The 60,948-nt window shown below is 31.3% G+C and overlaps 1 protein-coding gene and 1 non-coding gene across 7 annotated transcripts; both read right to left on the bottom strand.

Annotated features, from left to right (window-relative positions):
* Positions 1–502: 502 nt before the first annotated feature.
* On the bottom strand, positions 503–35,124 carry LOC148274152 (hemicentin-2-like). 6 transcript variants are annotated; one of them, XM_088237538.1, is made up of 10 exons: positions 35,032–35,124; positions 34,785–34,929; positions 15,505–15,644; positions 14,667–15,417; positions 13,782–13,884; positions 13,179–13,258; positions 10,182–10,318; positions 6,358–6,517; positions 3,346–3,482; positions 503–683 (listed from the first exon to the last, which is right to left on the bottom strand). In XM_088237538.1, the coding sequence occupies exons 3-10, from the start codon at positions 15,563–15,565 to the stop codon at positions 517–519; spliced, it is 1,596 nt and encodes a 531-aa protein (XP_088093664.1). In that variant the 5' UTR covers positions 15,566–15,644; positions 34,785–34,929; positions 35,032–35,124; the 3' UTR covers positions 503–516. The 6 variants fall into 6 exon arrangements, with proteins under 6 accessions (XP_088093664.1, XP_088093668.1, XP_088093665.1 ...); XM_088237542.1 differs by having other exon boundaries at positions 503–680; XM_088237539.1 differs by having other exon boundaries at positions 34,996–35,109.
* TRNAS-GCU (transfer RNA serine (anticodon GCU)) lies at positions 26,425–26,497 on the bottom strand. Its single transcript has one exon. It is a non-coding gene; the product is annotated as a tRNA-Ser (tRNA).
* Positions 35,125–60,948: the final 25,824 nt, after the last annotated feature.

Genomic DNA, 60,948 nt, shown 5'->3' with positions numbered 1-60,948 from the left:
AATAACCATAAGAAAATCTAATGTTCTAAATATAAGTATAACACAGTAAAGTTAAGAATAAGTACATAATAATAATAAAAAAATAATACAACATTAGTTTTTTTTTAAATATTAGTTTTTTTAACAATAAAATAAAAAAATAAAAAACTTAAATTAAATTAACTAAATAATACCTTTATTTAGTGAAATCATCATCATCAGTTGGTTGGAAGAAGTTGCCATTTGGCAATATGCTACAAATAAGTACAAAAATTAATTTATTTTGCTCGGCAGTATTAGGTAGACCATTTTTAATTCATAATTGTAAAAAAAAAAATAATGCTATTTTCTTATTGCCGACTAGGAACATTTAGAGGTACTTACGTTTATATAAAATGTATGGCATGGGTTGTTCCTGGTTGTGTCACTATAAACTGTGTCTCCGTACTACATTAATGTTTAAATAAAATTATAAATAAATAAAAATAAATAAAAAATTAATATAATATTAAACGCTTGATTTGTTTGTCAGACATTTTATTTCAATTTGAAATACACGAGTGGTAAACGATAAAACAAAAATTGTGATTTAAGAATTTGAGAGAAAATCATTAGTGGGATGATTGCAATTATGTGTTCAATAGGGGATCTAACAATAGAGCCTTCGACACCAGATGTCTGTTGCAACTCCGCTAAGCTTTCTTCTGAAACAAATAAAATCTTTGAAAATGATGAAGGAAGAAAACGAGATTTTCATTGTCTTCTTTCAAAACAAAATAACTCCCATATCTGTACAGAAAAGACAATCCAAGTAAGTTGACATACAACAGAAAAATATAATATTTTTCACAAGGAAACATGGAATTCAGAGCTTTAACAGTACTAATGACCTATTGATCGCTGCTTTAAAAGAATAAACGCTCGGATTTTTTTCAATATTTGTTGCAACAGAGAGGGAAAACATATTGAGTAGGTAAATATCGAAGTCTAGGCATTTACAAGGCTTCTGATGTGTCATGATCTTGTTGAAACTTACTGAGAGAAGAAAAATTATAGATTTACTGAATTTATTTAAGATCGTAAACTTTACATGAAACTGCCCAAATCTATAAGCATTCATTAACTTCAAGGTACCTGGACGAATGACTCGTCAAGTACCTCCGTTTAGTTGCAACAATTCGCGAACCGTGTACTCGTATAATGTTATTCTGAATTGACTCCATGTACTCGGCAATAACTATTCCGACGTTGCTGATATTTTTCACTAAAAGTATAGCTTATATAAATCAACTCTATTTAATCATTTCAAAGATGATACAGTACATTTTTTAGATTATAGTGCTTTCTATGTTTACTTTTGTATGGGTACTATTGTGTACCATATTTACGTGTATACTTATTTTTTAAATTATTTTAATTGTCATTATTATAACTTTTTTTGCCCTGTTATATATATATATATATATATATATAAAGTATGTATATAAAATAATACTTTGATTTTCAGTTTTTCGAATTGTATTGAAATGTTTATATTATTTTTAATATGTATCTTTTTACGGTAAAAGGCACTGCGTGCCGTGTATATCAATTAATAAATAATTTAATTAAACAGGTTAAGTGGCCATTTTATACACTGTGTAACATTTACAATTTTGCCTATGTTTAAACACCCACATATCCTCAATTTTTTCATCTGTCGCAATAAATTTAGATCTAAATTTAGATCCCCAGAGAGGAAATCCAGCCTGTCTATAAACATACGGAAACACCCAAAACATTTTTGGTCTGATTTTTCTTTATACAAACGTCTTCCGGTATTTTCAACTTGGATTGTGGCACTTAAGCAATGATTTACACACTGATAGATAAATTAATATCCACTACTGGTGCGTCACTACCGTTTGTTTTTTTTTTAAAGCTGCACCATTTAAGGACTGTTTTTTTTAAACTCCACATTCGCTTGAAAAATAATTTTTCATGAACTAGGAATTTTTGTGATTAAAATCACGTGAACAATCTTTGTTTTGAAAAATTACACCCAGCAATTATCAAAACAAGGAATCTTATTTAAATTTCATGTATAATTTGGTGTTCAAACTATTAGTATGGTCGCAGAAAGTCGCAACTTCTGGGGGGTATGATTCTATAAAATTTTGCGAACGCCTAGTTGCATTCCACTGGTAACACTACTGCCTAGTCCAACTCATTAGCGTCTACGTCGTGAACCCTGGGCAATGAGATCTCACTCATAACAGTGCAATCACAGTAAATAACGAGAGAATGAATGGCGAGTTTCTGGCGCCTCAAAATCAGAACCAAGCAGGTAAAGGAAGGTAACCCCGACAGAAAAATCTACCAGTGAAGGCAACGAAAAACCACTCTGGTCATCTTTGGAATAAGCAGTTGTCCTGGCTACGGAATATTTCCTTGTATAATATCCTTTTGCTGTAGTGGTCGCCAACGTCAGTGGTACCTTATAAGACGGCCTCCGTGGTGTAGTGGTCAAGACGCTTGACTCACGCACGGAAGGTTCCGGGTTCGATTCCCGGTGAGAACACAAAAATTAAAAAAAAAGCCCGGGTGCTCTGTGATGTAATTTACTACTGTAATTAGGCCTCTTGGCCTGTTGTAATGCAAAAAAAAATGTAAAAACGTAAGACACCGCTTAAAGAAAATATAAAGTTTATAATTTTCTTGTATATTTCACGAGCTGAACTCAGCAATGCTTAGGCATTGCTAGATTTAAGTATATACTCGTATGCATTGGCAGGATGGTGAATTACACAGTGTGTAAAGTTGCCACTTAAACTAGGCAATGACAAGTCATAAGCCCTGTAAATGCCTAGACTTCCATATTCCCTTCACAAAATGTTTCCATTCTCTGTTGTAACAAATTTCGATACCTTATTAAAAATTATCTGTAATAAAAAAACATGTTTTAATATAGAACGTCACTTCATACATTAAATGTTTACATGAGGTATCATTCAATATTAGATCTGGCTGTTTACTGCAAAATGCATATTTGAGTTTGTGTGGCATTGAGTGGTCTGCCAGATTGAAAAAAATCACAAAAATTTCTAAAACACGTAATTAAATTAATGTTAAAGTTATTAAAACAAATTAATTAAGTGGCTCATTACAATTTAGTACTCTGAGATAAATATAAAATAATAAGTTTAGTACACAATGACACAATTTTTTTCTATTGTAAAAAAAAGGATGTATGCATTATTCATTATTTGTCAAAGTAAAAAACATTCCGGCTGTTATGTAGTTTTGATTATTCACTCTATTCACAAAAGTTTCACTTTTTTATGGCTGGCTCATTTCTGCATTACTACGTTGAATTGATGCTCTTACCGTTTAACACGTGGACATTTACTGATTTCTGCAAATCATCCCTCACAAAACACGTATATGTTCCAGCATCGGCACCTGTTAGTCTTGCTAGCTCCAGGGTGCTATTTACTCCCCCTCCCACGGCTTCGATTCGGATACTGAAAAAGATTTTAGACGTTATTAGAAAAAAGTAGAGTTGTGGGGTTCATAGTTCATAATCGATGACACAGAAGTGTTAAATAAGTTCATTTGAAGTAGACTAATAACCGACGATGCAATGTCATCATTTTCTATCGAATCCAATACATTCGTATGGTATTGCACGTTTAACCAGGAGCATTATTCTGCAGTACATTTACTTCGTCTTTACCACGGAGAAAGGAATCTGGTCTATAAAGAGATCACAGGACGCAACGCCAGCCAGTCAGCCTAACAAGTTCAGTTCACTTCAGTCCCGCTCGACGAAGTCACTTAGTTCCAGCATGTAGTTCAAGTGCAATCTCTTCAACCCATCATCGCTGCTACGCTCGCGCTACACAACCAAGTGCTGTTTCTTATTCGCTATGTAATAAATACGCAAAAACCAACAACCTCGTGTTGTCGCTGACAACCTCCAACTGAGACGGGATCTTGCAATTCTTGGTAACAAAAGTCTACGATGTATGCAAGAAAAGCGATTTGCTTATGAATGTTGATAAATCGAAATTTTTGGTTTTTGAAAGGGATGAAAATATAACTAAATGTGAGATCAGTGTGAACGGAGATATTCTGAATCAGGCAGAAGAATTTGTGTATCTGGGAAAAATGTTTACTAGAGATGGAAAGGCCAAAAAATATATAAAAAGGATGAGTGTCGGGAAAAGGGTGAACGGTGCACTGAAATCTACTCTGGTAAACAAATGTTTATAGCAGGAGGCTAAACTAGCAGTTCACAATGGAGTTCTTATGCCAACTCTAATGTATGGGAGTAAAGTATGGAATTGTAAAAATGATGATGAAAATAGGTTAAATGCTGTCAAGATGCGACCCCTCAGGCGAATGTGTGGTAAAACGATGTATGATACGTGCACAAATGTCGAGATCCGTGAACTGTGTAAGGTTAAGATATGCATTATCGACAGACTCAAGAAAGGGGCGCTGCGTTGGTTTGGACATGTAGAGTGAATGGACAGCGAAAGAACGGCTAAAAAGATCTACGATGCGAATGTTGATGGGTGCAGAAAACGGAGAAGGCCGAGAAAGACATGGCACGATCGAATCCATCAAATACTTGAAGATGGACATGTCAAAAGTAGGAATAATCGGCGTGCGTGCATGAGAAGATGTGATGTTTGTTTGTTTGTTTGTTTGTTTTGTTTGTTTATTTTTTTAGATTTTTACTGCCAGTTCTATTTTATTGTTTAAAAAAATATGTATTTTAAGTTTGTAGATAGGACTGGATTTTACCCTCTTTCAAGTAAGTCTAAGAAAAGATATTTGCGAAGTTATTTTCTCTGTTACTCTATTTATTCATGATGTTTTAAATACACCATCGAAACAAAACGTCGTTTTTTTCTGTCAACCTCTTACTGGGTCAGATATTAACACTTTGTATCCCGGAGCCGTGTAAACGCGTGATTTTATAACCATGCGTTGGTTCCCGGTCCCGTGTTTTCCCGTGGTTTACCAGCTTTCTAAAAAAGCGCATTTTTTTTACATCTAGTGAGTAAACCACGCGAAAACACGGGACCGGGACACAACGCATGGTTATTTTGATCACGTGTTTACACGGATCCGGAATACAAAGCACAAAAAAGGAGTGAGGTCCTGTATATGCTCAAAATGCTCAGTTATGTCTTTCACCAGGGCCCACAAAACGCTATTCTTCCGCTATATAATGAATGACCAGAATCTTATGCGGATTGCGAAGGTTCAAGATCTAGGCATCACTTTTGTGAGTTCCCTGATATTTCATGATCAGATCGAAACAGTTTGTAGTAGTTCATTGAAGATGTTAGGATTCGTCTTGCGTACTGCTAGGGTTTTTGGTAGTACACGAGTACTGAGATTTTTTTATAACTCGTTGGTGCGAAGTAGACTCGAGAGTGGCTCGATGATTTGGGGACCGTGTGAGTTACGTATAGTTAGTACTCTCTTATGGTGGAGAGGGTTCAGAAGAAATTTCTTCGGTTTCTCTACATGAGGGAGTGCGGATATTATCCATGGCTTTATCCCACTGAGTTTCTCCAGGGTATGCTTGGTTACAGCAGTTTGAAGGCTAGAAGGAATGTGTATTTAACAACGCACTTCTTTCGATTGTTGCGCGGTATTATTGACAACCCTGAAATTATGCGGAGCATTAGCTTTTATGTTCCTGATAATTACCTTAGACAGCGTCAGCATAGACTGTTTCACATTCCAATATACAGTACCAACCTGCCAATGGTTATGCCTGTTGGAAGGGCTATCTCTATGTTGAACAATATCACATTGGACATTGACATTTTTCACGTCTCTGAAGGAGTTTTTCGTTACAAGATTCTCTTACTTTTTAACATATTATTCTTTGGATATTATGTATACTAATGTGTTTTTTTTATATTTACCTAATTTTACATAATTATTTCTATATGTATGAATTAAGATATTTTATTTTGTAATGTACATATATATGAATAAATAAATGATGAAATAAATGAATAAAATGAATAAATAAATGAAAAAAAAAAAGATAAATATGTGCGAACATTGCAATGCACAATGTGACTCTCCATAAAGGCCAATGTTGGCAAAACTGTCATACAAAAATTACTTATTTAATTGTAACAAATAAGTCTGAGAAAATTCAATTGATTTAACCCAGTATTTTCATAAGAACATGAAATTTAACAAAAATGGGCCGGGCACGCGGTAAATTTTATATGTATTCGGCCGGTGCTCAAAGTGTTAATGTATTTACACCACAAAACATCGGATGTTTAATATTTTGTGACTAAAATAAAAAAAATGCATATTAAAAAAGTGTAAAAAGACGCAACATATGAATGAAGATACCTGATTCCTCCTCTTTCTATGTCATCATTCAATGTTCTCGACTGATGCAGCCAGCTGACGCTTGTAGTAGTCAAATGCCTAATTTGACACCCGAGTCTAAGTGTGGAGTTTCTTTCATAAAACTTGTCAACAGCATCGTCCAATATTCGTATTTCCGGTGCTGAAAGTACACACAATGTAAAATTTATTTTGAAACAACAGTCTGAATGAAGTCATTACTGGACTAGGGTTAATTAGCTACAAAATTACTAGGTTATAACAACTGAGAAAAAACTCGACTAGAATATAGCGGAACCACGAGACCACAACCCGATTCGATACATTATTATATACATAACAATAACATGTTGTTAAAATTGAAATAAACAAACACTATTAAACATAATAAAATAAATAAAACAACAATGTTTGATTATGTCCAAATGCTTGCAGACTGGCTGGATTTCCTCCCTAGGGAGTTGTTCATATTTAGATTTATTTCAACAGAGAGGGAAAAAGTTTTCGAGAAGAAATTTGGAAGTCTAGGCATTTACAGGGCTTATGACCTGTCATTGGCTGGTTTAAGTGGCCACTTTACACACTGTGTAACATTCACCATTCTGCCCATGTTTGAACATCCACATTTCCTCAACTCTTCCATCTGTTGACTTTTGTGAAGTGAAAGAGCTGAAACCTTTATCACGTGGGTGAGATTCATCCGGCTGAACCAAATCACCTACTAGGCAACGCCTGGAAACAATTTTCCAATTTTTATACTTCTTCTTTTACCAGGTAGTAATTCAACAATGTTTGATTATGTCCAAATGCTTGCAGACTGGCTGGATTTCCTCCCTAGGGAGTTGTTCATATTTAGATTTATTTCAACAGAGAGGGAAAAAGTTTTCGAGAAGAAAGCCAGCCAGTCTGCAAATTGAAATAAATCTAAATATAAATAAAACAATTTTGTTTTTAACCACTAGTTTTTATTTTTCACCGACCGGTTTCAAAGCAAACGAGCTTCTTTGTCAAGGTTTACGTAACTAATGAATTGATTCCATTTTATTTCCATCATGTTCACTAAATACCACACGTGGACCCAATAAATCAAGTGTTGATTCAATAAATCAAGTTGTTCTATTTTTTTTATTATAATGAATAACCACAAAGTTAGTGCTTCAAATATAAACTTTATACTATTAAACATATTTAAATATAATGTTATTTCTCACTATTTTTCTTTATGTATACGATTGCATAATGCGTTTTTGATTAATGAATAACTTAAAATTGCATTTTAAATTTTTAAAATTCTTAAACGTATTGTAAAAAAACCTGCAAATTTTTCATAAAAGTAAAATTAAAGAACCCCAACCTTTTATAATATTTGTATTATTAATTTATTTTTTTATTTGAAAATTTATTTTTTAACCCTTAAGGATTATTACATTAATTTTACATAAAAAAATGTCATACTCTGTTAATAATATTTTTTACATCTTTTGGAAAGTTTGTCTGAGTCTTTTGTTTAGTTTTTTCTGGTAGTTTATTATATAATTTCAGTCCCTGATTTATTAGTCTCGTTGGTTCTTATCTCGTTTAGGAATTTCGTATGTGATATTGTTTTAAACAATCAAAACAAACAAACCATCACGCCGTTTCCCCGTAGGGGTAGGCAGAGAGGATAGAACGCCACAACACTCTATCTTTGCATACAGATCTCGCTTCCTCTACATTCATACATCTTCTCATGCACGCGCGCCGATTATTCCGACTTTCGACATGTCCATCTTTCAGTATTTGTTGGATTTGGTCATGCCATGTCTTTCTCGGTTACATGTCCAAACCAGCGCAGAGCTCCTTTCTTGATTTTGTCGATAATGCTTGTCTCAGCCTTACAAAATGTACGGATCTCAACATCTGATAATATTTTTGTATTATGTCCACGTTTATTACAATTTTTTTTTAATTTTAGTTCTTTGTCTACAATTATATCAGTGGCTTACTTATGAATAAATTTAAGAAATTCAAGTTGAAAAAGTTTATTAACATTTAATTTTTTTTTTTTAAAAAGTTCTTTACTAGCTTCAATATTTTATTTTGCTATCGTTGTAGTCTGTTTATTTCATTTTGGTTTCCTGTGTCCCATAGTTGTTGCATATAACATATTTTAGATTATAAATTAATTAACCATTTTTCTACAATAATAATCAAAAGGTACAAACTATAAAGGTTCATTACCTATTTCATAAAACATGTGTCAATAAATGCTCACTGAACTATAAATTTTTCCAAAATACAAATACGTATAAGTACCTAAGTCCCCCATTACCTATTAAACTCCATAAATTGCCCTTAACTATTAGTTTTACCCACAAATACGATTATTAAACATGCCATACTTAATAAGATTGATTTATTTGCTTAAGTACCGAGAATTATATGCATAGTTGTATAAGGACCTTCAATCCGTTTAATCTTCACATTCGTTTAAAAATGCCAACAAGGCGAAAAAATTGTCATAGAAATTTTAGTTTTTACTACTACTACTACTACTACTACCATCACGTCATTTCCCCGTAGGAGTAGGCAGAGAGAATGGACCGCCACACACGTCTATCCTGGCATACACTCCTAGCCTCTTCCACATTCATACATCTTGTCATACATGCCCTTCGGTTCTGTCTGCTTTTGACATGGACCAGACTTAAGATTTTAGTTTATCTGATCATGCCACGTCTTCCTTGGTCGTCCTCGTCTAACGTTGCCGTTCATTTTTGCCATATATACTTGTTTTACCATTCTCTCGTCGTCCATTCGTTCTACGTGACCAAACCATCTCAGAGACCCTTTCTTAATCTTATCAATTATACTTGTCTCAGATTTACACTCTCGCCTGATATCATCATTCGTAACCCTGTCATACATTGATTTCCCACACATTCGTCTAAGAGATCGCATTTCAACCGCGTTCACTCGGCTTTCATCCTTCCTCTGCCAGTTCCATGTTTCACTTCCATACATAAGTGTTGGGACTAAAACTCCGTTGTGCACTGCCAGTTTAGCTTCGATTGACATATTTTTATTAGAAATTACTGTGCTTGGTGCTCCGTTCATTTTGTTGCCCGCATTCACTCTTCTTTCAACATCTTTTTCTACTCTTCCATCTCTTAAAAACATGCTTCCCAGATACACAAATTCTTCTACTTGCTCGAGACATTCGTTGTTTACATTTATTATGCAGTCAGTAACCTCACTATCCCTTTCAAATACCATCACTTTTGACTTACTTTCGTTCATCGCCAATTCGCTCTAGTCTAGTTTTTATGTTGTAAAAATAAAATAAAGTGTTCCGTAGACTCAAATCATTGTTTCATTTTTTAATAGAAGTATATTTAGCTTAAAGTTGAAGATACATTGAACAATGTTATGTAGAAAGCAGCCAGTCCCTAATTTTGCAAAAAAGAGATATTGATGTTATCAGGTGCACTAAGGTCAATTCTAAGTTTTGCTAAAAAACAGCCTGACCGCTTTCATATAAACAAATGTATTAATTACTTTCTGAAAATGGTGCCTATCACAAAAATGGCATTTCTCAATTTGCAGAAAACACCCACAGCAGTCTTACTGTACTTTAAAAATCATTAAAACTGGTCAAATATATAAATAGATTCTTGTTTGTAATATGGAAACATTGTTTATCATTTGCTAAAGTCAAAAACATTCCAACTGTTGGGTAGATTTGATTTTCACAAAAGCGCTTTTATCTCATTTTCACTTTTCTATGGCTGATTGCTTTCTGCATAACTATGTTCAATTAAGGCTAGGTGAAAAAAAAAGTTACAAACCATAAACCCTAAGATAGTGTCTTGATATAAGTGGAGGGTAGGTGCTTAGCTGGCATTCATAAGTTCCAGAGTCTGAGGGTTGGGCGCTACTTAATTTCAATCTCCATATGTCTGGTTCTAAGTAGTCTATTGTGAATCTAAATAAAGGAATTTGTTTTTCAGATTTTCATAACAATTAAAAATTTCAATTTCTACCATATGGATACTATTTAAAAATCAATTAGATAGTATTGTTGCTTTGTAGATACCTGTTGATACTATTTGTCCTTGAAATTTCTTTATTTTTACCCATTAGTGCATAAGACACTGCAATAAATAAAATATCTGGGAATAATTTTTGATAAATGTGTCGGTTAACATCAAAAATGGATATATCCAGACTAAGCATTTTTTCACATTGAACACTTTTCTGAAACTGATTATTGCTATTCGACTAAATTGTTATTTAGACTATATGTAGGTCTGACGTAGGTAATAAAAGTATTCTACGTTATTTGATTTGATCGATTAGACTTAGTTTCCGTGTAAAACTTATACATAATTTGAATGTAACTCATTTTTATATATCGGAATGGATTTAACTAGTTTTGATAAAATTAATTCGTGGATTTAACCAATTTTGATCTAATCTGTCATTGAATGTCTGTGTCAGGGTTGTCACTTTTACGAAGTAAAAAATAAATCAATCTAATCGTTTTGAGTGTTATTTGAGTGTTATTTGAGTGTTATTGAGTGTTATTGAGTGGATGTTGCCGATTTTGATATACAATTAAACTTCTGACAACAATTATTGTGGTATAATATTGGATTTTTCCATTTTTGAAATAAGTATTCTATGTAAAACTAACCTTTTAATCGTGTTTTTACAAAAAACGTTTTTTTACCAATTTTGGATTTAACCCATTTTGATATCCACCGACACAAATATTTGAAATGAACAGAACATATAAAATATTATATAACACAAAATATAAGAAAACTAAACATAAATTCAAGTCGATACGTAATATTTTATCCATAATTTAACTCAAACAACTATATTATATTTTATGTTACTCAATTATAAATTATGGCATAATAGAATAGGAAGGCACCAATAAATCAATGTTAAAACCTCTCAAATCTGCTCAAAAATCGGTTATTAAAATAATTTTTAAAAAGTCTTTCTGGTACCCCAGCGTCAACTTGTTTGAAGAATTTGAGATTTTAAATAAAAGGCAATTATATATTTTTAGAATAATAATGTGTGTGAAAGCAAATTATTCTACCAAAACCCAAAAGGATCAATACCACACTACCGGAAGTCATACTAGAGGATGGGTCATGGGGTCTGCCACAATTTCTGATTTTGGGTAAAGAAATTAAAGGTTTCTGGGCCCCAAAATATTCAATATGTTACCCGGACTCAACTAAATAAATTTGTAAAAAGTTGGTTACTGGATTTAGGTAGAGAAAAATCAGAAAATTCATAATTCATTCAACATTCTAAAATAACAAATAGTATAATTAAATATCATATAACTGTATAATTAATTAACTAGTAGGTAGTCATGTACTGTGTTTTGCATAAAAATGTTTGCCTTAAAACAGGTTGTACCTAGTTAGGCAGACTAGACATAATCCGGAGAAATCTATTGCCTACGTATGTATGTAGTAGATAGAGAAATTTTAACTTTTTCGTAATAAACTATAATTATTATTATTATAACTGTGCTCCACAAATAGCTTATCTGATATTTTTTTGTAACAAAGAAGGTTAATAACGAAATTTTCAAACCAGGCACTTGTAAAACACCGTATTGGAAAGGCGTGCAGAATGTACACGTCATAAGCTGCGTCATGAAAATTTCCTGCACAATATACTGGACGGAATCATTAAGGGATTGATTTACAGAGAGCCTCCTTACCGAGAGAATTTGTACAACATGGACTACTTCTTTTACAAATCTGAAGAGTTAAGCTGAAAATTGAGCAGAGTGGACGAAGAGATGCAGGGATTTGCTGCCAATTAATCTCTAGGATTGAAACTGAGGATGAAGGAATAGTAAGTTAATACTAAACACCTTATTTTCTATGCAACTATAATGATGACGACACCCTGCTTTTAAAGTACCGATAGAATATTATATTAACCTCTGGATGTGATTGGAAAATGATAATGAGAAAGTGTTTAATCTAATCAGGCTTACTCTTCAGGTACCAGTCCAGGAAAAATGTTATATTTATTTATGCAAATGTCTATTTTTTATTATATTGGTTCATAAAATCTGCAGAACGAATAATAACGTTTAAGTACATAACATTGTGTATGTACTGGAAGTAAAATTATCTGTGCTGTTGACGAGTACATTTACCTTGGGCACAAAATCAAATTGGGAAAATTTAATCTAACTGCGGAACTGCCTAGACGAATCGGGTTAAGTTAGGCTGCGTTTGAAAAGCTGAAACAAGTTTACAGAAATAAGAAAATCCCAAATATTCTGAAGGCTAAAGTTTACAACTCCTGTGTTCTGCCAGTGGTAATATACGGTCTTGAAACCATGTCACTAACGCACTTCTAGAAGTGTTTGCAAAATTATATGCACTCAGCTGTCTATGGAAGGTTCGGTCTCTCGAAAAGACCGAATAAGGAATGAGGAAATAAGACGCCGTACAAAAAAAACCGATATCACAGAAAGAGTGGAAAGACAAAAATGGCAGTGGGCGGGTCATGTGGCGAGACAAGAAGTCGATAAGTGGACCCCCAAAATACTAAACTGGAGACCGTACGAAAGTAAAAGGAAAGCTGGGAGACCACAGAGGAGATGGACTGACGACGTCGTCGAACTCGTGGGCCATGAATGTAAACAGAGTGCCCAGGACAGAAAAACATGAAAAAATTAGGATGAAGCCTATATCCAGCAGTAGAGAGAAACGGGCTGATAAGAAGAAGAAAAATACATTACATTAAATATTTAAAAAAACATCAATACTCCTATTAAATATATTTTTTTTTACCTTAAATCAGTAGTATACGCTTGTAGTCCTATGGTTAAAATATCTATGGAATCATCTCCTTTTCTTCTAACCCAAGAAACCTGAAAGTTCGAACTTGATAAAATAACATCCAACAGAGATGGAAAACATGTTAGAGATTAGAATATGGTATGTCAAGACATTTACAGGGCTAATGACCTATCATTACTTGGTTTCAGTGGTCACATTAGACCATATAAAACATTTACCATTCTGCATATGTTTGAATATCTTCCTTTAATTATTTTAAATGTTGAAAAATGTGAAATTAAAGAACTGAAACATCTATTGATGTGGGTGAGATTTATTACTTTATTTTTTTAACTACATTTTAGGCAAAACCTGAAAGTATTTTTCAATTTTTCCTCTTGAACTAGTTGGTTTAATCAACAATATTTTGAGTGTGTCCAAATATCTTTTGACTATAACTGGATTTCACTCTCTAGCGAGTTATTGGATTACCATATTGCAACAGAGATACTCCTGCGAGGGTAAAATCCAGTCCTATTCTATTATTTGGCTGGAAAGAGACAAAATGCGTTTTTAGCTTATTTGCTTTGATAGATGTTGAATCAGTAAACTTACCAATTTATCACGAAGTGATGTTACTCTGCATTCTAAATATGCGGTCTCATCAGTATCAACTGTTACGTTTTTACTAGTTGCTACAAATTTTGGCCCCCCAAATCTAAAAAAAATCCTTCTATAAATCTGAAATATTCTTTAAAAGAAAATGTCAAGTACATTGACAACTATGATTAAATATTTTTTTTTTACAAAAAGACAATGATTTTTATTAAAACGTTTTGATTTATATTTTTAAATATGCATTAAATTTTAAACGATCTGTAGCTAGATTGAAATATTTGTGGTAATTTAAAATAATAAATCTGTAAAAACGTAATATATGTGTCAAATATATAAAAGGTGGTTTTCTTACTGGTCTTTAGTCTAACAGAAAACACTGAGGATCCAGTAGGAATCAGAAAAAGACTCACACCAGGCAATGCGACATAATTTTCTTTATTGCCGGTATTCAAATCACGTAAAATCCACAGAAAAATCACAAATAAAACAATTATTCAAACTGTATTGGTAAATGGGTGTGAGGCGTTTATATTGATGGCTTAGATGATGGACTCCATTGAAAATAGTATTATTGCAAATAATCTGCGGATCAGTGAAATAAATTAATAAGTGAAGCATTTGGTCTATCGATGAACTATTCAGGGTTTACCAAGCATCCCTAAAAGACTATTGATCGACTCTCTGGAAGAAGGAGATTAATGAAAAGACCCAGGCTAAGATGAAAGGATGATTTGAGTGCTGCGCAGCTTCTTCAGGAGGCAAATTGGAAGACGGTGGCTGAGGACAAACGGAGTTGGAGGCGAATCATGAAAACCGCATTAGAACAAAAAATAAAGAAAAAAAGTTAGCCTAAGTACTAAAATATTAAAATACAAACTTTACCTGTCACCTCTATGTTGATGCTTATTAAGATTTGAGTAAGTATCAAAAATATAATTTAGCATAGGCGCATCTGTTTTGTTTTGGTTATGAAGAAAAGTCAAATTACTTTTTTGAGTGGTATTATTAAAATTAATATTTTTTTCTTTACTTATATTTACTGAAGCATTTCTCGATTGTTCAATAAGTTCTACTGATCCCAAAGATTTATATGTTTCGGTTTTAGAAGAATTTTTTAGTTTTTGAATTTTATCAGAATCACCTTTTAAATTTCCTTTTACTAGCGATAGTGGTATCAGATCAAGCCTTTCACTAAAATTTAAGTTCATCATTTTTAAAACTTTAGTTACATTGTCCATTTCTTGAAGATCACTTTTAGTAATTTCACGAGTGCTATTAAATACAAATTTAGTGTTTTTAAAACTATAAAGAAAGTTACGTCGATGAAAATCAAGGTTTTTGTTAATATTTGCCTTTGCAGTAAGATCAGGTAAATTATTTAAATTAGTAATATTATTATAATTAAATTCAATGTTACTGTTATTATTAAAATTATTTGTTTCTTTGTATTGATTTTGATTAAATAATTCAGTTTTAAGATTAACTTCCGCCATCACTGTTTTATTGTCTTCTGCTAACATTGAATGTTCTTCTACTATTTCAATTTCAATTGTTGATTTATTTGTATTTGTTTCTATCTTCTCTGGGGATGCATTTTCTTTCTGTTCCCTGTCCTTGATTGATGTAACTAAATCTGAATAAAAATATCATACAAAAACTTTAGTTATGATTAAATACTGTTCGTTTTAATTCATATCGTTATTTGATTAAATACCCTTACCAGATGTTTTCGTTGGGTTAAAATAAAAGAGTGAGAGTATAATAATTAACAGTGTTTTCATGCTGTGACAGTTCTTCTATATTTTTCTTTACTTCTGTTCTTCAGCTTTTGCATCATAACTCTCATGTCGTCTTATTTACCTGGAAAACAAATTTTTTTTTTGTTTGATTTAAGCAGAAAGGTTTGTCCTGTATCTAATGTTATCGTTATTTATTGATTTTGGATTAATATACAGGTGTTTTTTTAACCCTGTCACATCCAAAACCACGATGATCAGTATGAGCAAGAAGACATATAAGCATATTTAAAAAAATATATAAAAAAATTGTAAATTAAATATTGGTAAAAAAACAAATGGTTGCTTACTTCTGCATGAGAGAAGCGAGGGGGCGCAACCATGCGGTTGACGGTGTATCATACTACCCTCTTCTTGTTTCTTCCCTGCAGAAGTAATTAACCTTTTTTAAGATTTTAGTCGTTCTAAAATTTAATTTTAATGTGCCAATATGTTTTCTTGCTCATACTGATCATCGTGGTTTCGGATGTGACAGGGTTTAAAGAACAACTTATCGGGTTGCGGTCCTGTGGCTAGTGTCTCAGACTCACGGACCGAAGATCCGTAGTTTGAATCCTACTCTACCCCAACTCGATTCCATTTTCTAATAGTGAGTTATTTACAACTCGTTGAAAATGGCCCTCAAAATTAAATGTTTGGGTAAATCATAAGAACGCAAATATTTATTTTTATATAAAAAAAAACTTGTTTATAAATGATGCTGTAAACGATACAAATATAACATTATACTCGTAAGTGGTAGGTCAGCAAAAAGATTGGAAAACAACCATCTTCTGAAATTTGAACTTGAATCTAATGGTGCATGGAATACCGGGTGGAATGACCCTTGTTTTTTCGTCTGAAGAGTGTTGTGCATGGATTGAAAGGAATTTTGTAGAATTATCTATGAAAAATGTCAAAACTTTCTAAGTTTAGAATTCTTAATGATACTGTAGTTTTTTATAAAATGGTGAATGGCACATTGGACGTCGCTGATTAAACGAGGCTGATAAATATTAAAGTACCAAATAGATGTACAAGATCGCAGTCTACCTTTATTGTGAGACAAAATTATTTTGCAAGTTCTCTAATCATCAGACTACACTAGCTCGGTAATGAGTATTGGAGAAATTAATAAGTGTATTTTTTCACTCTCAATAACGAACATTATTCAAATGCTTTAAAAACCTCTCCGACTTTTCTATTTTACTTATCTACCTACACTTATAGTATACTTTCTTTTAACTTAGATTTTCCCCTTAGAACCGTTTTTATTTTTCATACACATTTAATTATGTACCTACCAACTTGCATGCGGCATTATTTTTTTAAATTCTTTAGTTATATTTTTATATATGTATATAATTCCTCTGTACGTGTGATGTCACCGTACTCCTTCTAAACGGGTTAATCGATTTACGTGCGGTTTTCAGAAAAATATAGATCTTTGTGCTGTGCGTGTTCGTATATATAAAATCTTCAATCGGACATGTAAAAAATAAGTTAGGTGCATAAATGTTTCAAATTCATCGACCCACTAGGGTTGCATTTGAGGAGAATGCATTTGCAAAAAAAATGGTAAGATATTGTTTTTTTGTGTATAAAAAAGTTTGTTTTTGAATTTTTACAAACGGCATTTGTTTTTTGTGGATCTCAATCAGATTATTTTCTTAAATTCCTTATATTTTCTAACCATTTATGTCTTTTTATTGAATTTTTGGTAACACTAACATAATATTCAATTCAATAAATTTAAAAAAAAACGTATTCCTAAATAAGTACACCCATTTGTTGGTGAGACGACAGGAGTTTGACGTTTGCAAAAAGAATGCCATACTTGAAAGGATATTTATTTTATGTTTTGGAATAATTCAAGTATTAACCAGTACCTAGGTACCTACTAATCAATGAAAAGTATTTTTTTAAGCTAATAGCAGGCAAGCCAACGTTCGGGCAGGACAACGTTTTGGTGAGCGCGCATTTGCGGTCGCAGGCCCTATGGCATGGAATGCTCTCCCAGCAGAGGTGCGAGGCTGTGAAAGTGAAGTGATGTTTCGGAAGAAACTTAAAACCCACTTGTTCTCTAAATCATTTGAATAAATCCGTAGCACGTGACAACAAAATAAATTATTTTAATCAAATTACAAATTTAAAGCTTCAATTAAATTAACTTAACAGTAGAATCACCATGTAAAGCGCCCTTGAGGTATTTTATTACGAAAATGGCGCTATATAAGTTATCCACAATAAATAAATAAATAAATAAACGTCTGGCGGGTCCGCTAGTTATTTATAAAATATCATGCGACCCCATTTTTTCGTTTGTTTATTAGATAAACACCTTCATATTCCTTGTTATACCATAAAGCTTTTTAATTTTAATTTTTACACCTGTCACGTAAAAGTTTTCTGGGCGCATAAAAATAATAAATAAATAAACAATTTTAATAAAAAACGTTGTAAATATGATTCAACAATAAAATAAAATATAATTAGTTTATAATTGAATTATAATTAAATAAATAACCACAAAGTTAGTGCTTCAAATATAAACTTTATATAATTGAATTATTTGTTTATTCAAATTAAAAATTATACTAAGTTTTTTAACATGGTTTAGCTACGGGGTCTGCTATACAAGCTTCTTTCTTAATCAAGCTATACTAAACCAATGAATTATATCATAACTATTTTATCAGTATTATGCTACACATATGGAATTGACGAATCAAGTCTTTTTGTCTTTAGAGGATGAGGAAGCGTAATTTAAGATGGATACGCTCAAAACTAGACCGGAGTGGACTAAAGGAAATATTATTTATTTGTTTTTTTTGCTTATTAAGAATCCCTTATTTAATTTCTAAGATTTCCAAGTTGTCTAATTTAATTATTATCAAATATAAAATTTATATTTTAAACATTATACTTAAAATCGTCATCAGTCAAAGTAATCAATAAAACGTTAAATTAAAATATAACTTTAAATTATCTTTGCAACGGTATCCAAAATTTACATGTTCAGTAGTATTTGATGAATGATGCTATGAGCGATGAAAAAGTATCGTCTTGTGCATGCTTTTGTTTGTTAATCATTATATATTATTATGCAAAATAGCCAATATGAATTTGTAACATAAACTAATTACTATTCAAAAATTGTTCGAGCGTTAAATGTATTGAAATAATAAATATTGTAATACCCACGTGTCCTAATTACGTCACAAAACAGAGGTTCTAAAATATTTAATAATAACGATTAAATATGTATTTACTTAAATGCAATAAATTTATTCATAAATATGAATAAAAATGAAAAATAATTATTTATTTATTAATCATCATCATTCCATGTCCGCTCCCTAATTGGAGCATATGATATCCGCAAAGATCCTCCATGCATTTCTTCTGGCTGCCAATTCCTTTGCGTTCTTCAAAGTCAGGTTCTCGTCCCGAAGTTCTGACATAAATTGCCGACGAAAAGTTAGCAGTGGATATCCAGAACGTCAAGAACCCGATGCCCGAAGCAAGTGTAGTTAAGGCTCTCAGGAGGCATCCGCAGTATATGGCCTAGCCAACCGTATCGTTCCTACTTGACGACAGTTGTCACTGAAATTTGCTGCGTTTGTTCCCTTATTACTTTATTCCTAACAAAGTCAAACCACCGCAGACCCAAGATTTTTCTGAGACACCTTTTCTCAAAACTTAGAATTTTTCTGTTTTGGGCCCTAGAGAGGTGCCACGATTTGCATCCGTAGAGAAAAATAGGTGTTATGCAGACGTTATATAGGTGGTATTTGGTTTTCACTGAAAAATATCTGATCTTCAAACAGCCTTCATACTGTTAAATGTGGCGTCTGCTACTTCTTACTGCACTCCCAGTTCTTTTTGAAATCTTATAAGAAAGTTATAAATATTCCTAAGGAATACAAACTCTATGCAGATCAAGGAGGGAAGAGAAGGATGCATGGACAGAGGCTAACACGTCGTCCCCCCTTTTCAGGATCCCCTCAATGCCTATGTTTTTTTCATTGAAAAAATATGTATATACACAAACAATTTACATAAATCAACGTATCCAAATATACAAAAACAATTTCTTAAAACTACAGTAGCACAACAAACATAACTAACACATTAAACATTAAAAACACGGATATTTACAACGAGAGAACGGCCTTGAATAAAGAATGACTCCCTGGGTGGTCAGAGGCAGAGCATCCGAATACCACCCCCGTAGTGGAGAAAAAAACAAAATAACGTGTGTGTTCTGCTCAGAAGGAAGCACAGTCCCAACTGAATGAGCATCCCACAGGAACAGTTGCCTGTCCCACCATATTTTACCCACCTAGGCGTCCGCGCATCTGAGGAGCTCCCAACGCGATACCCAAGTCCGGACAAACTGACAGAAGAGTGCAAAATTCGTACTGTTGGCCATCAGATCCACATTCCACGCAGGTCGTATGACCCCTGTCAGGCCATTTAGCATCTCATCTCTGGCATCATCTGGACCTGGACTCTTTTTTCTGTTGACTTTTTTGAAGTCAAAGTGCTGAAACCTTTATCATGTTGGTGAAATTCATTCGGCTAAACAAATTCACCATCTAGGCAATGCCTAAATTTTTTTTTCAGTAAATCTTTTTAGCCGTTCTTTCGACGTCCATTCGCTCTACATGTCCAAACTAGCACAGAGATTTTGTGTTTTTGTCCATAATGACGATAATGCGTACTTCTGTCTTACTTTACACATAATATATTATAAGAATTTAAAATAATTGAGATGTACTGGAATTTTGGGTATACATTTTGCTTTCAGATTTCCATGCATTATAATATTATGTTAATAATGGCGTGCATGTTATACTATTACGAGTACACAATTAATTTTGGAAAATGTTTTAAATAAAGCAAATTATATAATCTTACAATCACGTCAATAACAAAAATAAAACTGTTTTTAATATTTCCCAATCTCTGTATCCAGGAAAATTAAGAATACAGTCCTGTGCGTAAAAAAAAAACCTGAATCCTAAACGAGTGCTTTTGACTCGATGGCTGCTCTCAGGTAGAAATGCTAAACAAGAAAATCGAATGAAGATTTTTTCGCCTCGTTGCGTAGTGGTTTACGCGTTTGTCTACCGTTTTTAAGTTTACCGTTTCCTTGGATCGAGATACCATGAGGCAGACGGTTATTACCTACTTTACACACGAACATAATAAATTTAGTCAATAAACGAAAAAAAGACTTAATGTACAAGATTTGTATAACGTGATGTCAAACAAACTATACTTAATGTAAAACTTAGAGACACATTTCTGAATCTTGTGGATACCACCGTATTTTTGGGTTTTAAATTTGATTCTAAGCTTCATTGGGGTCCACATATGGCTAATTTATCGAACAGACTTAGTTTTGCAGCGTACGGTGTTAAAAAAATTCGACATATAACTAATGTAGAAACAGGTAGATTGGTATACTTCAGTTACTTTCACAGCGTTATGTCTTACCGTATACTGCTGTGGGGAAGTGCTGCAGATGTTGATTCTGTTTTTGTGCTGCAGAAAATAGCTGATCGAGCAATTAACAATATGAGTCCCCGGAAATCACTACGAGATGTAAGAAAAAACAGAGATTTCCATAGGTTCAACACTAGAAATAAAGTAATGCTAGTTGTGCCCACTAGACAGCAAAAAATGAATAATTATTTTACCTCAAACTGCATACAATTCTACAATAAGATGTCTCTTGAAATTCAGGCTTTACCAACATAGAAATTGAAAAATTGTGTCAAGCACTACCAGCTTGGAAAGAACTACTATAGAGTCGAAAAATATTTGCAGGACAAGACAGCTTGGCATTAGATTTACGATTATTGATTTTAATTTATAGATTTTAGTTTTTCTATCTAGATTGTATTGTTGATTAAAATTTATTTGTTTGGTAGGTTTAATTTATAAATTATTGATTTATGTTTTATGGTAAAAATTTTAAATACTATTACAAGAGAGTCAATGAATCATGTGTAAATAATAATAATAATACTAACAATCATACATGCACATTTCTACAATTTTTCCATCTGTTGACTTGTGAGAAGTTAATAATCTGAAACCCTTATTGATCTTAGAAATATTCATTTGAATAAATTACTTACTAGGCATGTATATGTAAAAACTTAGAAATTGTAAGCGATTGTAAATACCTTGGCTTAACATTAGAAATAACTTTTAACTTTGAAAAACACATAAATATTATTTGCAAGAGGCTTAGTGTGTGTTTTATAAAATTTGTATTCAAATATTGCATTTTCAATTGCTTAAATAAGTTGACATAAGTCTTGCGAAATCAATTCATACGAAATTCTGTCTTGGGGCAGAACTCACAAAACATACGTCGATGGGATATACAATCTTCAGAAAAGACTTCTTAGGATAATCATTGTAAATGAGGAAATCAAAAATATTAGCAAAGATAACAAAGACGACACAATCCATTTTAAGAATTGTGGGATACTGATGGTGAAGCAGCTTTATCACTATAAGCGGATGATAAATTTATTCGATGAAGAAAAAACCCTGCTCAGTCACCAACATCAAATTAGGGTGATTTCAGTCATGAAACTGGTAGAATCTAAAGCACAAAACTTCTATGGAAGCATAACAACAGAATTTATTTTACCGGGACTATTTAAAAAGCTCTCCACCGAGGAAAACAACTTAGTTTTTTCAAAAGACTTCCTCATCGAAAAGCAAAAATTTAAAGTGCAAAAATTAGAACTTTATTTCTCCTTTTTTTAATTAGCATTAATACTTTTACATTTAAACGCAAATAAACTTTTATTAGCCACAGGACCACAACCCGATTAAAAAAATTAAGTATCTGCCTAGGTTTATCTACATTTCCTGATCTCGTCCATCTGTTTACTTTTCTGACGCAAAAGAGCTGAAACCTTTTGTTGATATGGATAAAAAATTCACCTAACTAAATTATTTCACCAACTAACCTGCTGTATATAATAATTATTATAAATAGCTTATAAAGCGCCATTTTTGTAATATAATACCTCAAGGGCGCTTTACATAGTGATTCTATAGATAAATAAATTTAATTTAAGCTACAATGTTTGAGTATGTCCAAATGCTTGCAGACTGGCTGGATTTCCTTCCTAGGGAGTTATTCATATTTTAATTTATTTCAACAGAGAGGGATAACATTTTTGAGAATCGGAAAAATATCTCCTTAAATCAAAACAACCGCAATCTATTCAAATGTCTCTCTAATCCATTGATAATTCTATCGGTTTTCAAAGTACTATTTCCAGTTCACATGTGAAATCGATTAGGGAACATGTGGAACCTAGGACTGGATGGATTAAATTAAAATTCGAATTCACATGTAAAACATTGAATTTAAAAAAATAATATGGGGGAAAAATATTCCATAAATCACAGCATAATTGTGTAGCATACAGTAGAATATTTTTTAAATATCACACCTCAGTTATATAATATACATACTCATACTCAGTTAGTTATATAATATACATGCAAGAAATATTTATTTTATTTTTTATTTATTAAGGAAAACATACAGTTCTTATATAAATACAAGGTACAAAATAACAATTTAAAAGGTAAGACCCATTACAGATTTCATGCAAATTTACTAAAGATGAAGGAGGAGAGGGGAATAAATAATTACATTCTTGAAAAGTAAAAATATGAAGATTAAATAAAAAGTACATAAAAGGGAGAAGACATTGAATAGCTCCAACTATACTTTCATCCCTCTCTCTCTGCTTCCATGAACATTTATATTTATTTGTTAAAATTCACAGCCAACAATAATTAATTAGATGCAGGAAGTAGATGTACATATGAATAAATATAAATTAAGAGCTAAAGTTAAAAGTTAAAATCAAAAGTAAAAGCTGAAATTAAAATTAAAAGTTCAAATTAAAATTAAAAAATAAATATTTAAGGTTTAATTAAAAGTGAAATTAAAAGTTAAAAGTCAAACAGAAGATAAATTTAAAATGTCTTTAACAGTACTGATACAAATATGGTATTTACAATGTAATAATAATATATTTACTAAAACGGATATTTTTCATGACCAGTGTTTGTAAATTTAAGTCAAAAATCATAGAAATATTGAGAGAAGCAGATATATATATATAGTTGGATAATTTATAAAGCGCCATTTTTGTGAAAATCACCTCAAGGGCGCTGATATTTAATAAATTTTATTATTAAAGTATACATATTATTTATTTCTTGTCTGTTACATTTGTTATATTTAAAATAATTATTTTAAGTGCAAACAATTTTTTTGGTGTGTGCATAGGTGTCTTACACTAATATACAAATAAATTGTCAATATATTTTGTACGTACTGTTTGTTTACCCAATAAAATTAATGTCATTATCAATTTAAAAAATCCGATAGGGTTGACATTTAAATTGTTAAAAAAATTTAAAGGGGGGATTTACCAAAATTAAAACTCTCGCATGCCACACAGTAGCCAGGTTCTTTATGGAACTGGGCTTGGAGGGCGAGAACTATTCACGGGGACCCGTCAAAATAGATCTTTATAGGTCGCAGTGACGTCAGGAGCTTGCATAGCATTGAATCCTACCACTAAGAATAATAATATAATAACTGTCTTGTAAATGTCTTGGAACTTATACGCCCACCTCAAAAAAGTTATGTTTATAAAATGTCGTCTTTTTAAAACTGTTTATTTATTGAAAAACGTTTTTATATCATAAATAACTTTTTTTAACTATGATATATTTTCATTTTTAATTATCGTAGGCAACTGAAATGGCTCAAAATTAGACAGTGGAGAGACTATCACTTCCTCTCACTTCTGTTCAATGTACTTCATAGTCCTGACGCTCCTATGTACCTGCGTGAAAAACTTCAACGCTGAAGGAGAAATAAAAAGAATACAAATTCTTCAAAATTAAGAATTAAGAGAGTGTTTTGAGAATTAGAACGAAGAGGTAAACCATGAACTTATAAGCGTTGAAGTTTTTCACGCAGGTACATAGGAGCGTCAGGATTATGAAGTACATTGAACAGAAGTAAGAGGAAGTGACAGTCTCTTCGCTGTCTAATTTTGAGCAAATTCGTTTTAAAATGGCAAAATCTTCTGATTTCCTAATTTTGCGTTCATTTTACCAGACCACAGCCTTAAAGGTTAAAAGTTAAACATTTTAATGTTGTTATTTTAATCTGGTTGGTGCTGTTAAACTTTAATAGTCTTGATGGAAGAAATTTATATAGAGAGCACATATCCCTCTACCCACGCAAACTCGTAGATAAGTGTATCTGACCCACACCCCCACCCCAGTGCAGTGCAACGATGTCCGAACGATCATTCTAATTGCATCCGGTGGGAAATTGCACTAATTGCGCCCTGTGTCCGACCGGAAGTTGGCCGGCGGACCGAAAACCACAAAGGGAATGACAAGTTTGACAACAGACCGCTTCCGGTGGTAATTCTAATTAATGCTATTTTTTGTAGCCTTTGAAAGGTAAAATGCACTTAAAGCTGTCATCTTAACTCTTGTGTGACTGTGATGTAACGCGAGTCTACATAGGATACAAGACTTGATATATTTCTCTTTTTAATTTAATGATTAGGTTGTATTTCTTCTAATCTTCAAATTTAAAAAGTATTTTTTTTTACAAATATGCTGGATATTTACTCTACTCTAGGAAGACTAATTTATACGAGTAACGCCAATACCACTTAAAAATAAAAACATATAAATAAACTGTTAAATGCGGCCTCCGTGGTGTACTGATCAAGACGCTTGACTCACACACGGAAGGTTCCGGGTTCGATTCCCGATGAGAACACAAAAATCAAATGTGATTTTTCTCAAGTCTGGGCGTTCTGTTATGTAATTCACCACTGTAATTGGGCCTCCTGGCCTGTTGTGGTGCAAAAAAAAAAATGCCGAATTTGTGAAAAATTAAATAATTTAGACTTTTTTTAAAACATAAATTTGCCGGTCACATTACTGGCGTGCACTTCCATTTACTGTCAATAACCCACCGATTGAACGAATTTCTTGTTTTGTTTTGTCTCTTTCACACAAATACCGACCACAGATCAGCCTTTCTGTCTTCTTTGTAATAAGTTCTATTTTCGTGCTCTTTTTTACACCGTTAAAAATTAAAGTTTTTAATTTTAATTAAATTTAAAATTTGAATTGAAAACGTTTTGTTCTCTCAATTTTTTTTCATTACAACTTTCAAGTGTAACATACATATATTTTTATATATATATTTATAGTTTAATGATAAAGTTAGATAAAAATTTATATAAAAACATTCATATGATATGTTTCTACTATTTTAAGAGTAAAAAAAAAGAATAATAATAAATAATAAGGAAAACATGCGGATAGCGCGTTCGCCAACCATGCTTGACGTCCAGGGTTTAATTTCCCGAGAAGGTCAACATCGTTGAACCCCAGTCTGCTACAACTTGATTCCCATTTCCTAATAAAAAGTTATTGGCAACACGTAAAAATGGTTCCAACATTAAAATATTTGGGTAAATCATACATACTATACAAATATTTTATTTTACATTAAAAAAACTACGTTCTTCTCTTTAACTATTCACGTTTCTAGACTAACCGTAAGTCTGTTCACCTTCATCATCATCATTCCCTTTCCGCACACAATGGTGCCTAAGGCACTGCATTGGTACATCAATCGTAAAGTATATTGATCTTTTTTTTTTTGTAACACGAAGATTAGATGATCAGTCTTACGCTTTAGGTACCAGTCCAGGACTATGAAATATTTTGGTGTGAAAACACCCCTTTAAATAAATATTTTATATTAACCATGTCGGAAATCGAACCCGAGACCTCTTGCGTAGCAGGCAAACGCGCTGACCATTACACCACAAGGCCGACTTTCATATATTTATTTGTCCCTTTATATACATATACAATATAAATACATATAAGGGCGGGCATATTGCCTTCAGGCAATTTCTTCCTACCTACCCAAACCGTTCAGTTTGAGAAAATTATAAATACATAGACATATTGAATCTTACAATTTTATACAAAAATTAAAAACAAAGATAAACAAAATAAAATTATATTTTTAAAAAATAACACCACACTATGAAGAGAGGAGAGGGGATGGGAAGGAAAGAAGAATGACAAAGGAACAATTTAAATATTTAGATAGTGACATTTCAATCTTGACTTAAATAAATAAAGAAGGGGCGTCTCAAACGTTAGTGGGTAGATTATTCCACAATTGAGCGGCCACTACTGCGAAACAGGAGGCAAGAAAATAATAGATGATGATATAATAGATGATCGATATACGCAGCATTTAACGAACTAATGCAGTGCCCTATGGACTATCTTGTGCGGACTGGGGTGTGATGATACGATGATTGGAATTCCGGAAACTAAATTTCTCAGGGGTATTTTTATTTTTTTGAGGAATGTGGTCTAAATGATAATGGCGGCATTATAGTAAATGAAATGGGAGGATATTTAATCAAGAAGGGGAAATCCCCACAGCAAGAATAATGGGTAATGAAATTCCTCACGTTTTATGTTTGTACGTGGTCACTTTTACCAAAAGACGTGTAAAATATTATTTTATTTAATCCCAAGCGTGTTCGGTTTCGTCATGAATTCACGATAAATGAATACTTTATGTGGGTAAGGCTAATTTGCTTTCAATATAATTCTTTGGAGGTTGGCAAAACTCACAAAACTCTGCCCCAAAGGAAAAAATTCTTAAAAAATATGATATTTTTAATAGCTTGTTGAAAATATGGTAGTTAAGGCATTATAGAGATTTAATTCTGTCGTCTGCTTATTTATATTTATTTCTAACTACCTTTATTTGGACCTTGGTTCGATTCCCGACATCGTTGATATAAATTATTTATTTAAAAGGGTGTTTTCACACTGGAACATTTGATTGTCCCTGGACTAGTACCTAAAGTAAAAAAAAATAAAGATACGCTTTGATTGGTGTACCAATACAATGCCCTATGCACCATTAGGTGCAGAAATTGAATGATGATGATTAAATTTGGACCTTTATTTTTTACATGTAATTTTTTTATACCTTTCGATTAGCTAACATTTTGATTTAATTCATTATAACGGGATGTGCCCAAATACACATTATTTTTACAATTTTTGTCAAAATAAAGATCTAAATATAATTTTGATATAGGCTAGGCAGTTCGTTGTAAGAATTAAGATAGCTTAATGTTCAACGTGTTGGCTGGTTGAAAGCTTACCTTTTGGAAACAGCCGAACCTAAAGCCGGGTCAAGTTAGGAGAAGATAGCATCCTTTTTTTTTAATTGCTGGGTGTTTTTATTTGACCATCTTTGTTAAATTAAATTTAAGTATACATTTTTACGTGTTATGTATGCCTTAAAATATTTTGTAATGTACATAAACGTATAAAATAAAGAAATCAAAATCATCATAAATATTTTATAAGATTAGAAACATAACAATATATTATTTTTAAAAAACAAAATATATGGCACATCGATATGGTAAACAGTAAACTCAAACATTTGGAAAATTATCGAATAATTTCCCACTTAAATCCCTCCCATTAATGACATACTCGTATAATACATTGAATGAATTTAATCTTAACAATCTTAGAATCTATTTAAATGTACAATTGTATGATCATGGGATAATCTAGGCAGACACGGCAAGTGTGTTATCTCAAGTCAGGAGTAATAACAGCGCTTGCTTCTCGAAAGCTTGCCTTTGCTGTAGGAACACATCGACAGTACAGTTTAGCGAGATTTTGTTAATTATTCTGAGGATTCTTGGCAGAGGGGAAAATGATCAGACGTTGGTTCTAAAATTACCCACAGCAAAGACAGCATTGGTACGCAAGTTACGGTGAGGTACATTAAGGTTAATCTGAGCAAGAACATCGTGGGCATCTATATAGATGGGCAATTATAAAGTTAGATATTAATTTGTGCAAGAATATCAAACTTGATTGGTTTGCTTGTGAATTTGGTTATTATATGTACACGTTTTGTTTTAATGTAAAAATGTAAGGCTAAATGTTATTTTGTAAAAAGACTCTTCCGTTTTGTTCTGTACTTATATGAGCTTAGACAGTTTTTATTACAAGTATGTACATTAAAATGTATAAAGTAAAAACTAGCCTGTCATACTCATTATTCGTTAATTCAAATATTTATTACGTTTTTCAAATTTGTTCGGCTAATCTTTTTTTATTTGTGACGTAATGTTATTTTTACTAAAAAACGGAAGTATTTATTTGTAAAATTTGCCCTTTGTTCCTAGTATGTCCAATATAATTTAATTTTAGCAGCCTCTTATTTTTATTGTTAAATAGAGTCATACGACTTGTACAAGATAATTATTAAAAAATATTTTTTTTTAGATTCTTGTATTATTAAATATAGCAAAAATAAAATAAATGAACCTTGAATTAAAAATATACTCTGAGGATACAATCTTAATATTGATAATAAAAATATAAATTCTATCGATAAAATAAATTATCTCGATGTTTACTTAGAAAGATATTTAAATTTTAAAACACATTTACCACATGTAACAAAAAAAAAAGAATTTATGGGAAGGTTGAGAAATGTAAAATGTATAAAGAGAAGTGTTCTTATCTAGAAAAAAATTATATGTCTACACATAAATTACTGTTCTTCAATTCCCTTTTTATGTAACGAAGAGGAAATAAAAAAATTAAAGATTCTTAAAAATGAAACAATGTGAATTTTACTAAAAAAAATAATGTATTCTAATGTAGAAATAATGCGCAGAAAAATTATCTGAAGCAACAAATAAAATATAATGTAGCAATTTTTTTCCATAAATTAATTAAGAGAACAAGTAAAGTAAAAAATATAATCAGATTTAACCAACAATGCCATACAAACGAAACTAGAAATAAAAAAAGTTGAGATTACCAATGAAGAGAAAAACAGTCTCAAAACTCAATTAGTTCCCCTAAGAAATAAAAGGAAAAGAAAGCGTTGAAATTTTTTTAAATTAATTAAAAAAAACAAGTTCTTGAGAAATTTTAATAAAAAAATCTAATGTTATTAAAACTCTATATTAGTTCTACGGATGGTATGAACTAACCGGACTTGAAACACCTATACAATTAGATTTCCGGCAATTAACAACTGCACAGAAATCCTTAATTCGAGTAATTTAAAAAAATCTATTTCGCTATCCAAGTGACTTGCTCTTCAAAGAGTACCTACTTAATATTATTCAACAGTATATATTGAGAACGGTAATGGTTACACACATAAACAGAGACAAATAACCAAGCGTCAACCATTACCGTAATACAAGATACTCCAATAGTGATTTGATACTAAATGAAGGGGTCAACACTGTTCTGGCATCGAGACAACACTATTGCATTTGCAAGAAGGTCCATAACATTTTGCCAGAATCGTGGAAAAGCAGGAGTGTTGTCAAGTTGCGGAAGGTGTTGACCTCGCTCTTTCATGACATTGGTCGTAGGGAGTCAGAAAGGTTGATGAATGCCGCAGATTGGAGATGCTAACTGAATGTTAAAAATAAAATATTAAAAAAAAGAATAATTTAAAAATGTGTATGTAAACAAATGGATTTTTTATGTGTGTATATATGTATGTATATGTGTGTATGTACATGTATCTAAATGTGTTTAGTAAGTTTATATTTTATAAGTCTGTGCTTTATAATATAATTTGTATCTCGGATACAGATATATGCAAATACAGAATTTAATGAAATGATATTTCGATTTTTGTATCCAGTTTATGACCATGTCCAATCAGTTTGAAGAAGTGTAAGTTTTAAAATGTAAGAATCAATAAATTAAAATACTGAAAATACAAATTAATTCTCTAAATAATTAGAAATAACTTAGAGAAAGTATATTCTTTAGGCAGGTTTGAATTTTTTTACGTTTGGATTTGCATCCGTCTGCTTCTGAGGTACAAATATTAACTTGTGAACCATTATCATGTATTAACATGAAATCATCTAGTCGTGAATAGGGTATGTACCCTTGTTAGATGGACAAAGTAAACAAAACGTTGTATTTTGGATTAAATGTACAAATAAACAAATAAAAAAATCCTAATAAATAATAAATTAATAAATATGTAGCCATTATTTTGAGCTAGTCTTTATAAACGTTGTTTTATTTACAATTAACCTCTCGATTAATTATATTATTAACAAATAAAACGTTGACATTTTAACTCAGATATGATGACGTACAGAAATTTGGTTACATTTTATATTTAAATATTTAATCCTAAAATGTGAGGAGGGTAATATGGGAATCGTGTTTAAATACATGAGAAAAGGGGATTTCCCGTGAGAATATGTATGACTGACGATCTCTCACTCAGACTAAAAATATAGGGCAGAAAATACAATTTCCCTATTTTTCCAAGCGCGCTACGTAAGTGAAATTTAAAATCTTTCTCACCCCAGCAATAAAGGGTGGCACAGAATTTATTTTGTATAAAAAATAAATAAAATCGACAATTTTGTAAAAAAAAACTCATAATAAGACTCTGTAATCATATTTACCTAATAAAATAATAACGTATTTTCAATATTTTAAGCGTAAACTTTTTTTATTTTTTTATTTTATTTTATTATTATTTTTTATTTTACATTAGTAACAAATACAAACTAAACTACTACAATAACACAAAAAAACCACTAAGGCATGGCCTGTGTGTGGGTCAATATATTATTTTTAATTAAAATAAAGGCTACTGGCTAGATATAAATAAGTGAAAAAATGAGTGGTGCAATAATAACAAAATTTTTCGTCACTTAAAACGAGAGTATATTCTATTCACTAAAAAATGAACGTATTTGTATTAATTTTTTTATCTATAATTTCAACAAAAATTTTAATCGAAATAAATTCAAATAATTAATATCTATCATACTGTCCACGTGAAATTTGTGGTCGAATATTTTACTAAATATAATTAAATATTTATATATAACTACTTAACGAATTTTTTTGTCTACCGGTTTTGAGACCTACCCGTCTTTTTATCAGGACACCTCTTACATGCACATTGCGTTAAAAGTAAATAATATTGATATATTTCCCGTTAAGAAAGCTTTAAAGAAATCATGTATCTTTGATAAATAATCAAACAACCTCTCAAAACAGCCCATCATACAATTTTTCATTGTAATAGTCACTCGGTGTCTATTAAACTTACGCTTCTTTATTCATACCCACACCCTTTTTCCAACTATTTCTCACTCATAATAAAATATTTTCATCACTAATCAGCGCATGTAAGGGTTGTTTAATACAATGCATGTGGTGTTGGTTTTATATTTTATTAATTTATTTATTTGTTTATTAGTTTATAAATACATTGTTACAAAAATGGCACAAAAAACACTCTGGCAAATTTTGTGGCAAAAGAGTGTATCTTCCATCAAACCATAGAAGATTGAGGATGACATGAACACAACTCATTTGTAATTAATCAAATTGAACCACTACGAAACACCCATTTGATAAAAATTTATAGATTGGGCATATAACAAGAAGGAATAAATTAGCCACTTAAGGTTTGACAGTGCAATTTTTCTCAAACCAAACGTCTTCTGCGCTTTAAGGCAAAAATACCAATTGGTTTTAACATAAAACTTGACTTAAAAATCAATTTCAGAAATCACTTAACTGATCGAAGAAGTGAGCTAGAATCAAGGATAAGTAATGGTGAAGAGCATTTAACAATAAAATATATCAATGTTATACCGAAGATAGTTTCCACAATACCAACAATCTATAAACAATAACAAAACAATTTTTTTTTATATCAAAGTCTTAAGGTTATGTTCACAAAGCTCTCAAAATTAACAAAAAACACTCCCAAATTACTGTACTATGTCTTTATGTTAAGAGATACGCGGCTTCATAAATATATAAATACTTCTGAATAAGAAGTGAATAACTCCAATATTTATCACCTGAATAGAAAAAAGAACAGGAGTGTCAAAACAAGAGCTGGAGGCATAGTGATATATATCAACAAAAAAAAGTGTCCAGAAAATTAAAAACATTTCATGAGAATATCGAACACATTTTTGTACAAATGAGTGCAAATAAGATAAAACGTGGTGATTGGCTGTTAAATTCCACTGTTGTGTGATCCGATTGTATACCAGAATTATTGTGAAGAGGTTTAATGTATGAAATTTTTATATCGGGATGCAAACATTTCTTGTGATTCGAGATTCTAAACGTTACAAGGGATACTGTTGAGGTATTACCCGGTAAAGTCGTTAATATTAATTATTTAACCGTTGTCGAAAGAGAAATAATCAAAATTGCCCAGTTCTTACATCTGGTACAGTTAAATTCCGTAAAAAACAAATTAACCTTATACTGAGCTTAATATTTTGTAGCGATGCATCAGTTTCTGTATGTGAATCTTTTGATGTTGTTTTTGCTACAGTTATCATCCAGTCAAATATATAATCAATTGTGATTTAAATGAATGCAATATTATTTCAAAAGCGTTTTACCATGATATTAATAAAGCTAACAACAAATCATTTGTGATTCTTTCTCTAATGTTGATTGGATATTTTTGCAAGATAGTAATGAAGACTGTTCACACATTTTAAAATATATCAAATTATAAAATTTATTTATGTGTTTATATTACTAATATAGTTTAGAGACACCGTGTACATACTACATGTTTGAACCAAACATGGGAAACTTAAAAAAATATTTTCGTAGGATTATGTATGAAAAATAGCAAATAAACATAGTTGAAAAATTATATTAATAATTTATCATAGAAGGTTTATATTTCAGACTCTGAAAAGCAAGAATCGAAGCAACTCAGAGTAATCTGTACAATAAAAGACTAAATACGTTTTACCCCTTTCTTGGAAATTTTATTATTTCACATATTACATTTTTTTTTATATTACATTTTTTTTTTGCACCATAACAGGCCAGGAGGCCTAATTACAGTGGTGATTTACATCACAGAGCACCCAGGCTTGAGAAAAATCACATTTTAGAACTTATTACAAAGAAGACAGAAAGGCTGATCTGTGGTCGGTATTTGTGTGAAAGAAACAAAACAAAACAAAAAATTCGTTTAATCGGTGGGTTATTGACAGTAAACGGAAGTGCACGCCAGTTATGTGACCGGCAAATTTATGTTTTAAAAAAAGGAAAAATTATTTAATTTTTCACAAATTCGGCAATTTTGTTTTTTTGCACCACAACAGGCCAGGAGGCCCAATTACAGTGGTGAATTACATAACAGAATGCCCAGACTTGAGAAAAATCACATTTGATTTTTGTGTTCTCACCGGGAATCGAACCCGGAACCTCCCGTGCGTGAGTCAAGCGTCTTGACCACTACACCACGGAGGCCGCCAATATTGTGACATATTTTATAGTTTCGTGTCTTCATTTTACAGTATTTTTTACAGATGGTGGCTGCATGGTGATAGAAGCAAAACAGTTATTGAATTACAGCTAAAAACCCAAGGATAGAATAATTATTAGATTTTTTTCAAAGGGGTTGTTTCGTAAAAGTTAGATGAAAAGTTTGACGATTCAGATGCTAGGAGAATGAAATATTATAGTTTTAACTATCTATTGAAAATCATCTCGACTAGGAGTCGAACTCAGAACCTCTAGCATCAAAGGGGAAAAAGTGAAAAGGCAAAAACGCCAACCATAATTGGGCTCAACTTGTTCCATTCAATTTCAGCAGCTATCGAATGAAAATCACTCATCCAGGGTTTTGGTTCTATTTCACAGACAACTGTATTCCTTACTTGCACGGATAAGGACATACTTTGCATATAAAATATTAGTTTATTATTCATCTAAGAAAATTAATTTTACACTGTACATTGTATTAGAAAATCAACATAATAAATAAAAATGAACTGTGAAATTCAGGAAATCTGTAAAAAATATTACGCTACATTGTACATAAAAATAAAAGTTTTCTTTTAAGACTTTTGACCAAAAATGGCATTAAAAAAGGATTTATTAAATTATAAAAACCATTGACCAATGACTTTCTATTCTTGTAGAGGTAAATATTTGAGCAAAATTGTATATTATTAAAATAAATGTATAATTAGGTAATATTCTGATGTGTACTTACTTAATCGTTCCATTTGAGACAAAACGCGTTATTTATTGAAAATTAATTTGTATTTAAAAAATATTAAAACGCTAAGTAAACTTAACTCCGTAAAATTTTGTCTATTATAAGCACTCAAACAAATGGAATATTATGTTAAGTAAACCTAAAAAATTTAGTAACCTTAATAGAATTCCATTATAAAAATGAATTAATGTAAAAAAATACGAACACTTTTGTTGATATTTCTGTTTAATGTTTTCATTACTTTTTAGCGGGATGTTTTCAGGAATTTTCAGAATCACCCGCTTTCAGCGACGGTCGAGATGATACTAATAGATTATACACATCTCTACACCACCTGTCTGCAAACTAAATGAACTGATGGTGGGGGTTGAGTTTATAAATATTTCAAGACATTAAAAACTTTGACAAATATAACAACAAAGCAAACGTAACTTCCTATCCATAAGAAAAAACTTTCACAAAGTTATAAAATAATTAGTATTATTTTAGCTCTAAAACAAAAAGCACTCTGAAATAATATTGAGTTTATTGCTTCTTTGTGGTATTTTTTGTATAACCTAAAAGGTTTTCAATCAAATACGTTCATTTGTTACAAAATAAAATAAAGCCTTTGATGGATTTCCGTAACTATTAAACCAAAACAATTGAACTATTTTACAATAAAATAAATATGACAAAACTTTGTTCTTAAATACTTTTTTTTTACCTAACGGTTTTAAAGCTAAACCAACTTTTTTTTTATCAAAGTATAATTAACGTATATAAATTGATGATAAATTAAATATTAATTTATCAAACTATTGTACGTTTCTACTTTTTCATAAAACGTTATATTATTGTTTTTAAGTTATTGTTGTTTTCATAATGCAACAATTAAAATACATCTATGAATATAAATTTGTTGCATCGGAGAGAAAAAACATTTTTGAAAAAGGATTATGGATGTTTCGGATTCATTTTCTTTTATTCAAGTGTCAAGCCCTTTCTTTGATTCCGGTGGCCCTTGTTTTGAATCCCAATGTACCTACTCCTCCTTGACGGCGAGTCAAGAAAGCAACGCGTGACAACACAACAATAAAACACAACACAACAAAAACCGTACCGCGAGCGTGACAGTGATTTCGAATCACCAACATACAAGAAAACGTGCAAAGTGACCAGTGCAAACGATAACGGTGTCCTTCTGGACCAGTGCCAAAGGGAGAAAACCGTAAGTCCTTACTCCTTTTATTAATTCCAGGATTGACACTCAAAACCATAACGTCAATTAGTTTACCTAAAATCAAACGTTCCCTGTTTTCTTCGAACACGCGTATCGCGAGAGGGCGGCCTTGTTTACAGTCCCGAGGTCGAAGGTATCGAGCATCCAACAATGGAAGTCTAGGTATTTACAGGACAAATGACCGGTCATAGACTGGTTTAAGTGGCCATTTTATACGCTGTGTAACATTTACTATTCTACCTTTGTTTAAACATCCACATTCCAGTTGACGTATGTGAAGTAAAAAAGCTGAAACCTTTATTATGTGGGTGAGGAACGTGGATGTTTACACAAAGGCAGAATGGTAAATGTTACACAGTGTGTAAAGTGGCCACTAAAACCAGCCAATGATAGGTGATTAGCCTTGTAAATGCCTAGACTTCCATATCCCTTCTGAAAAATGTTTTCTCTCTCTGTTGCAACAAATTTAGATCTTAATAACTCAATACAAGGAGATTAGTACAGCAAGTCTGCAAACATTTGGACATTTTCAAAACATCATTGTCGCATTTATTAATATTTAAAAGTAATATATCAGAAACAATGTTTTGAGTTTTGACCAATTTTGGTAGACAAGGGCTGAATTTCTCCCTCAGGGAATAATAAAGATTGATATTTTATGGTTTAAATGGTGGGCATAAAAAAAAACTAAGTTCATCCATGACCTGTCATTTTTTTATTTTTTTTTTACAGTTCACAAAAGAGGTAAAACAGAGTTTAAAAAAAGGATCATTACATCGAAATGAAATAAATGTTGACAGTAAAAATATTGAACAAAGGAATCCCACAAAAGCATGGCCTGTTCGTAGGTATACAAGAATTATTTATGAATTTCGGCTTGTATAATAAAAATACAGTTTTAATATTTTTGTGTAACGTAAAGAGAAAAAAAAATGTGACGTTAAAGATTCTAAGGTATTTTTTTTAAAGAAATAAAAAAAAGAAAATTAATAATATTAAAAAACATAAAAATATTCTTTATTATTAATAGGTCACAAAATATATCATTGACCAAAAGAGATCATATTTTTAGTTTGAATCCAGGATAGTGCGTGGTTTTTAAAAGTTTAAAGTTTGCATTGGCTGGTTTAAGTGGGCACTTTATACACAGTGTAATATTCACCAATTGTCATGGTGTGATGGTCAGTGCGTTAGCCTACCATGCAAGAAGTCTCAGGTTCGATTCCCGAGATGGTTGACATGAAATATTTATTTAAAAGGGTGTCTTCACACCCGAATATTTCATAGTCTCTGGTCTGGTACCTGGAGCGTAAGACTGTTTATCTTAACTTCAGTTAACAAAAATAAAGATAAAGATACGTGACGATTGGTGTACCAATGCAGTGCCTTATGCACCATTAGGTGCGGAAAGGGAATGATGATGATGATGATAATGAAAACGTCGTAGATAAAATATGATCGGAAATCCTGAAGTTCGCAATTAAAAGTATTAAATATCACATCGAGTTGTAGTCCTGGACTCTTAGTAGTCTTTGTAGTCTTGGAGTAGTGTCTTGGACTCACGGACTAAAGGTCCGTAGTTCAAATCCCACTCTACCCCGACTCGATTCCATTTTATAATAGTGAGTTATTTACAACTCGTTGAAAACGGCCCTCAAAATAAAATATTTGGGTAAATTATAAGAAAGCAAATATTTCTTTTTATTAAAAAAATAAATAAAAAAAAAGATATAGGAATCATCAAAAAAGCAACAGTTTTGACTTAAATTAAATTTATTCAATGTAATTTAATAAAACTTTTAATGGCTAGAAGAACTTACTTTAAAGTCAGCAATTTTCGTTGTGTATTTAAAAACTAATATTTTAGAAAATATTAAAAAGAAATAGGTACGTTCAAACATGAAGAAAAAAAGGTAAAATGTATGGTGAACATTTTTTTATGGGTCGGAAAAAGTATCGAAAAATTCCTCAGAAATTTAAAGATTCTGAAAAATAAATTTCAAAGATAATTTTGAAAATTTAACTTGCTAATGACATGGAAAAATTTCATTTTTAAAATCGGTTTATAAGCAATACATGTAGTTTAACAAAGTATATGTATAAACGCGCGCACGCACACATTTAAGAAAGTACCATAGTTATGCAGACAAAAGCCAGCCACAGAAAAACGAAATTGATATAATAGCACTTTTGTGAAAATAGTGAATTATTAAAGTTATACAACAGTTCAAATGTTTTTAATTGTATTTTGACAAATAAAAGATAATACATTGTATGTTTTTTTTTATTTATAAAAACGAATTTATTTCTGTATTTTTTTTATTATTATGGATAACATATAAGGGCCATTTTCGTAATATATTACCTCAAGGGCGCTTTACATAGTGCTTCTGTAGATAAATAAACTTAATTGAAGTATATTACAACAGAGATGAAGAACATTTAAGATACGGTAATATAGAAGTCTAGGCATCTACAGGGCTTATGACCTGTCAATGGCTGGTTTAAGTGGCCACTTTACACGCTGTGTAACATTCACCATTCTGCCTTTATTTGAACATCTATATTCCTTCATGTTCCTTAAATGTTATTCATCTCTGTTGTAATATGTTGATATAAACAGCTCCCCAGGGAGTTAAATCCAGTCCTTGTCTACAAAAATTTGGACAAACTCAAAATATTGTTCATAACATAAATTATAAAAAAATGTCCACAAAGACTTCAGCGTCTGAGCGTGGGCCATTCCTTTTTTAACTATTGAAAAGTTTAGAGCATGTAAATATGGTATGATATGGCCTATATTTGAACATCTATATTCCTTCAATTTTTTCATCTGTTGTTGTTTGTGAAGTTAAAGAGCCCGCATAAATAAAGGTTTCAGCTCTTAGGTCATAAGCCCTGTAGATGCCTAGACTTCTATATTACCTTATCTTAAATGTTCTTCATCTCTGTTGTAATATGTTAATATAAGCAGCTCCCCAGGGAGTTGAATCTAGTCCTTGTCTACAAAAATTTGGACAAACTCAAAATATTGTCAATTGAAGTTTTTAAATTTGTAATTAAATTAAAACAATTTATTTTGCTGTCACGTGTTACGAATTTATTCAAATGATTTAGAGAACAAGTGATAGGAGACAACACCTCTGCTGGGAAAGCATTCCAGGCAATAGGGCCTGCGACCGCAAATGCGCGTTCACTAAATTTAGTGCGCTGTTTGCGTAGAGGTATAACGACTTTTTCTCTCGCTGTAGACGTAGCTGATCCAAGCGTGAGACGTTTAAATGATTTTTTGAAGTCTGGCTGACCACGCAATCTAAGATGTGCATTTTGCAGAAAACAGCCAGCCTTAGTAAACACTGAGGTATATGTTGTGACATTATTAATTGAAATTATCATTGTATATTTGTTTTATTAAACTAAATTGTAAAAAAACCACTTAATTCTTGTAAAAATAAACTGTCATATATAACAAAATGATTTTTTTTATATACCGTTCTAAATAACTTATGTATTAAAACACGTTTTTTTAATAGAGGTATTTTTAAATTAATGAATTTATAAAATTATTGTTTCTTGTGTATTTATCAATTCATATCAGGTGATTTTAAACGAAAATATGAAACGAATTATTTTATTTACTCACATTATTTATATTATATATAACAGTTTATGGTAGAAAAAGTATGAATGAATAAAAAAAATTCATAGATGGCGATTTTATATATAGTATATATTTTTAAAATGCCATTTTAAGTCTATTTTCCATGGAAATAAAGAAACATTAGTTTGTGGAAACTTTACATTATATTGATTGTAACAATAACAATAACAACATGTTTGTATGTATGTATATATATGTGTATATATGTATGTATGGATTATGGATATGTATGTGTGCATGTACGGGTATATATATGTATGGATATGGATGAGGATGATATATAGATATAGACTTAGATATAGATATAGATATGTATATGTTAATAAATAATGTTTTTAATAAAATGTTTGTGTCTATTAAATATGTACACACTTCTGTTTAAAATTTTGGTACTCCGGTTCTGTATTTATTATTTTTTTTCTGTATTTATTATTTAGGGCGTTTTCAAACGAATGCAAGGGTAGACTGAAGGTCCTGATGTACAGTTAGGTACTTTAATAATAATTCAACGCATCATGCTTGGCGTGTACATTCATCCACACTCATATTATAAATGCGAAAGTGCGTTTGTCCGTTTTCTTGTGTTTTCCTCAAGTCGCCACGGATTATCCAATCAATGTTAATTTTTGGTCTAAAGATAGCCGGAAAGCTGGGAAGTGTGAAAAGTTATTTTTTATTCCGGAAAAAACATCACGGAAAATTCTTAGTGAAAAAATTAATTCATCTTTCACATTGCAACGCAACGACCGATTAATGTGATTTTTGCATAAGGAGCCGGAGAACTGGCACTGGCGACCTCCGTGGTGTAGTGGTAACGCTTGACTCACTCACGGAAGGTTCCGGGTTTGATTCCCGGTGAGAACACAAATATTCTATTTGATTTTTCTCAAGCCTGGGTGTTTTGTGATGTAATCCACTACTGTAATTGGGCCTCCTGGCCTGTTGTGGTACAAAAAAAATGACACAATCAACTTTTAATACCTACAAAATATCACTCGTTTGACTTAAAACTGTATTAAACCGTTTTACACTAGAGTATTTCGTAGTCTCTGGTGTGGCCATTGAAGCGTAAGACTGATCATTTTACCTTCACGTCACGAAAATGATCAAGATACACTACGATTAGTTTACCAATGCAGTGCCCTACGCATCACAAGGTGCGGAAAGGGAATGATGATGAATAAAAACATTGCGTACGTAACAATACTGGTAGGTATATCTAATATTAAATTTGTTTACGTAGGTATATTTTTTGGAATGTAACTAAATAATTTTGTTTTTATAAATGATTGAGACATCTATCGAGTGTTAATGAAACCACAATAAGCACAGACTCAAACCTTCCCGATGGTATTAAGATTACTGAAAAGCCTGAAAGGTTTTTGGTTCCCACTAATTATTTGTGACGTGATTTTACGTAAAATGTTATACACAAGTTTTACATCAATTGTGATGATGGCGGTAATGTACCAAACAATAGTGCAGTGTAATATGTAGATGTCAGTAAAATTAACATTAAAGGTCGTTTGTATTCTTCGATGAGAGCTATTTTTCATGTTACTTGTCTGTGAGCTCGGAATGTCGAAGAGTACAAAATGAAGAGTTGTTCGAGTTCCATATTCGAAAGGAAACTTTCTGGTGTACAAGATTATTTTATTTGATAATAATCCTTCAAAATAGAGAGTCAAGTAGACGAAAGAAAGCATTTTCGACACATTCCTTTGTTCGCGTTTAGTCGAGGGAATAAACATGCCAAAGCTTCTTGCGATATTTGCGCAATGAACAATGAAGATGCTATAAATTATTTATAAAAGTAATATACAATTAGTTTTTAGTAGGCAGGTGAAGCCTCTTAAAATTCTGACATACTTTGGCACATTGCTAGTTAGTTTTATAAAAACGAGGTATTGCAGCTAATATTTTTCTATTTTTAAAAAACAAAAAAAATTTAAATTAAATTTTCGTGTAAGCAAATCTTGATTAAAAAAAAAATTACGGGCATTTTCCATCATAAAAAATATTTTGTGGTATTGTATTACCAACAATATTTTGAGTTTGTCCAAATTTTTGTAAACAAGGACTGGATTCAACTCCCTGGGGAGCTGTTTATATTAACATATTACAACAGAGATGAAGAACATTTAAGAGAAGGTAATGTAGAAGTCTAGGCATCTACAGGGCTTATGACCTGTCAATGGCTGGTTTAAGTGGCAATTTCACACACTGTGTAACATTCATCATTCTGCCTATATTTGAACATCTATATTCCTTCAATTCTTTCATCTGTGCATGTTTGTGAAGTTAAAGAGCTGAAACATTTATTTTTGCGGGTGAGATTCATCCAAATGAATTATTTCACCTACATACTTACATAATGTACCTACATAATGTTACACAGTGTGTAAAGTGGCCACTTAAACCAGCCATTGACAGGTCATAAGCCCTGTAGATGCCTAGACTTCTTTATTACCTTCTCTTAAATGTTCTTCATCTCTGTTGTAAAATAATAGTATTGTATTACTTTAAAAAAAAATGATTTCAGTTGATACTACTTGTAATTTTGTTTTAAAAATAATAATATTTAAGTTTTAAATATTAAATTTCTACTGTATGTTTTTGTAAAATATTAATGCCGTCAAATGGCCGAAATGTGCATTCAAGTTTTGTTAAAAACATACTGTAGTAATAAAGTACTTACGACTAATAATTCTTTTTTAGAAATAACATGGTTTTAAAAAAAATACATATCGAAAAAACGTCCACAATTTTGGAAAAATTAAATGTTGATGTTATCGGGTGAAGTAAGGTCGATTCTATGTTCTGCTAAAAACAGCCAGACCGCTTTCATATAAAAAAAAACTGTATTAACCATCTCCGGAAAAGGTGTCGATCACAAAAACGGCATTGCTCAATTTGCAGAAAACACCCACAAAACTAGAAAAATCTTATGGTACTTAAAAAATATTTTAAACTGGTCAAATACACAATAAGATTCTTGTTTGTAATATGAAAAAAAATTATGTATTCATTGTTTATCGTTTGTTAAAGTCAAAAAGATTCAAACTATTGTGTAGATTTTATAATTCACTCTTTTCACAAAATGGCTATTATCTCAGTTTCACTTTTCTATGGCTGGCTGCTTTCTGTATAACTACTTTCAATTGCAAAATCGTATGATTACCTTATAAACTATAGACTTATTGGCTATATTTTTTTGTTGTTTTATCTTGTTCTCTTTATTTGGAAAAAACGCACAGAACTTATAGTAATACCCACGAATTAGTTAGTAATTATAATTTCAGTGCTGAAAAATAATTTCACGGTTTGAATCCCACGGATTATAATGACTGCATACTTAAGGTTTTAGGTCCTAATGGGGTCAATCTGGCCCAGTTTGCAGTGACTAGAAAAGGTCGCGAAACCGGATGTCCCGGATATCCGCTTCACATAAATATTAAGATCTTGCAAGATCCCATTTCCATAAAGCGGAATGCTTTCAGTGGCCCGACACCTAGCGCTGAAATTCAAATTTGTCACCCTCTGAAATTTCATGAATTTCTGAAAAAAATATATTATGAGAACATCGCGAGGATCGTAAAAGTAAACGATTACTGGCGTTGATATATTTTTGGTGTTTATATCACTCATTGAATCTACATTATAGACTTTATTCGTTCTACACAGTGCATAGGAAACCATCAAGAAAATAGGATACACGCACACGTTCCCTTGTTTTGTCTTTTCCTTACGGGGGCGGTCTTTGGACTGGAACAGGGAATCCATCTTTGTTCAAGGCCGTTTTATCATTGTAAACTACCTTGTTTTAAATTAAGTTCTTAGACATTTAAATATGCCTGCATCTTGTTGTGTTTCTTTACGTTCTCATTTTTCGTAAAAAAAAATTAGTACTTGAATTAATATTATAGTTAATAATATGTTTTTTTTGTTTTTTTTTTTTGTTTTTTTATGTGTTCATTTTATTTTTAATTTTTAAGTCAATTGAGTTTTTCTACTGACATTTCTTGGTGGAAATGCATTTTAATTATAATAATAAAAATACTTTATAGTTTTATTCCATTTTATTTTTAATTTTTTTATAAATTTTTTCCAGTGACCGGGTTTTGTCATGACCGACATCATCAGACTGGTAATAATTCTGAATTATTCCATGTTACTACAGTTTAAGGTCATTATAATTATTTGTTAATACTTGAATTAGTTAAATTATAACGAAAGCACCCACCTCTTTCCCAAAACTGTTAATAAAGAATTGTGTCTTTATTTAGTTTCGCATATTCGCTATAAAATGTTTCATATGTTGAGGCAAAAATGTAGTACTTTTTTACTTTAAAATGTTAATCATAGAAATGTTAAAAGTTTTCATTGTACCCCTCAATGCAGTAATGTATTGGTAACCTGTGATTAATAAAATAGATATGGTCAGTACAATCACTTTAATCTAGTTCTCAGCATGGCAGTGAAGGAATACAGTGTTAGTTTCAAAATTGAGACCGCGGCCATACGTCTCAGATTCCACTTCAAAAATGGAAAAAAACGTACTCACACAAAAAAACAAGCAATGACACCAAACCCCAGCAAATATTCGATGAATTTATTCAATACAACACGCGCTCAAACAACAACAAAAAACGATTTGCATTCCAAAGTACAAAAGTACATCAAACTATTGAGACAATTCTGGTGAAGTCCTAACACTGATAAAAATATGGTTTTATTGAACTCTCGAAATTGTAATTATCCTAATACCAACAGAAAAAATTTTAAGCAAATACCTCAATTGTCCTACCGACCTCTCAAACCTGAAAGCAGACGCAGCGGGTTCAAGAGCGCAATCAGTGAGCGGTCCTGTTCAGTTAGTCTACTAGTTTTGTAAGATACCACTTTATTTATTAGTTGTTTATATTTTTTGATGAATAAATAAAAAGTCATTGAGGGGATATGAAATGTGGGAATGGCGTGATGTCCTCTGTCCGTAAATCCTCCACCCCCTCATTAATCTTCATAGAGTTGGTGTCCCTTAGGAATAATTTAGTTACCTTTCCTCTATGCGCAGCTGACAGATAGTCCCCAGGATTCTATGAAAGCTGCTAATAGATGGTGGGTTTTTAGATCTCCTTGAACCAATTGCTACACAACGTGCAGTTTATCTTGAAAATGTATTCCCACGACTTCGTAGGTACTCATAATTGACAATGAAAAAGAACCAATGATTTGATAACTGCAACTAAAGAGTAAGCTTGATGTTAAATTAATTAAAAGTAATAACGTGTAAGCAAATAATATTTTCCGACACATGATCACAATACCAGAGAAAAGGTAAAAATGAGAATCCCACTAAGAAAAAAGGCGAAGTCACAAAAGTAAGTTTTATTTCGGTAATAGGGTTGTGGTCTTGTGGTTAGTGTCTTAGAGTCACAGTCCAAAGGTCCACGGATCAAATCCCACTCTACTTCAACTTGATTGTCATTTTCCAATAGTGAATTATTTACAACTCGTTGAAAATAGCCCTCAAAATTAAATATTTGCGTAAATTATAAGAACGCAAATATTTATTTTTTCTAAAAAAAAAAGAGGTAAACCATGAACTGATAAGCTGATTACTCCACAATTTTAATCGGTTATGAATTTTCTTGCGAGATTTTTTCAAACAATTTATAAAACAAGGCACATCAAGACAAGTAACAACCTTTTGTTTGTTTTAATTATTCCATTCTTTAAAACTCGTGAAAAAGAAAAAAAGAAGTAATTAATGATATCTCTAAAAGCTGAGAAATGCAACAAGCCCGCTTTTTTGTTCCCTTGAATTTTTTATGAATTCGGTATTTTTATCTTTATTTTACCTTAAACAACCGACTTAGCGACTTGGTACTCGAGAAATCAAAAATTAAAAAAGATAACGCGCGCGTCAACTATAAATAATCGCTTCCTGATTTTCCAACCCATAATTTCACTCAATCCCTTTTGGACCCTCCAGCAACGTGTTTAATGTAAATGAACCAAAATATTTTTTTCTAGAAATGTTCCTAACGAGAGACTCATGACTTTTGATAGAATTGTCCATAAAATCTGGTATCTTCCTTCGCTTTCACATTGAATAAAATTATTAAAGGAAATTAATGTTTTGGCTTTTTTATTAAATATTTTATTGAATTGCGCGAAAGCAATGTATTTCATCTTCTAACTGAACGTAGTTATACAGAAAGCAGCCAGCCATAAAAAAGTGAAACTTAAATAGAAGCCATTTTTGAAAAGAGTGAATTATAAAATCTACGCAATAGTTGGAATGTTTTTGACTTTACCAAACGATAAACAGTGAATACATAAGTTTTTTTAAATATTACAAATAAGAATCTTATCATGTATTTGACCAGTTAAATTTTTTTTTAAAATAAGATTTTTCTAGTTTTGCGGGTGTTTTCTGTAAATTGAGAAATGCCATTTTTGTGATCGACACCTTTCTCCAAAGGTGATTAATACAGTTTTGAATGTTTTAAGCAGAACATAGAATCGGCCGTACTGCACCCGATAACATCAATATCTCATTTTTCCAAAATTGTGGACTGGCTGTTTTTTGCATAACTACGTTCAACTTTCAGTCATAATATGGCACACTTTAAAGCATTCATTTATTTTTTAATTATTTACATACACAAGTTTATTGTTCATTATTTGAGTCATAAGTCCCAACTTCATGGGACTAAAAGTCCTGAGTTGAAATGGGACGAACAATAAGTTGACACAGACACATGAGTATATCACCACAAATATAGGATCAGAAACATAAGAAATAAAAAAAAAACAAATTAAATTCATATTTATATATATGGCACATCAATATGGTAAACAGTAAACTCAAACATTCGGAAAATCATAAACGAGTTTCTTACTCAAATCCCTCCCACTAAGGAAAATCCAGTCCTAAACTACTTGTATGTTAAGATTTTAATATAAAATGTAAAAAATTAAGTTATTAAGAATAGCTATTAACTTAAATATAGGAAATAAATATAAACACATATATAAATAGTGTGTGCTCATAAATGTAATCAATTCAAAATAAAAAATAAAACAAAGTAAATCGAAAATATCAATTCATATCTACCGAAAAAATAAAAATAATAAGAAAATGAAACGTACCTATTAAAATTAAGATCTTAAAAGGCAAATAAAATAAGAAAGAAACAAAAGAAAAGGTTCAACTAAGAAAATAACAAAAATGTATTTAATGAGAGATAAAAAATGTTTTACATAAATAATACATCAATATAAGAACGTTCTGTCTACTAACCACTTACGTAATCAAAACATAATTTTATTTTTATTATGACATGTTTTCATGTCAAGTGGCAACATATTAAATATTTTTGGAACAATATAATCCAACGTACGTTGTCCATATTTATTTTTAAATTTTGGTACAACTAGGCCATCAACAGATGTAAATCTTGTTAGATAGCCGTGTTGTTGATTTTTTCACATTAAGCTTTCGTAATGTGAAATATATCCATATTATTTACTTTTAACAATCAATTATTTGTATGTTCGAAGAGACGGGTACGTCTCGAAACCAGTAGACGTCCAAAAGTCGGTAAGTGGTTATTTACAAATATTTCATAACATTAAGTAAAATTTATGACAACAAAGTTAATGCTTTGAATATTAAAAATTCTTTATTTTTTGTTTTATTTATTGAAAGAAAGCAACAGACATTATGCCAAAAAAAAGATTATTTACAAATAAACCAAAATTATAGGCCATTTAAAGTTTTTTATGCATTACTAAATACAATATCAAAATAAGAAGAAAAAAAACGTACCTTTAAAAAGCCACTCCGCATCATTCCACACGTAAAAAATAAAAACTACAATTTTCATAGAGTCTTTATTCAATAAAATATAAACATAATTACAATATTAATGCATTATTAAGAAAACAAAGTATTAAGATATATTTTGTCTCGATAAACTATTTAATAATATATAAAATAAAGTTTAAAGATTTTTTTTTTTAATTTAGAAAATAGAGTAAAGTAATACAATTAAAATGAAAGAATAGTAATTTACTTGAATATATTTTAAATATAAGAAAAAAATAAACACATATATAAATAGTGTGTGCTCATAAATGTAATGAAAAAAATATCAAAAATGAATTAAACAAGTAAAGTAAATCGAGAATTTCAATTCATATTGACAGAAAAAAAAGAAGAAAATTAAAAGTACATATTAAAATTAAGATCTAAAAAATGTAAATGAAATGAGAAAGTAATAATAATATAATGATGAAATAATAAAAAAATAACAGAAAAAGTTTTTTTGTTAACTCGGACATAAAAATTCTTTCGCCAGCAGATCTATACGGAGTAACCCTAGATCAGCCCTTCCTTCTTTCTTCTTTTAAACAAATAATTTAATTACAATGTAAAAAGTACAAAAAAAAAATATTAGGTAGATACAGTTAGATAAAAGTATAATTATTATTTTCAAATAGGGTTCTAGCATTTTCTTTTCAGGTTCGAGTTTTTCATTTTAAGACCATGCAAAAGCTTATCAATCGATAATCTAAAAACAAACCTTCAGAGCTTATTTTCGAAGACTTGTTTCGAATCAGAAAGGTGAAAATCTTGTTTATGTTTTCATAAATATAATTAATTTATAAATAACTTCCGAAACAGAGTAAACAAAATGAAGGCGCTGAAATGGCAGAAGGATATAATAATTCGGGGCGAAGGACGGATAACACGATCCAATATTGAAGATTAAATACCAAAAGTAAATCATTTGCAAATTTCAATTAAACTTTTATAAATTTTTAAGTAAAAAGGGTTAAAAAGGTTCCAAAATGGGAACTATGGCGAAAAAAGATTTCTTTAACGATATTTTGAACTTGTACAAATTTTTGTAGCCAAGGACTGGATTCAACTCCCTGGGGAGCTGTTAATATTAACATATTACAACAGAGATGAAAAACATTTAAGAGAAGGCAATATAGAAGTCTAGGCATCTACAGAGTTTATGATCTGTCATTGACTGGTTTAAGTGGCCACTTTGCAGTCTGTGTAACATTCACCATTCTGCTCATATATGAACATCCTTCAATTCTTTCATACGTTTATGTTTGTGAAATAAAGAGCTGAAACCTTAATTTATGCGTGTGAGATTCATCTCATTGAATTATTTCACCTACATACTAGGCAAAGCCTGAAAATTGTATTTTTTCAATTTCTATATTTTTTCATGGACTAGGTGGATTTATCAACAATATTTTGAGTTTGTCCAAATTTTTGTAGACTTTGCTTAAGCTTTCACTTAACTGCCTTCTTCTTTCTTCTTTTTCTTAACAAACATCAGTTCGTTTTATACATTATTTGTATTTTCATATGTATTTTTATACTATGTTTATTTGTATTATATTTTATTTACATTTTATTTTACAACATAGAAAACATTCCTTAAAATTAATGATTATATTCTAAAATACACACAACTTTCCACTGTATGGAGTTCAAGCTAGGGTGGGTCTTGTGTGTTTTTAAAATTTAGATTGAAATGTATCAATTGAAATTATCTTAATTTATTATTTACTTAAACCATCCAATGACAGGTCAGAAACCCTTAACGTGCTTATATTAACTTATATATTAACTTCTCTAAAATGTTCTGCATCTCTGTTGTAAAACTGTTAGTGCGATTTCTTTGAAACCATTAAAAATTTGACCGCCAGATTTTCTATGATAATACCGTTTTCAATCAAAGTTGTTTACATATAACAACAGAGACGGAGAACATTTAAGAGATAAGAATATGGAAGTTTTGTTGAACGAAGAAGAAAACTGCAAGAAATTGACGATTTGACGGTAATTTAACACATGTAATTTTGTGGTTTTCCTTTCCGATTATATTTTTTACTCTGTAATTGAACTAACATCTTCGAAACAAATTTTAAAATGTGTTAATGGTGCGATGTATTGCATTGAATTTAAGACAATTTTCATTAAAAGAGTCATGAACGCATTTCTGGTCATGCGGTAACAAAATGAAATCCCAGCAGAATGCTCGTACGAGGTTTTCCTGTAATTTGAATTATTTATCACCAAAACACGTACACCCTTTGCTCAGAGAAATTTCTCTTTTGCGGTACCGAGGGTGTTCTAATCCTGGATTATTAACATATTAAGTTCTCCAAAACGAAAGCCATTTTCAGGAGAAGTGTACAAGTTTGGATTTTGCCTAAGAGCAAAGACCATTGCAAAACACTGTTGTGAGGTATTACATAGCTTTATGTACTATTAAGCGTGTGGTCCAGATGTTTATTGAAATATATGGTCTTGTAATAATTTTTAATTTCGTCATTGTATTATTATTTGCATGTTTTCGCTTTCATAGAGTAAGAGATGCGTTCAATTTTTGTAGTATCGATGCATTTAAAAAAAAAAATTTTTTTTTATTATTATTTATTGGGGATATCAACAGTAATACATGTAACAAAAATACAACAAATAAAATATACAGAGAATAAAACCAATGACAGATATCCACAGACATACATTAAATACAACGTACAATACATACTAGTGTGTTTGTGTGAGTGTAAGTGAGTGAGAGGGTGGGTGTTATATTGGAATGAGGGTGGACATGTGTGTAAATATTGCACAAGTGTCAAGTGTCGAAAATATAAATATATTAAGAATTAGAGATAAAATATAATAAAATAAAATAGAATAAGACAAAATAAGATCTTATTATTGAAACTAAGTACAAGACAAAATAAGATCTTATTATTGAAACTAAGTACAAGACAAAAAATGTATGAATAAATAATTTTTAAAAAAAACTGACCAACAAAGCGAGTACGCGCTGATTTTTTTGCACAACTTATACGGAAAATGACAGGGTTTAAGTTGGTTCGAGTTGCAATGCTCAAAATGAGTAGAAAATTATTTTGCGAATGTTTTGAGATAAGATTAACAAAATTAGCTCTTATGCGTTTTAAATAAAGTTCGAAAAAAATAAACACCCTTACATCTTTTTCTTCTCTCAGTGCCCTGTCAGGTATCCCCAACGTTGGCAATCACTCTGGCAAAAGTCTCCTTGTCCTTTGCTGCCTGGAAAATCTGCTCCACAGTCCCGAAGCCAGTCCAGTCTCGTATATTTCGCAGCCAGGACATCTGTCTTCTTCCAGCCCTTCTGTGACCCTCAATCTTGCCTTTCAAAATTAAATGATGCAAGTGGTACTTTTTTCCACGCATTATATGCCCCAGATATGAAATTTTACAAACTTTTATGGTGGTTAAGAGTTCTCTGTTTGTTCTAGCTCGACTTAAGACTTCTGAGTTAGTTGTTAGGTCTGTCCAAGATATCTTAAGCATTCCGCGATGCAACCACATCTCAAAAGCCTCCAGCCTATCCAGAGTGTTCACTTTCAGAGTCCAAGTCTCACAGCCATACAACAATACAGACCACACATTACATTTTACCAATTGTTGCCTTGTTTTCAAACTGAGATAAGCATTGCAGAAGAGGGATTTCATTTTAATAAAAGCAGCTCTTGTTGTCTCAATTATGCATTTAATTTCTATATCTGGGTCGAGGGTCTCTGTTAGAATGCTGCCGAGGTATTTAAATTTGTCCACCTTTTCAATGTCAATACCCTTTGATTTGAGAGAAAAAGCGGAGTAATCAAGACGCCCAAATGTTATTCATTTTGTTTTGCCAACATTAATTGTTAAACCCAGTTGTTCGCCAAATGCATCCACATTATTTAACAACTCCTGAAGATCGGCAATGGTATCCGCCAACAAAACAGTGTCGTCGGCGTATCTGATATTGTTGATTACAACTCCATTGATCTTCAAGCCTCTTTCATTGCTGTTCAACGCTTTCTTAAAAACATTGTCAGAATACAAGTTGAAAAGCAAAGGGGACAGGATACAACCTTGTCGCACTCCCCGCTGAATGGGTATTGCATATGATATTTCGTTCCACGTCTGATTTCAGCTCCACGTCTGGTTTGGTACCAGTATAGGTTTTGGATAAACAATTGATCTTGAGTGTCTATATTACGCTCCCTCAACATTTCACACCTTTACATACAAATACAATATATATGTAAATAGTTAAATATGTTTAATGTGATGATAAGTAAACAACATTTGTATTTATTTAGTTCTGAGTTGCTTACCAAAACCATTGAGGTATAATATGAAGAGATATCACTTCATACAAACCCGAGCTTAAAAGTCGTCCCCAAAGGACAGCAATAGTAGCAGTGCAGTAAAAAGTGCGGACTATTTACATCGGTCTACTGTAAGTTCTATTAAGTATGTCGCTCTTTACCTCATGCGTGTCTCCTTTGTTTGTCGTTCTGTTTTACGCCCAATTAACTAAGCAGGACGGAGACAGGAGATAACTCACGAATTGTAACATATTATTACTACGTTTTTGACAGTAAAATAGATATAAACAAGTATTGATTTTGATAAGAACATTACTTGCCGGTGAAAATTTAAAGGGTCAATTTTCCAGTATCTTAGCGTACATGTAAGCATTTTAGCAATTTCGAGGAGAAAAGTAGCCGGCGAACGTTCGCAAAAGACAGAAGTTCGTTCTATCAAACATCGACCAATTGGCCGCAGGTTGAGGAAATATATTAGAAAGCTTTTGTTTACTCTAGTTATTATTATTATGGATAACTTAAAAAGCGCATTATATAAATATAAAAATTTAATTTTAACTTTTTTTAATTTAAGAAAAACAATGTACTTTGTCACCACATGCTAAGGATTTATTGAAATGATTTAGAGAACAAGTAGGTTTTAAGTTTCTTCCGAAACATCACTTCACTCTCACAGTGCCGGACCTCTGTTGGGAGAACATTCCATGCCGTAGGGCCTGCGACCGCAAATGCACGTTCGCCGAATTTAGTGCGCTGTTTGCGTAGAAGTATAATAAATTTTCCCTTCAACGTAGATGTAGCTGATCTAAGCGTAAGACGTCTGTCAGCTAGTTAATTTGGAATGCAAAGCTCCCTTAGATATTCTGTAGCTTGTTGAGTTGTGCAGTGACTTAAACATAAGCCAACAGGCTCTGTGGAAAACGTAGCCAGCGTAATTCCTAAAGTAGTGGAGCGATATGACTGAACTGAGTTATGTACCTCAATTTAAAAAAAAAGTTTAAAATTTAACAAATTACAATAGGGATGGAGAATACCTTAGAAAGGGAATAAGGAAGTCTAGGAATTTACAGAGCTTATGACCTGTCATTCGCTGGTTTAAGTGGCCACTTTACACACTGTGTAACATTAACTTTTTTTCCTATGTTTAAACATCCATATTTCTTCATTTCTTACATTTGTTGATTTTAGTGAAGTTCAAGAGCTGAAACCTTTTTAGTTGTGAAGAGATTCATCTGACTGAATAATTTCACATACTGGACAACGCCTGAAAACAATTTCCCAATTTTTAAACTTCTTCTTGGACCAGTTGGTTTTATTACAATATTTAAGTTTGTCCAAATGTTTGTAGACAAACTGGATTTTACCCCCTCGGGAGTCATTAATATTACAAATTACAACAGAAATAGAGAGAATACATCAGAAAGGGAATATGGAAGTCTAGGCATTTGCAGGGCTTATAACCTGTTATATGCTGGTTTAAGTGGCCTCTTTACACAGTGTGTAAAGTGGCTACTTAAACCAGCTCTGTAAATACTTAGACTTCTAAATTCTCTTTCTGATGTATTCTCCATCCCTGTTGTATTTTTTAAATCTTAATGACTCCCGAGGGGGTGAAATCCAGTATTTTGTCTACAAACATTTGGAAAAACTCAAATATTGTTGAAAATTTAAATGAAAAATTCAGATTTGCCAAAAAATTAAAATTAAGTAATTAATTTTGGTAATATTTACATTTGATTTAGCTGTCCAAATATTATTTTCAAATGCATTAGAATTTCACGGTCGAACAAGTTGAATCGCTTACTAACTACAAACCCTCATGTTTTACAACAATATGTTTTGTGTCCATTGTTATATTATTGTTGGGTTTAGAAGCCATACAGGCTCTGAATGCTGTGACGGAAGCACAATACATTGAATACAACCTCAATACTTCTATTCTGAAATATACTGGGGAGTTATTATTCACGAATCCAACCAAACGAAAGTTATTTCAATCATTAAGGTTAACGTTGAAATTTAGCCTCAATTTTTTTCCATTTATTCATAATTTATGTATACTGTACAATAAACATCCCATCGCGTCTTGCAGAAAGGGCAAACGCGGTTGGGATTTAGTTCCCCGTTCCCAATTATATTAAATTTTATTAACATACAGAAGCTAGATTTCAACCCGTCTTGAAGCTACAGAGCATTACTTGGATGAATATTTAAATTTTAAAAAACATACTCAATATTTAACAACAAAAAAAATCATTTATGGGAAGTAATGTAAAAAGTAGTATTCTTGTATATAAAACAATAATATATCCACACATAAATTACTGTTCTTCCATAATTTTTTTTTAAAGAAGGAGAAATTCAAAATATACAAGTTCTTCAAAATAAGGCAATAAGGATTATACTGAAAAAATTTAAGAATGGGAGCAAAAAATGAATGGTATAACTGTTAACTGTCTTCTGTATGCGGATGATGCCGTGCTTCTTGCTAGCAGCAAAGAAGACCTTCAATTCTTAGTAACAAAAGTCTACGAGGTATGCAAGAAAAGCGATTTGCTTATGAATGTTGATAAATCGAAAGTGATGGTTTTTGAAAGGGATGAAAATATAACTAAATGTGAGATCAGCGTGAACGGAGATATTCTGAATCAGGTAGAAGAATTTGTGTACCTGGGAAGTATGTTTACTAGGGACGGAAAGGCCGATAAAGATATTGAAAGGAGGGTGAGTGCCGGGAACAGGGTGAACGGTGCACTAAAATCTACTTTGGCAAACAAATGTTTATCGCAGGAGGCTAAACAAGCAGTTCACAACGGAGTTCTAGTTCCAACTCTAATGTATGGGAGCGAAGTATGGAATTGGAAAAATAATTATGAAAGTAGGTTGAATGCTGTCGAAATGCGATCCCTCAGGCGAATGTGTGGTAAAACGATGTATGATAGGTGCACAAATGTCGAGATCCGTGAAGTGTGTAAGGCTGAGACATGCATTATTGACAGAATTAAGAAAGGGGTGCTGCGTTGGTTTGGACATGTAGAGCGAATGGACAGCGAAAGAACGACTAAAAGGATCCACGATGCAAATGTTGATGGATGCAGAAAACGAGGAAGACCGAGAAAGACATGGCACGATCAAGTCCATCAAATACTTGAAGATGGACATGTCAAAAGTAGGAATAATCGGCGTGCGTGCATAAGAAGATGTATGAATGTAGAGGAAGCGAGGTCTGTATGCCAAGATAGAGTGTTATGGCGTTCTATCCTCTCTGCCTACCCCTACGGGGAAACGGCGTGATGGTTTGTTGTGCTAAAATAATAAAAAAAACCTCATGTAGAAAGAATGTACGAAGAAATTGGCTTGCTCACAGTAAAGCAACAAATTAAATATAATGTGGCAATTTTTATACATAAAAGAATTAAGGGGATGAATAAAATAAAAACAATATTAAAATGTAACCAACAATGTCATACATATGAAACAAGTGGTAAAAAAAGATAAGATTACCAATGAGGAAAAAAACAGAATCTCAAAACTCATTGTACAAGGGATTGAAGCTGAACAATGAGTTACCCAAATAAATGAAGGAAGTAGAAAAAATGAAATATTTAAAATTAATTTGAAAAAATATGTAATTAAGAAATTTCTTTTAAAAAATTGTAATATTATTAAAAGTTTTTTTAGTTCTTAAGATGTTATGAACTAATTTAATAAAGCATAAATAAATAAATAAATAATAAATTAAGACAATTAGAACATTTTACAAATAATGTAACTGGCGTGTTTTCAACAATATTACAGACACATTATTTATTACGAAGTATCTTGCAGCTACAGAGCGTATGGATAGTTAGAAATTGGGACCTATTTTTTTATTAATATTAATGTTTTTTGTTGATATTTCTTGATAAAACTCCATAGTTAATGATTTTGATAAAATACAAAAAAAAAAAAATTAAACTTTTTGGTTTGGTTTTACTTTTTTTATTTTATTTTAACCAACGAGCGCTTTCGCTTAAGTAAGTAACTTCAAGTCTGGTGAATTTTTTACAAAGTTTACAGCTTTTATACTATTTTTAACATATTTTGGAGATAAGAAGATAAAATAAGTATTTTAACAAATATGTTACGAATTGTATAAAAGCTGTAAACGTTGTAAACCATTCACCAGTTTTAAAGATGTCTACTTAGGCGAAAGCGCTCGTTGGTCAAAATAAAAAAAATAAAAATAAACCAAGAAGTTTCATTGATAATTTGATCAAAATCACTATTTTTTATTGTTTAAATGTATGTTCGAAAAGAGGGAAGTAAATGTAATTTAGTGAGTTAATTTACATAATTTTAAAGCTAATATTACCAAACATCTTGCAGCTACAAAGCGAATAGACTAATGCAATACTAGTAACAACATGATTATTTTTTTAATGGTCAAAAAAAATATTATGAAATACGTGGAGAAAGCTTGATATTAATAATAAAAATAAATTAAGCGATTTTAAAAATACATCAATACAAAAAGTAAACAATACAACTTAATAAACAAAAAAGCATTCCCTAACATAATTTATGGTTAGAAAGATAACGAAAGCGATGATTAATAAAAGTGACTGCTCTGTTTCAAGTATGTCCGGTATCTTTTGCTCATTTGATAACATCTAAGCAAGAGAGCTCTTTCAACCTATATGACAGCATGGACTATCTCTTCGTTCTAGTAATGAGATAACTCTTTCAATACCCATTCACCGCTCAATTTTTTTTGCCTCCTTTATCAAGTAGTAGCTGTTCGATGATGATGTCAGAGATGCTTCTTTTTAATCTGCATTCAAATCACGTATGAAATGTCACTTCCTGAATATTTGAGTTTTTCCTTTTTCCTTTCCTCTTTACCCTTTTCAATATTTTCAAAATTTCAATATATCAATGTTTTGTTCACAATGAAAATAATCTAATACGAATACACCTAAAATTAGTTCATATACCACTGATTTTCTCAAATTGAATGGTTTTGGTAGGTGCCCTTATGCGTATTTATGTAAATTGTATATGTTTATCATTCTCTCCTCTTAGATTTATGTCCCATTTATTTGAGGTCAGCCTTCTTAGTCGTCAATCAAGTTGGAGATTAAATAAAAGATAAATAAAATATTTCGCTTAAAATATATGTTTTTGACACCTTACTTTGGTAAGACGAAGCGACACTTAAATAGTATTCTTTTTTAATGTTGCTTAGTCCGCTTAGGCGCTAGCGTCATTTCACGAATATTTTTTTAATGTCTACTTTAAGACGTCACGATTTGTAAGGAATTTTTCATCTTGTGCCTTTTTTTTTTTAAATCGGAGTTGCATTATTTTTTACTTTGCTTATTTACAATGTTTATATTTCAAAAGAGGATTTTTCTGCAATTATATTTCTTTAAATTTATCTGAACTGTCAGGATCCGTAGTGGCGTCAGGAGCTTGCATAGCACTGACCCCCACCTCTAAGAATAAGTATATGTAAAAGGTTATAAAATATTGAAAAACAAACTTTAAAAAAATATATATTCATGGACTTAAAGATGTCTTTTAAAATTACCATCTAGAAGAACAGCCAGGTGCACTAACGCATTAATTCTTTAGGAACTTAAAATGACGGACAGACTCTCGACCATATATTTTCGACGAGTTTTCTGAAATTTTGTCCACTTTTCAAGAAGAGAGGAAGATTGTTTGTAGAAGTTTGTTGTGGTTGGCAGCTGAAAAAGGAGAAAAGGACGATGGAAGTCTCCCATGTGCTGGTTGAACCAAAATGAAAACTGCAACAGGCATTTCATTTGTGGCAACTTTCCGAAATGTGGGGTGACGAGACAAGTAAAGGATTGCAGTCTTGAGAATAGGTCCTAATGGTCACGATCGTCAGTCACGAGGAACTGACAAAAAAGACAAAAAGCAAAAAAAAATATTTATATTATATAAATTAAAACAAACAAATTGCATAGTATCCATTGGATGCAAAAAATTTTTTTTGCCCTTCGCAATATTAGGATGAGTGTTCGTTTCGGATCCATACGAATCAGGTATATTCAAACAAAAATTCTTGTTGATACTTGTGCTAAGCATCCCGAAATATCAATCGTTCGTCGGAATTGGATATCAAGGAATTTTAATGCGTTTTGCAACAAGGAACTCCCTTTATAAACATAATACCAGAAAATTTGTGTTTCAGTTGGTTTTCAGGATTTTCGACTCATTATAATGAAAACCCTCGGGAGGAGAATTTTCATGTAATGAAATAAACACATTTTTGGAATTCAAAACGATATATTTTATGTTGGATTAAATTGAAAAGATGATACTACAAGTAAAAATTGAAAAATGACGATTTTTAAGGTGCTGTTATTAAAACAATAATTTTAGTACGTGCAAATATTTGTAGAGAAAGCTGGATTTAACTAGTAAATTAGTTATTTAGATTGAAACTTAATGCAACATAAAAGGAAAACATTTTCCATTAGCTTATATTTTTATCATATTACAACAGAGAATGAAAAAGTTTTTGAGAAGGGAATATAGAAGTCTAGCCCTACAGGGCTTATGATCCGTCATTGGCTGGTTTAAGTGGCCACTTTACACACTGTGTAACATTTACCATTTTGCCTATATTTGAACATCTATATTACTTCAATTCTGTCATCTGCTGATATTTGTGAAGTTGAAGAGCTGAAATCTTAATTTATGCGGGTGAGATTCATCTAATTGTTTTTTTATAACCTTTTCTATTTTTTTTTATCTCTGTTGTAATATGTTAATATTAACAGCTCCCTAGGGAGTTGAATTTAGTCTTTTTGTACAAAAATTTGGACAAACTCAAAATATTAAGATTTTTTTTTATTTTTTGGAAATCCAACAGACATTTACAAAGTTAATATGTATATGTATATTATTTTTATTACTTTTCACAAGGTTCAATTAGAGTCAGTAAATAAGTGTAGCATGAATAATTTTATTTATTTAACACTTTATACAATTTATTCCTACCTACCCAAACCGTTCAGTTCGAGAAAATTATCAGTTCATAAACATAGTTGTAGGTGTTTAAATTTATTTCAACAGAGAATGAAAAAGTTTTTGAGAAGGGAATATGGAAGTCTAGGCATTTACAGGGCTTATGACTTGTCATCGGCTGGTTTAAGTGGGCACTTTACACACTGTGTAACATTCACCATTCTGCCCATGTTTGAACATCCACATTTCCTCAACTCTTCCATCTGTTGACTTTTGTGAAGTAAAAGAGCTGAAACCTTTATCACGTGGGTGAGATTCATAAATCATAAAAAAAAATCACAATTTTATACAAAATTGAAAACAAAAATTTAGACTATACTATGAAGAAAAGAGAGGGGATGGAAAGGATAGAACAAGAGGAAAGAAACAAATCAAACATTAAGATAGTGACATTTTATTCTTGATTCAAATTAAAATATAAAAGAAGCGTCCGATACATTACTGAATAAAAAAACATGTTAAATAACTGATGGTATTTTTATTTTTTTATATTTTTTTATTTTCTATTATTTAGGAAAGTTTAATATTTTACACAAATAGACTTAATTCTAATGGACCAGTGAAGTTTCCATATTATGAAGCAATTATGGTATATAACTCGTTATATTTTTATAATCTGTAAATAAAACGATTTTTTTTTTAATTCAAAAATAAATCCACACTTGAATATCGATTGCACAGTTACAAATTTAAATATATTTAAATGTTACTTTATTTATATTTACACATTATTTTATTAATTTATTCTTTATATTTTACGAATATATGTAGCTGACCGTACAATGTACTGGTATTAAGTACCCACACACAGTACGGCACATACGAGTATGTATATATGCTCCGGATTCATGGCACCACATCATCACTTAAATTTGTTTTATATGCAGATTGAAGAAATTTAGTATTAAGAATTAAAATTTTATTTTTAAATTTTATATATGTCAATTATTTTATGGGTAATTTACTTTTTTCATTAAAACAGACAAAAAAAAAAGATAAATATCTATCAGCACCAAATCAGATATCAAAGGACGAATCGGACTAGTTTCAATTTTTCGAACAAACATTTGGCCATCTTTGATCCGGACAAACATGGAATTCTAATTATTCTTATGCTGATATATGTTAAATAATCAATGTTAAATATTTCTAGTCTACGAAAACGTAAACCTATATTGATTTCATATATATTATGCTCGGCATACTTAATGGTATAATTGATGTTCCATCATTACCGGGACAAGTAAAATTCAAAATTCCGACTAGTAGATTGAGAAACAATGAAAATCTGTTCATCGATCAGGATAAAACAAAATATTGCCTTAATTCTCCAATGACCCGTCTTTGTCGTTTTGTTAACTCGAGACAAGATCTGGACTTTTCTGGTTTGAGTTTACAACGATTTAAACGAGCACTAAATAAATAGTCCAGATCTTGTCTTGATGTCCTTTATGTTTGACAATGCTTCTTTTTTTTTGTTTTTTTTAAAAAAAACTTTTATTTGTTTTTAACTATTCATTTATTGTTAAATTTAAAACCTATAAATTTTTAACATGGACAATGTACGTTGATAAATAAATTTATTTTCTTACTCATGATCGGGTAAAAAGGGTTCGGGTTGCTGATTTTAATGGATGAACAGTAAAAACTCATTGCTAAAAATGTATATTAACAACGGATGGGTTTTTCTTGGACTTTTAAACAACTTACTCACATCGCATATGAGCACATTAGTCTCCTTGGTGGTAAACTCAGTTGTTGAAATCCCTTCAAAAAAATTGCTTTTTCAGTTTGGCGGGAATTAAATAATTGGTTAAAGGAATGCTTTGTAAAAAAATTCAATAAAAAAAATATATATATATATTCTCCGGTTGTTAAGTCATCCTCCTTTTTTGCTGCTTCTATTAATTGATCCCTTATTTTCTGTGATGCAAATATAATACTTACTGGTCTCGTAAAATGCTGGCGATTTTTTTGTAGTTTTTTGACTCTTTTTGGTGATGATATGTATGGCTGATGATATGTATGGCTGATGGTAA

This window comes from Micrasema longulum, unplaced genomic scaffold (assembly GCF_059751315.1).
Source record: "Micrasema longulum isolate JH-2025_06_02 unplaced genomic scaffold, ASM5975131v1 h1tg001738l, whole genome shotgun sequence".
NCBI lineage: Eukaryota > Metazoa > Arthropoda > Insecta > Trichoptera > Brachycentridae > Micrasema > Micrasema longulum.
Note: the sequence above shows the minus strand (reverse complement) of the source record. Positions and strands in the feature narration are given on the sequence as shown.

What these genes read in the sequence shown, in the direction of transcription:
- LOC148274152 (XM_088237538.1), bottom strand. Translation starts at nt 15,565, where the DNA reads ATGAAAACACTGTTAATTATTATACTCTCACTCTTTTATTTTAACCCA. An exon ending in TAACCCAACGAAAACATCTG is followed by an intron (nt 15,418 to 15,504) that starts GTAAGGGTATTT and finishes ATTTTTATTCAG; the next exon opens with ATTTAGTTACATCAATCAAG. An exon ending in AAATGTCCACGTGTTAAACG is followed by an intron (nt 684 to 3,345) that starts GTAAGAGCATCA and finishes TATTTGTTTCAG; the next exon opens with AAGAAAGCTTAGCGGAGTTG.